The sequence below is a fragment of the Panthera leo genome, chromosome A1, assembly GCF_018350215.1.
Source record: "Panthera leo isolate Ple1 chromosome A1, P.leo_Ple1_pat1.1, whole genome shotgun sequence".
Classification (NCBI taxonomy): domain Eukaryota; kingdom Metazoa; phylum Chordata; class Mammalia; order Carnivora; family Felidae; genus Panthera; species Panthera leo.
Window position 1 is genome coordinate 129506188 of NC_056679.1, and position 72089 is coordinate 129578276.

The window sequence follows — 72089 nt, forward strand, 5'->3', positions numbered from 1 at the left end:
TACCCCTCTCTTTTTTCTGCCTTGCAGTCACATTTTTCTCATTTCCATCCTACGGTCAACTACAAAGCTGTTGAAAGAGGATTGATTATAGCTCCTGTGGGACACCTGGTAGTCCTTAACCACAATCAGCTTTGGTTGGCTTCAAAAGGGAAAGATGGGCGCGGGGGGGGGGAGGGGGAGATTTTCACAACAATACTATAAGAAAAGGTCCCCTTGGGATGCTGATTTGTGAAATACACCATACCCTCATTTAACTGATGAGAAAACTGAGGTTGACCTGCTCACTGTCACATGTTAGCCAGTAAGTGGTGGCACCGTGGGCCACCTGAAATTTCTAGCCACACAGCCGTTTTCTTAATCTTTACCCAACACCGCTCTCAGAGCAAATCTGAAGACCTATTTTATCTGAACATCAGATTCTTCAGTTTAATGAGGAGATTGGATGATACCATCTCCTAGTTCTAAAATGATCTGATAAAGCCCTGCTAACATAGCAGGAAAAAGGCCTGCTCCTGAGCTTTTTCCCAGAAGCTACCTGAAAACCCTGACAATGCCAAGATGTGGAATAGCAGCAGCCAGCTCTAATCTTCATTAAGTAGGAGTTCAAGGTCTACAATCAGATCTCAATCTTGTGGTTAGACCTCCAGATGTATTTGAATAAATACATCCATGAATTCCTCACGTATCTGGTAAATCTTAGAATGTCTGCCTTGCTATCTCAAAAAAGGAATCCCTCCCAAGATTCCATGTGCCAGCTACAAGCCTTGTCTTTCTTTGCCCTTTCTTACAGGAAACTCCTCAGAGGAGCGGTCTCCACTTGGTACCATTCTTAGTCTCCCATTTTTTTTTTCTCAATTTACTCCAATTGGACTTTGACCCCATCAGTCCAGAGAAACCTCTCTTGTCAATGTCACCCACAACCTCCTTGATGTGCCTCATCTGGCCAGGACTGGAAACAAATTGTAGCACCATGATACAGAAGAACAGGTAAGAAGAACCAGAATCTACATATCAAAATAACAATTTATGAACTATCTTTACTGAAACTCTTAAGCCAAGTACAAAAGACAAATAGACATCATTAAACATATATGTACTTTAAGCAGTTATCCATTACTTTCCATAAACTCATTAACACAAAAGTTTCTTTGCCTTATTACACTTAGTATGTTAAAGAAAATGGGCAATGTAGAGTTTATTTAAAAAAAATACACCTTCCAATTTCATTATTGCTACATACGCCTCTAACATTTACTGAAGTTTTATTAAAGCTGTTGAGGCTGCCTAAGCTAAATAAGATGACAATATTTTTGTAGCCATGGAGCTCATTTAAACTGCCTCCTTGCCTCATGCTCAGGTCAGAAAACCCTCAGGTTAGAGGGTTAATGAGTCACCTGCTGTCACACAGCTGGCATTGATAGATCTGGGACTAAAAGCCACGTTCCTGAGTTCAAAGCCAGAGTCCCTCTGTAATATCACAGTCTTTTGATAGATTTCAAAACAGGAGTAGATACGACAAGGAGATAGGCCTTTTATTATTCAATAGGTGATAACAGGATAATACTTAGAAAGGAGAATTATGAATCTCTCCTCTCTCACTTACCTTTTCCCAGCCCACCATATGTTTGGACAAGTGGGAAATAGTCCCAAGTAATTTTTTAGATAGGTTAACTATAGTAATTGGGTTCACAAATGTTTTACCGTTTAAAAAATTAGATTAACTCCAAGTCCTACCAAGTACAACCACGTGTACTCAACTGCATCCTGATAGGCTCTCATGAGTAGCTAGCAAATAAATAGGAGGTGGAGTTAAAGCTAGCGTACCCGGATCTTGGCCTAATCTGTAGCCTGTTTTAGTGACATCTGGCCTGCCATTCCTGTTTCCCAGTGGAAATGGAATGTGCACATGTCAACGTCACCATAATGTTCCACAAAACAGTGGTTTATTGATGGACAAGAGGCAGGTTAGATGTTTCTTAAGAGACCTTCTCACTCTGCTTAGCTTTTCTTGATAGTAACTACATTAAATACTAGGCATAGAATTCTTTGGAACAGGAAAGTTTGGAAAACATATTTCCTAGGTGCTCTTGGTTGGAGGACAAGTAAGGGATATGACTTTTCAAGCAAATCCCATTCATGTGGTCCTAAGCCAGATGATCCAGCTACTGGCAGGTTGGACAATACTGGTAAGATGAAAAGATGCTTTCTGTAGACTGGAGAGATTAGTTGTTTAAGTAACACTTAACTTTCCCTATTGATTTGAAAAATGGCACTACGTTTAAAATGGGATTGGCATATCCTTGACCAAAATCTTGTTTTAGGTTCTGAAATTAGCAACAACAGGAAGATGAGGAGAAAACTACCCTCCTCCCTTCCCTGAAGGCCAGAACAGCAGGTGTGCCTATTTTCAGAGGTAAGTGAAATATTTGCCAAATCATTTGGCACATATCAACTCAAAATGTGCCAAATTACCTGTCAAGGCTAAACAGCCTTTTTAAAAGAAAGATAAATGTCCCTCCATATGCATTTGCATGGATCCACAGTGCCATCCAGTGGCTCATTATGTCGGTCACAAGTGTGCAGGGTTCCAATTGTCTCCTAGGGTTTCAATCCAAGCTCCCCACCCTTGCCTTGGCATTGGCTCCTTGGGTACCCAGAGTTTTGGAGGCTTGGTTAGGGGCGATGCATGCGTTTAAAATGAGCTGGGTTGGAGGAGATGCTCAGGTTCGGATATCCTATCTATGGCGTCCTGAGTGAGAGTGGGAGTTGCCTATAGGATTTTCCAAGCAGCAAATGCCCGTGTACCTTCTTCCATTGAATCAGTGCCAAGAGAAACCTACTAAATATCCCCAGATCTTTGTGTTTAGTCTATTACCTTGCTAACCTTCAGGGGACTGGACCAGCTAGAGTACGGCAGCCTATTCCATTATACTTCAACTTGGTAAACAGTCTTAATCTTTTAATTAGCTGTTTGCCCAATTTCTCTTTTAAAATGACTTTTTAAGAGGCCATATTAGCTCTTGAAAAGTAGATACAGGGGGAGAAAGAGCCAAGCGATGGATAGAGAAGACAGGCTACCTCTTCTACTAGTCTGCAGAAACTGGAGAGCAAACAGGGATTTTGAAAGGACAATAGATCGCATGGTGACAGCAGCAGCTCTGTATTACCATAAAGAGATAGATTACTTTTTAGGTAGTAGCTGTGCAATGACAAGCATGGGGCTGGACCAATCGAATAACTGAGAAGTCCTTTACACCCTCCAGGTTGGCTCTGAAGAGATCAGAGCTCTCACTGAACAAACAAGAATTTGAATGGGAATTGTTGATTAGTACAAATTAGTTGATTTTTTTTCCCCATTGGCTTTCCCAGCATCCGCCCACACTTAACAGAAACCTGTAATATGGTCTAGCTTCAAAATCTCTAAACCTGTCAGACCAGATTTAGACATTTCAGTTTGTCACTTCTTTAGCTTTTTAAAAAGATCCCATGAAGAAAACATGAGCTGCTCTGAGGAGCAGGCTGTTTCCTACCCAAATAAATTTAATCCATCTGGTTCCAATCACAGTAGACCTAGGTAAAGTGTATCCACTAAGGCTATACCGTCCATTTCCCGTTTGTTATTTAATCTTTCTTGCTTTCAATACATTGTATAAAATAGTGAGAAATGAAGGATCCTTAGAATGTATCAACAAGGCTGATAGGCCCAATTTAAAGACACAGAAATCGAGGCCGATTTCTCAGATGGCATTTTCTAAGTGAGGACAAGTTTTTGGCGTAGACTAAGAAGACATGATAGAAAAAGGGTTAGTCATTTTCACATTTTTGACAATAAAGAAATAACCTCCAACTTGATATCCCCAAATAACATAATCTAAGGCTTGGGTGAAAAGATAAGAATAATGTATTTACATTGGCTTCCCCTCTTGCTACATTCCAAAAGTAAGTACGAAATCTTCAGCGATAATGACATAACCTTCCCATTTGTGTTGTGAAATGTGAGATTCCATGTTGTGTAGCTCCAGTGTCACTATCACTGACCTAGTTAGACCGGCTCGTTTAGACTTCAAATCCTTGTAGTGGGAAGTTTTTTGGATTGTTGCCTCTGAGCTGGAGAAAACCTTTCTAAAACATTGAGGAACACAATTTCTGATCAAGACTTGGGAAAATCATAATCTGTGAATGTTTTCTGCAGAGCAGAATCTCCGTTGGGAAGAGACATGGGAAATTACTTAAAGGAAACCAATTAGGTTATTGGCTGCCAAGAATATGTTGGTTAGCAGGTTGTAAATGATTGTGTATCATAAGAAGTTTTGCTGAAGCATCGACCATAGGAGAGAATGCTTCTGATTAGCAGAGATAAGGGGAGGGCCTTTAGAGTGATCATCTGTATCCTGTATTGTACTGGAGTGTCTTTGGACACCTCAACACACCAAAGATACCTTGATTATAAATAACATACCCACTCTCACCAGCTCAAAATTAAAAAACAAAAACAGACACAAAAACAGAAGTACCATTCATTGTTGAGAGTTGTCATCTGGAAATCAGACACACATGGGCAAAAAGTGATGCCAAGTTGGGCTGAACTCTATCCATGAATCAAACACACAAAGGATTCCATCCCCACAGAATCTTGGATTCTAGCTTGTCTCTCTTTCTCTTTTCCACATCTCTACACCTCACTGCCGTCCGCCGTCTATTCCGTTCTTATCTTAACAAACAAACTTCCCTGGTTTACTCTTTATCTCAACTCCCCTGCAAGTTAAGCAGGAATGGACTTTGGCTTGCTGTGTTACAGAATCTGCTTCTGATTGTTTATGACCTCTCAGCTGCAGAGTGTACCAACTATAACATTACAATTAACCATTTCATGGATTAGGTGACTTGGCTTTGAGGTCATCCCTGATGCAGGTGATGGGGTACAAATGTGGGAGCCTGAGCTGATCTCTTGGTCTGAAGTCATTAGTGGATGCAGTCATTAATGAGATTGTTAAAGGATAAAGTTTTTAGAAAAACAGACCATTGTTGAGGGGGAAACCCCAAAATACATGTACAAGTAGATGAGCTATTTTGTTTCTCTGCATTTATTCAACCTTGCTTTGATAAGCTTTAGAATATGTCCCTGACAATATCTTCCTTTGGTATCACCAATTTCAAGATGATGGAATCATTTTCTGACAAAAATTCTAGAATTTCATATCACTAGATAGTTCTTCATTGGGCAAAATAGGGAATCAAATAGAAATTTTCCTTGTTGCTTCCTCTAACTTCTAAACTATGAAATTATCTACAAGTGAAGAATTGACCAGGTAGGTCCCCTGCTTTTAGCAGAATGACACTGTTAGTCCAGCCAGAGTAAGAGGAATTTGAGTCTTCTTCAGCATTTGGCAAGTTTGAGGAAAACATCATCGATGCGACAGCCTGAGATTTTCAGAGTCTGTGCTTAGTTTTGAGGTTATGGCAATGCTCTGTGACAATCAATATATCACTTGGGTTTCTGCTTCCTCTTATTCTGTGGGAAATGTTCTTTGGGTCAAAATTGAGCAATTGTCAGTTTTGTATTGAGAACTATGCAGAAGGTCTGGTAATGGATAATTTCTTAAGCCTTCAGAAGCCATACTCGGGACAAACCTCTATAAGCATCAGGAATATACACATCTTTTTGGATATTTGAAGGCTCAACTAGGTCATTCTGAAATGAAAGTATACCATATTCACTGCACAGAATTACACACAACTGCCATCAAGCTCTACAATATTAGAGATCTTTAATTTCAACTTCACAAATGTAGGCACACAGACATCTACCATGACAATCAACTTGTCACATACTGGTGCAGCTGTTACACATCTGTCTGATTCCTGGCAGAATCATTTTCTTCATCAGACTTGTCAAAACAGGAAATCATCCGTTGCTGGTGCCAGCAGAGCCTGCCTTTGCACAGAAAAGAATAAGGTCACCAGAAGACCACTAATAATTTGGGCAAGGTTAGGGCCTTGGAAACAAATTATTTGTTCTGTTGATACTGTTACTCTTGAACAGACAAGTCTCCAGAAGACTGAATTGAGTAGCTTTTCCTGTAAAAATGTGTGCATCAAAATACCTGCTTTTATTCAAAAGGATAGAACATATTTTGCCTACAGTTTTACCAGCCATAACCTACTCTAGTTTAAAAACAGCTTTACAAATAGCTCCTACACAGATGATCTCGTTGAGTCTCCACAATAACCCTGTGAGATAGAGTAGTTCTTACTGCCAATATTCAGTATGTGAAGATACTGAAATGCTTGAGAAATTAGATGACTTTCTCAAAGTCCTATGCCTTGTAAGTAAGCAAAGGGACTAGTACTCCTTCAAGGTGTTCTGAGTCTTAGTCCAATACTTGACCACAGTAATTCATTTTCTTGCTTTTTTTACACTGAGCAAATCTCTTCTAATAGTTCCTCTCTTGGTCTAAAACTGCTTCCCCAGCTCCTGCCTTCTCATTTCCTTCTCAGCCGTAAAAGCAAGATAGATCTGCTTGCCTCCCATAGGTTAAAAATTAGCCATCTGGCCACACACAGCAGTTAGGTAACCTGTAAAGTGTGTGTGTGTGTGTGTGTGTGTGTGTGTGTGTGTGTGTGTGTGTATGGACAGTCCTGCTAAACTTCAGGGGGAATTTATTAATACAAGAAGGAAAACAAATAAATTTGAGGGAAAAATTAAGTATCTACTACATAGAGCATGCCAAGCATACATGGCCCCATGGTGAGTCTGATTTAGTGTGATAGAATTTTAAAAGTAATGTTTTCTGGGGTTGATATGGGCTCTTCTAAATGACTCCCAGAAAGTCAACAGGCAATCATTTTCCTGAACCACTCAGTTTCCAAAGAATTTTACTATACACAGGCTCACATTAAAATGGGAGGGGCGGGACCATGTGAAGAAGTGGACATTGTGCTCACATCCGTTTCAGAATACAATCAAGAGCCTTACTTTTCGAATCTTTTTTGTCCTTCTAACCTCCTGTTCCCCCTAAACATTGGAGTTTGAAGCCCTTGGTTTTGGCTCTCACCCTGAAATTAAGGTGTATCACAGGGCCTTCAACTTTCTTCCTTTGGTAGGGCAGTTTTGAAAGAGAAAGCCTAATGAATGATGCAGGGCAAAGAGCAGTGGAAGATGAGGAAGGAATCTATTTCATGGAAAAGCTGGGCACAAAAAGAGGGCATGCACACCTCATGATGGTAGCTGACACCATCATCTCCATTCCACTTAAATTTACTCTCCCTCTCATTGCAATTTCTGTCTTTTCAGTGGATTTGGAATAATCTGACCTTCTATCTTTTGAATATGTCTATAATGGTAGCCCTTTCATGGGATGTTTGTGTGTGTGTACACGTATAAAAAGAAAATCTTAGGGCGTGTCATCTGGATTCTTTCAGTAATGAAAACACTGTGTTCTTTTTGGGCGAGTTTCTCAGGCAGCCCCAGTGGCCAAGGAAAAGTACAGGGGTTCAGAAGAAAATCCTCCTGCTTAACCAGCAAGAGTCATGGCCTGCCACTTCACAAAGCCATGCCTTTCTCACTCTGCAGAGTAAAGTGGCAGCCCCCCAGGGCAATCTTGTCATTATACACAGCTGTCCTCTTACAAGGCTTGTATGCAGATTGAGATCATTTATCAACACTTACTTACCCAGGATGATGATGTTAAATACAGGAAAATTTGCTACCTTCAAAAAAGTGGATTGTCCCTCCACTGAATTAGGTTTGGTCTGAGTAAGGGTATGGCTGAGTATACAGCTCAGTCTCCAGACAGGAGTAAATGCTTCTCACCAGCCCTGTCTTGGTTATTCCAGGGTATAGTTATCCTTTGTTTCTAGTGTGTCAACAATGAACCACCCTTGCTCATCATTTTAGTTCTGGAAATCTTTAGAACCTCATTTCTCCGGAGTTCAAATGCTCTGGAAAGCCCATTGCTTCATCCTTGTCCACGAATAATGATGCTAGCAAGAACACATCTTTAAAGAGCCATAGAGATGACATGGTTCCAGATCATGTATCCCAGACCATCAGATTACAAGCATCCCAGATCAGGTGGGCTGGGAGTTAAGGCCCCCTCCTCCCAGGCTTGGGACCCATGGCTGCTGGCCTCTACTGTGGGCCTCTATTGCAGCCTTTTCTGGTAGAATGACCTAAGATGATGTGGTATGGCCAAGGATCTTGGGGTATCTGACTTTGTCTGGACTTGTGATTCCTCCTCTTGTAACTTGACCTACCATAGTGGCCCAGCCCTGGGACCAGACCTCTAGCTTTGGGCCTTCTCCTTACCTTTGACAGTTTTTCCACTTAGTCCCTAGTCCCCTGTAAGATCGGACCATACTGAAGCCTTTTGTTAGAAAACCGGGATGCTGTCCTCTTCCTGCTGGTATTCCAGGGCTGGAGTCCTGCCACTTAAACCCAGATTCCCAGAGAACACGCCAGTCTTTTGGGTACTGAACCTCATTTTCCATGAGAAAAAAATTGGCTGGTATTTGTTGAATGTATGTACCAGGCCCTGTGCTAGGATTTGCTCTGTTGGTGACAGAGTATCCTACATGTATAGGTTTTAACCTTCACTTCCCTTACCTTAAACATAAATGTTACCATAGTCAAGTGGTATCATATGGACATTTAACTTAGGCTAATTCAAGTATACATGCTCTCTCCAAAGTGAAAATATATAAGACATCATCCATGCATAATTCTTACGTACTCTGTATGTTTACCGTATGTACTTCTATTTACTCTTTGTATTACATATTTATAAATACATAATCTGGCATATTAAAAACCCTAGGCCTAGGGCCAACTATTGCTAAAAAGCTCCTGAATTTCAAGGAACCTCTTCACTGTCTCCTCAACCATGTTCAGACCCCATCCCAGTTAGCCTGCGCCACCAGGCAAATGTCCCCAAGTTCTTGCTCAAGCATTTTACCACCAAATCCATAGCACAATGGATGCATGATGCCTGAGGCGCCAGATGACTAATATACCAGCAAGGGCATGGTCTTATCTGACACACTGAGTAAAGCATTAAAGGCCACCTAGATTAGTTAGTTTAGACACCACGGTTTTAAATGGCTCTGAACAGAGGGAAATGGTCAGCATTTTGCAGCTAACTCTAAAGAGGCACTCTCTGAATGCTTTACTGGGAGATCCAGAATATTCATGACTCCCATCTTCCACTCTGTTCTGAATTCTCATCCTACCTGTACTTACAACTAGTTACTGTGAGTTTGAGTAAATCTCCTCACCCTTCTGGGACTCTGTGTCCATTCCTGTGTACTGAGGTGGTTGAACCAGACGGTCTTTCTTGTCCCTTCCAGGTCTAACACCTTGTAGTTCTTTCCACCAAAAAAAAATTTTCCCACTATGCAGCTGGTTCCCATCATCGCCCCCAGTTGGGCCCAAAGCTTCCTAGAGAGCTTTAGTGCAGGACTTGATGGGAGGTCTTCCCCCATCTTACCTGTGGTGGTTCTTCCACACCACATCCTGTGGCTGTTCTCTGCTGTGCTGCTGGTGGAATCTGGGGCTCCCACACTTGCGATAGGGGACCCTGTCTAGAATGAAAGCTGTGGTGGGTGTCACTGGAGAAAATGACCTCTGTCCCATTGGGGGGCAGTGGCATGTGTCTTCATATATTTTGATCCATTTATTTCACACATCTCTACAGAAGTCCAAAAGAGAGAAAGAGGGAGGGAGGGAGGAAAGCCACAGAAAGATGAAACACGATAGAAGGTCAATTTCAGTTTGCTTCTGGGTATAAGATAGTTTCACAGTGGAAAAATTATGATAGATGTGGATAACATTTTATCTTTAAAAAATTCAGACTATTTAAGGCCGGGGGCACCATACAGAGAGTTCTTGCATCTGGGCTTCCTCTCCTGTAACTCAGACCGGTAACGTGGATGAATCTGAAGGCAAAACTTGATAGGACCATTTACTTGCTCTCTGCATCCATGCTGCTCTGGGACCAGATGTTTTCTGACTTCTCTGAACTAACACATTTCATCAAACTGATTTGATGTGCTTCTCTGCCCAGCCGTTAGCAGACCATCTCCCGGGACTGCCTAAAAGCAGATTACCCTCCTGCTCCTTTTGAATTTGCATCCAGATGAAATCCAGTCCAAGAAAACAGCAGGGCAGTCTTAAAAATGGAACAACAAAGAGAGTTTACAAGAGGGCAACCAGCTGCATGAGGAACAGAGGAGAAAAAGAAGAGGGAATTGGCCAGTGCTTTGGCTGACATTAAGTGACTCCTCAGGACTAGGAGGCCAGCTGGCCACCTTCTGCACAAGAATCCACTTCTACTGGCATCTCCCTGACACGGTGTCTCTGGGCTCCTACCTCCTTCCCCAAACTCTTGGCAGCTGGAAATACTTTCTTTCTCCCTGCCCTCTCTCAGTGCACTGCCTGCTGGTAGACTGTCAGCTGTTAGAACATCCCCTTTTGGGCTGTAAATTCCTAGAGAGCAGGGATTACTTGGTAATCCTTAGATAACTTCTAACTAAATACAAGGTAATACAAATATATGTAATTTTTAAGTGTATGTACACATTAATATATATATGTATATACGTATATATATATATGTATATATATGTATATACATACACACACATACACACATACACACACACTCTTGCGTAGTGCCTGAAATACAAGAACAACTTGATCACTATTTGGTAAAACAAAGAATGGAGGGATAAGAGAGGCACACAGTCAGTTTCTGACCTCCTTGCTGTTCTCTCATCCTATTTGCTTTTGTTTTTTCTTAAAGGGTTAATTTAGTGAAAAGGCAAAAACTCCTAAAATAAAAGGAGCATGACTGTCTCATCAGCTCAGGCTGCCATCACAAAGTACCATAGACAGGGTGGCTTAAACAGAGACCATGATTTTCTCTCATGGTTTCGGAGACTGGCAGTCTAAGATCAGGGTGCTGACAGGGTTGGTTTCTGGTGAGGTCCCTTTTCCTGACTTAGACAGGGCCACGTTGCTATGTGCTCACAGGGCCTTTCCTCAGTGCCTTCGCAAGGACAGAGTTTGAGTCTTTCCTTAGAAGGTTCACTAATCCCATCATGGGGGCCCACCCTCATGTCCCTCTCAACCTAATTGCCTCCCAAAGTCCCCATCTCCAAATCCCATCATATTGGTGGTTAGGGCTTCAACATAGGAATTTGGGGAGATACAAACATTCTGTTCTTAACTTCTCAGCTAGCCTCCAGCCACATTTGGTGGTTAGCCTCACTGCCACTCTGCTGCTGCCCCTCTGCTCATCTCTTGGATTTGAGAAGCGTGAATAGAATGTGCTAGAAGGGACCGGCTCACCCCCATCCCCTGCATGCTCTTTGCAGCGATTACCTTCTTGAGAGAATCTCTCCACCAGCAGATTAGAAGTTCAAAAAGACTCTGCTCATTGCTGACCTGAGTAGAATTGTGCCAGCTGATAAGGCAAGGCAGCTGTGGGGCTGCAGCTAGAGGCTGGTCAGGGAAGGGCTGGGAGCTGCTTCCCGCAACCTCCCCCACCCCGCCATCCCTGGGCACACAATCTGGTGGATTATTGACAACGCTGAGTGATGTGGATGGCATTTATTAGTTTTCAATAGCTACTATAAAATGAACTTCACTCCATCTGCAAAATTAAGATTCAGAAGCAGCCCTGAATATTAAAATATTTGTGGCTGCTCCTGCTATTATATAAGATTTTATATCTTATCAGCTCCCCGTGGGACTAGGAGTATAAATTAAGATATATATTTAGAAGGCAGTAAATAAACTTAGGAAAGCAGCAGTACAATTAATGAATGGACAGAAAATTGCATGTGGGAGGAGAAATAGGTTTGCTACATAGAGAGTCAGAAGCTAACTGGGGTCTAAACATTCTCCTGTCATTATCATGAAGATAGTAATAGCAAAAAATAATATACTGAAATTCATAAGAAAGTTTTTTCAGCAAAATGGATAAACAATTCTATGAGAGATCCAGCAAGTGATAGACTTCCTCCCCCATCCCATTGGGCTATAGAACTTGTCTCATTATTCAGAAGCATCATATAGTATTCTCTCCAACAGAGCAAATGTTTTAATCAAAAGAATTCCGTAGAAACCATTCCAAGTCCTTATTCGACTGCCACCCGATATTTTAGCATAATTACTATATGTGTCACTTTCTCTTTACCCCACATTCCTACTGAGGACCCAATCATAGCAGATTCAAAGATGCAATAGTAAATCAGGGCAATCACTATCTCTACAAAATCCGCAGGCAGGCAGGTTTGACTCACAGACCCTTCCTGGACAGCACTGTCACCCACTGAATGAATGGTGCTCACTCTGGTGGTGGCCCTGGGGCAGGACTGCTGGTAGAGGGACAAGCCCCTCACTCTGGTAAGATTTTGAGGAAACTGCAGTTCTTAGATTTGTCTGTTAAGTTCCCTTCTACATCCCTCCTTCTTGCCCTTAGAGATAATACACAGAAAAGATGTGTCTCCTCTTTTCTAGCAAGGAAATGCTGTGTCAAACCATGTTTATTTATGAAGCCTGTGATCAGGTCTGATGCCTCAGAGCAAGTGGGTATTAGACTATGATGCTGACAGTCATCAGTCTGGGCCCCACCCCCACTAGGCTGGCCCTCACAACCAACTCTAGGAGTCAGACATGCATAGAGAGAGGAAGCCCTGGGTTAAAACGTGAATATTTTCACATTGTGGCTGCCGAGGATGAGGCCACCACTCATGCCCTCACCCCGTCTCCCAAATCTGCTCTTGTCTTCCAATGCACTTCCGCATCAATCAAGCGTGGCCCAGGGATGCAGGGCTCTCTGGACGAGTCTGAAATGCTGCTTGTACTAATGGCAGTGAGAGCCTTAGGAGGCCATTCCCTGAAGTATCACTGAACTGAAACATAATCCAAAAGATAGAAAAGGCTTTGGACTACTGCTTGATATTAGAACAGAAATAATCATGGTAATAGCTTGCCTTCTCCTTGATACCTTTCATTCAGTAATATCAAGCAATTTGTACACAAGTAATTAAGAAAACACTCCTTTGTGGTAAGTTGCTAATTTAGCTCCCATTTTAAAGAGAGACAGAAAGAGGCTTAATGATTTTCCCCTGGGGAGACCCAGAGTAGGTAGCAACAGCATTGGGTATGCAGTGATTTGTGGCAAAAGATCTCTCCTTGTTCGTCTCTAATCCCCAGTATTGGGCTCACAAAATTGCTTTGGAGCAGAGTTGGTCTTAAGTCTCTTGGGTGGTGTTGCTGTGTTCTATTCAAGAGCCGCCTGGTTCTGCTGTGGAGGCAGCTGCTTTTCATAGCTGTTGGTGAATATTTTTGTACTCTGCTTTCATCACATGATGTATATCATTCCCCTCGCTGGCATTTCCAATCACTGAGAGCAGCAGAACCACGGAATGAAATGGAGCAATGTAATTTTTCCCCCTCATTGATCTGGGGTGGGGAGGGAGAGATGGGGGGGAGGGGAATGGGTAAGGTGAAATGGTCTTTCAAATCTCTTAACCGCAGCACAATCCTATGTTTCTCGTACCTCGGAACTGCTTATTCAAGCTTTCGCATCTCTCTATTTCGCCTGCCCTCCACCAGTCTCCTCAGTTGGCCCAGGCTTCTCCTCCTCCTGGACAGCCAGAGTCTTCTGTGACCTAGGGGGTGCCAGGAACCTGAGTGACTCAGGCACGGGGCCCCCATCTCTGCCTGCCTTTCCTCTTGCCCCTTCCTGCTCACAAGCTCCACCGTGGGTCAGAAAGAAGGTTCGGATGGGGAGCAGGAAATGCCATCTGATATTAGAGATGGCACTCTTTGATAGTAGTGGTCATTGTTTGTACTTACCCTTTTCATGTTGAAATGCTGCGTGTGGAGGCTGCTGTTGCTGCTGCAAGATAGGTCATTAAATTTCTATCTCATTCATGTGAAATTTAAGCTGACAAAGGGGAAAAGACGAGATTGCTCTGAAATGCATTTTTCACTCTGAGCCCGACCCAGAACTTCGAGAATTTTGGGTGGAGGTATACAATTTCTTGGTGAAAGAGACAGAACTTGGAGGTAGGAAACAGAATTTATGGTTGCTATTAAAATGGTTGCTGGGGTTCTTGAAGGTAGCTATGAGTTGTGTTCTTAAATATCGTCAATAATTACAGCAGTAATTAGCACAGGTAGGCACACGTGAAAGTGTAACATGCAAGTAGATAAATATACTGGCAACTGTATCAATAAAGCACTTGCAAACATAAATTACTATATAAATGCTAATTAATTACATAAGCAGGCATACAGGATGGGATGGTTATTCATATTACTGCTGCAAAGATAAACAGGCAAACAAACAGGCAACGCATCCATTTGAGAATGTGGCTTTTCCCTGCCTCCCTTCCCCGGCCTCCTGTGATGGCTAGCCACTGTCCATCCTGACAGCCACTGGCCACATGCGGCTAATGAGCACTTCAAACGTTGCTAGTCCCAGATGAGACGTGCTGCAGGTGTAAAATACACAACCAGATTTTGAAGGCTTAGTTTGAAAAAAAGGGGGGGGGGGATTGAGAAAATAGAGAACATTTCCTTAATAATTTTTATATTGATTACAAATGGAAGTAATGATAGTTTGGATAACTTGAGTTAAACAAAATATATTATTAAAATTGATTTTACATCTTTGTTTTTACTTTTTTAACCTGGCCACAAGAAAAGTAAGTTTCATTTGTGGCTCGCCTTTGGGACCTGAAGTACTTTTTGTTGTTGTTGTTAATATAGGCCACTTTATTTAGTAAAATTTTACAAAACTCACTGTCTCAGCCAGAACCAGAGAAAACTAACTCACAGTCAGAGGGGAGGGCCTGACACAGAGAGAGGCCGCTGGATGGGCAGTGGTGCAGATGAGCCCTTACAGGGCTCTGTGGAAAGACCAGGCCTTGGCTTTCCCACCCGAGTGCGCCCTCCCCAAGGTGTGATGGTAATGCATTCAGTACCTGAGCTTCCTGAGCACCTGACTGGCTGCCTGCTGGTGACAGTCCCAACTGAGAGCCAGGCCACCCTGGTGCGCCCCCTGGAAGTGTCAACACAGGCAGCCAGGCTTGTGGTCCCTCACCTGGCACCCCCAGGGGCCAGCAGCACCTACACCAGGCAGAGGGCCCCCGATGCCACCTTGGTTGACATCCAAGGTTCCCGTTGAGACGGGCTCTGCCGAAGGACACACTCTTCTGAAGCGATCGGACCGCACCGTGTACCCGTGGGCACAGATCAGGTTTGCACGGGGTTCCCAGGAAACTGGCCTGGGGTTGGAGAAACACCCCCCAGAAGAAAGTTCTGGTTTCTAGTACCAAACCAAACCAGGAAGAGAATGTAAGATTCCTCGTAAAAATGCAAAGTACTCCCGTTTTAGCAAACGTCACTCTGAAACAAGGTCGTTTTTAGGTTACGGGGAGTGAAAATCTTTTTCTTTGGAATTGCGACATATTTCCCATTGTGGTGTAAGGGAGTTGAAGTACATTTTTATTGGATGCTGCTCCCCTGGACAGTTGAACCTGTTTACAAGGGAGAGAGAAGGAGGGTACAGCTAGGGCTCCTTGGGCCGTGTTCTTCTGCTGTAAGTGTCCTGCCTATGACATGTAAAGGAGAATTTACTGAAGCTACTTCTCCATGCTGTGAAAGATGGTGGTAAACCAAGCAGGTATGCAACCCTCAGCACCCTGGGATAGCCACCTTTCAGGGCACCAGACATTTAGTAAAAAAGAGGTCTGACATTTAGGCTGCTTATCTGCAAAAGGAGGACGCAAATCATGGGATTAACCTTGTGCATTTTGGTAGGCACCCGTCTTAGTGCCAAACCTGCCAGCTAATTATTCCTGAGGGAGGAGCGGGGCTGACCTTGGAGTGGGAAAAGGAAATAGTTGTTTGGCGGAACTTGGGCAACAGTTTGCCTGAGAATTCACCATATACGGGCTTTTAGGGCACCTATCTGTCTTGAAGAATTGCCAGAATTATTCGTAAACTCTATCACCTGATACAGTGTTTAATTGTTGGATAAATGTTGATAATTGGGAACTCTGAGGTATGGTGCTGTAGTCTTGGCTGGGTTATTTAGAGCCCTTGAATTCTTATTTGCATGTTATTTGCGTAAGCTTCCATACTAACTTCAGAAGGCTGTAACTTTATGCACAATTAAATTAGATTAAATTAATGAGTGCAACGCCCTATAATTGTGTGCAGATCTGATATTTGAAAATTAATGAATTTGGCAAATGTACGAGAGAAATCATAAATATACAAACTGTATGGAACTGTTAATATGCCCTCTCTTTTGACAGGACAAACCCCTATGGGTCACCAGGTCCAGGAGATTATTTTTAAATGTCCTGCCTTCCTTAGAGATGTTTATCTTTCCACTTAGTGCTCATCTGGTCCAGTCTCACCCTGACCCAGATTGAGCAATGAGGGATGGAAGGCCCAGAAAGGAAATGGTTTTATCCAAGATAACATAACCACTAGAGGCTGACCCGGGACTCAAATGTCCCCTGGCCAGGCCCGCTCCCCACAGGGGTGGTATCCGGGCCTCGAGAACTATAGGAGGCTCACGTACTCTAGCACTGGACACGTAAATGTTGCAAGTCAAGCCAGCAAACAAGCCTGTCCCTTTCCCTTGTCACATACGCCTTCCTAACATCCCCATAGACCAGGCTCCCTGCTGCACTGGTGAGATTTCTCTGGGTACCCAGGATGGGCACTCTGGAAGGGCATGTGCCATTGGCCCTGCAGATTGCTGTCCCATGACAGAGATGCAGCCCAGAAGAGTGCCAGAGCTGGGTCCTCTGAAGCACAGCGCGGCAGGGCACCCCTGCCAGCTTTTAGTGGGAGTTCTTCCAGCCTGATTCCCAGGCTGCATGTTATTTCCATGCTACTGCGCTTGTTTCTACACAATGTAATGGACGTATAGCTCCGTTTTACCTCAATAATAATAATCCTGACAACGGAAGAAATTTTTTAGGTCTCAGGAAATAACAACAAAAAGCCAAAGTGCTAACTTCCTTAGAGCATTCACATTTCATTACTTGTCCTGTGTTGCCCTACAAGCATGTGCATGCACACTCACACACACACACACACACATACACGCATTGCATGGACACACACACATACACGCATTGCATGGACACACACACACACACAAATGCACTGAAACACACACACACACACACAAATACACACACACCTGGGCAACCCTACAAGTCAAGTCAGGAATTCTCCTCGAGGCACAGTAATGAAACTCTTTCCCATCATTTGTTTGTTTGTATTGAATCACTAGAACTATCCTGATTTGCATGTTGTTTTCATAAATTTGCATAGTGCATTCAAGGGGCCCTGTCTCTTGAGCCTCCCATACTGCCATAGAAGTGTGGCCAGCTTTCCTGTGTTCGAAAGGAACACAAAGGAATGCTTTATTTCTGTGAGTATTTTTTACAATGAAGCTTTTAAATGGTACAGAACATAGAAGGATTTTGTTTTAATTAAACTATCATTGTGAGGGATTTTTGTAAAGCCATCCCTTTCTGACTGTGGTCACTGAGCAGCTTGGAAGCATGAGAGTGAGTGAACAAGGCAGGTTCAGAATGTCCCGCTCTGGGAGGGATATTTTTAAATGATCCATGTGGGACAATGACCAGAAATGCTCTCAGGATTTCTGTCCTTTTAGCCTCTGAAATCCTGCTTTCCGGGTAGTTTGCACAACAAAACTCCCAGGGTGATGCTGTCACCTTGCTGCGGACCCCAGCCCACCTGGCTTGGCTCATTGCTCACTCCTTTAGTGAAGTTTGGACAACAGTGTGAACAGTATGCGCCTGTTCAGGCTTCGGTTTTGGAATAATGACTACACTGTGTATGTATGACCACCTGATCTTAATCATTCAAAAGATTGAAGACAAAGGTTATCAGCCCTGTACATGAATATGGTATTGAGACTCTTGTTGAAAATGCAATCCTACGGGCACAGCCTTCTCCGTCTCCTACATAATGGCCTGGCCTGTATGCAGTCCCTCCCTCCCTGTCTCCAACCTAATAAGCCATCCATTTACCTTTGCCATGTTTCTTTTGCCCTGTCACAATGAACCATTCACTGAAGTAAAAGGCAAGAGGAAGGGCTGGGGGATGGGGCCCAATACCTCATTGGTTCTCCTGCCACTGTGCAAGGAATGGCCAACACAGGAAATGGAGCAAATGAAAGTTTACCCAAGGAGAGGGAGAAAGAACCGAGAAGAACACAAAGACGGTGACCTTCCTCTGGGCCATTGCTCTGGGAACTGGTATGGCCTGGGGGTCATAAATTAGGGATTTCTTTGCAGTGGAGGGGTGGGTGGCAGACCACCAGCCTGGGACTTGGTAAGAGGTGAGGAGGAGGGAGGGTGCAGGAGGGCAGGACTGGACTCCTGACTCAGCCATGACTGGCTCTTTGCTCCTGCCCAATTTGCTTAGCCTTTCAGCCCGACTTTCTGGAACTCTAAAACTGGAATAATATTGTAACATCCTTGCTTTATTAAACAGCATAGTAGAGAGGATGGAATAATTTCATGCATTGTTTTTGAGAGAAACTTAGGTTGGCCATTTATGGGACTGTGTTCTCCACACTTTACTTTGCCTCTCACAAATGGACTGGAAAAGGATACTGAACTCTTTGGTTACTCTTTGTTGTTGTTGTTTTTAAGTCAGTCCCTGAACATTTCTGGATATTCTACCACCTATTCCACCTGCCATATGTAAACTGCAGTATACAAAGTCACCAAGTGCCCTGTTTATTCCAGGCACCCTCCAGGCCCTGTCATCCCCTCAGGGGCCTGCTGCTAAGGTCCCAGCAGGAATCAGGGCTGAGGCCATTGTGAGTGGGCTGAAGAGTGGGTCATCGATTTTCAAGTCATAACTGTAAATGCTTCATATTTGTGAGTATGAGCATATCTGTGCAGAATAATACATCTCCCAAATACCATATTAGAATATGGTAGCATTAAAAGGCCATGGTGTAGCCGCTCCTGCCAGGTGTTGGACCATCTCCTTCCACGGTACCAGCTCCAGTGGGCGCTTCTCTGTTCTCAGTCTGTTTGGACTGTTCAACTACTTTGACCACTTCCTTTTTCCTGGACCACTTTCTTCTCTCAGCTTTTGTCACATTACTGTCTCTGGGTTTACCTCAGTGGCTCTTTCCTTCTTCTTTTGTTTCCACTTTCTGTCTGTTTCACATGTTGATACTCCTCAGAGCTCAGTCCTACCCACCTCCCTCCCTTGTTTTTCTCCTGTTCTTACTTGCTCTTTCTGTCTGTACTCTGAGCCCTAGATGCTCTCCTCATTTCCAGGGTTGAATTCCATGGATATGATATTCAGTACCAAATTCATAACTGTATCACCTACCTCTCAGAGACCGTGTTCACACATCCAACTGCCTACTTGATGTTCTTTCCCTGAATGTATCAGAAACATCTCAAATAGGACCTTTTGTAACATTTTCAAAATGGAAATCTTCCTTTCTGGTCCCCCAACGACTTTCTACCTCTCCGCATACTCACCCAGCCTTTGGAGACAAAACTGTGGGCACATTCTTGATTCTCCACTTGGCCGAACTCTCCCCATCCAACCTACCAGCAAATTCTAGACAGTCAGCCTGGAGAATGTATCCCAAATCTGTCCATTTCCTCTACCACCATCGTTCCAGGCCAGACCACCTGCATCTCTCAAGTGATCCACTTCAGCACCAAACTAGTCTCTCTAGTCTCTCTACTTCCACCTTTGTTCCCTCCCCCACCAAGTCCATTCATTCTCCACACAGCAGAGAAGGAAATTATAATGTAAATTAGATCAACATATGAAGCATAAATTGGATCAGGCCATTTCCCCACTCAAAACTCCTTAGTGGCTTTCTCTTTCACCTGGAACAAAATCTCATTTCTTCACTACACACTGTTGGGCCCTGTCCATCTATCCCACCTCAACTGAGCCAGGTTCTCCCCTGGCTCAGTGATTTCTGGCCACACTGACCTTCTCTCATTGCCTCAAAGACACCCAACTCTTGCCTGATTCAGGGTCTTCAGAACACGGTTTTCCCTACATACTATAGCACCATCTCTTCTACTCTTTTGCCTTTCACTTTATTTTTTTAAATGTTCATTCATTTTTGAGAGAGAGAGACAGAGTGTGAGCAGGGGAGGGGCAGAGAGAGAGGAAGACACAGAATCCAAAGCAGGCTCCAGGCTCTGAGCTGTCAGTACAGAATTGGCTGATGTGGTTGTGGAGGTTTAGAATTCTGGCAATCTGCTGATTGCAAGCTGGAGACCCAGGAAAGCTGGTGGTGTCGTTCAGTCCAACTGTGAAGGCCTGAAAACCAGCATTGCCATGTCTGATGGCAGGAGAAGACGGATGTCCCAGGTCAAGCAGAGAAAGCAGATTGACCTTTTTGTTGTACTCAGGCTCTTTAGTGGATTGAGTAATGCCCACCTACATTGATGAGAGTCATCTGTACTCAGTCTACAGATTCAAATGCTAGTCTCTTCCAGAAACATCCTCATAGGCACACCCCAAAATACTGTTCTACCAGCTGTCCCGGCATCCTTAGCCCAGTTAAATTGACACATAAAATAAATCATCACGACTTGCTTCCCTCACTCCCCACCCAATGTAAAATTAAAAATTAAAAAACACTATATCATAAGGTTTTGGAAATGACAGAAAATGCACACATACACCAAAGTTAAAATACCTTCTTCCTAGCTTATCTGTTCTTCTCCATTTTTGTGTATTTGGCCCTCGGCATGAAATGTAAGGAACTAAGGACCTAGTTACAGGTCCTGTTAATGAGCTTACTGTGTTGGTTACATTTATAGTAGCACTCCACTCTTGACCTCGTAATAGTTCTGAAATAAACTACAATGGAATTGTATCTTTTATGCATCCGTGCACAATTTAAATGTGTATTGACACCCGCAAACTACATTTGCTTTTTTGGAAGTTACTCAGGGCACTCAGAATTGAAAGGCACATGTTTGGATACTATGTTTCTGCCCGTAAGTGCACAGATGCTGTTTCCCTCTAGGAAAAGGGGAATGGCGCTTGAATGGACTGAAGGGCTTCACCTTTCAGAAGAAATTACTTCTTCCCCTTCCTCAGGTGATTACTGCTTTTCCTGGCCTCTAGACGATAGTCAACTCTTGGTTCTTATTCAACATTAACTAGGTTGTGGATTAACCCTTGGGGAGAAATTAGGGTTAGTAGATGAATGAAAAAAAAAGTGATACAAATTAACAAAAATACCTGCATTTTAGAGGAAAACCATTTGAAAGTATATACCAAAGATGCAGGGCCAGTGCTGCGCAGCCACTTGTAAACACTCCTGTCTGCTGAAAACCCCCTTTTTTCATCCATCCATGCAGGGAGGGAAGGACCACAAGATCCATCAAGCGGCTGGAGAGTTGTGGCCAGTTGTAACGGTGCACATTCTCTTTCTTTTAGGTTTTGGGCCAATCAAAGGGTTCTTAACTCTCCCCGCTGCTGACATTTTAGGTTCTTTGACTGTGAGAGTAGGGAGAAAGCTAGGGATGTGCTCTGCAGTACAACATTTGAATTGTGTTTTGTTTGTTTGTTTGTTGTTGTTTTTCCAAAAACCCAGGACCAGGGGCTTTTAATTTAGTGCTGGGACAGTGAGGAGCCAAGCTTGCAGGGCAAGAATGGGGAGGAAAAGCCACTGAAGGAGCTGACATCAAGAGGGTGGGTAATTTACCTACAGAGCCATGTGGCTTGACTGTGATGCATGGGACCTGGGGTGTGAGACACGGAGCAGTGACATGTAGCACGGTGGGCTGGCGGAGAAGCACTGAGTGATTGCGGTAGAGGCGAACACAGGCGGCTAGCAAAAACAAGATCAGGCTGGTGCTGCACTCTATCACCTAAACCATCTGCTGGATGGCTTAGAAAGCAGAGGGCCATTTGCTAAGCGACAACTGATGTCATTTTATTCTAATGTTCAACAAAAGAACAACTCTGCCAAGAAGCAGACAATAACAACAGACTATTTTGCCACTTTTCATCAAGCAATTTGTATGATGTTTTGAATCCCTTAAGTATGATTCTTGTGTTATGCTTATACTTTGATAGCATCTGTAGAACAGGAAATGTGTCCCTAAATATTAGATGTCATTTTAAGGAAATTACTGTTGATCAAATCGGTTGTAGGCACAATTTCACCTGGATTTTTTCGGCTGCTATTGGGGTTACCTGTGTAACTACTTCGACCTCTTGTGCTCTCAGCCATTCAGGCACCTTACCTGAATCATCTGTCAGCTGATGACATGTGGGTGCATCTCCAGATGGTGCTGGTGACTTGGACTTGACCTGAGTTCTGGGCCACCTGGAACTCTAAGCTGGTTATCTGCACATCTCAAAACCTGTAGCCAAGTGTTAGAAATTCCACAGGCCCCATACATGCCTTATCTTTGTATTTGGGAAGCATATATTTGCTCTGCCAAAAATGATGAGTATTGCTTCAGGAGAGGCTGGATTTTCCTCAGAGTTCTGATCAATATCACTGTTGGTCTCTCTCTCTCTCTCTCACACACACACACACACACACACACACACACACTCACAAATGATAATTCCTTAAGCAGGAGGCTTTGGCTTGATCTCCTCCACATTTTACCCTTGTCTCTGTCATGGAGACATCTACACATGGTTTATAATACTGGATAAATTCTTACATTTAAACCAGGTGGGTAAGCTTGTTTTCTTTTTGCTCCACCCTTCCCCCTTTTCTTCTTAGAATTTCAGATTTCTGTTACCAGGACATTGTTCTGTTTGTCACTGTTGTTCTTGGTGGTCGACGACTATAGTCAGAGATAGAAAAACTACTACAGTTTGCTGAGGCCTTGTTAGTTGCCACAAACCGTACAGGTGCTTATATGGAATCGTGGTTCTCCTCTTTTGCACATCATGGCCCACATAGAAATCAGTGATACATTTAAAGCATAGTGATATAAATGGAGGAGGGGGAGGTCTGAACCTGGAGGCCAGGGGCTTAGAGCTCCAACTGTTTTAGGTCAGAATCCTGATGGCTGAGGAGACAATATCTCAACCCACCCTTATCCCTTTGGTAGTATGACAACAAGTGATGGCTCTGATAGAATATTTCCTTTATCCTTCACAATAATACTTATTATCTGTTAGTTGCTTCACATATTCACATATTTAGTAAACGGTAAAGCCAGGGCTTGAATATTGTCTGTTTGATCCCAGGCTATTTTTTTCGTATCACAAATCAACCTGCTTCTATAGCTGTTGATGCTGACTTGATCGGCCTTGGAGATGTAGGTGGTGTTCTAGCTAAAATGCAGGTGGACCTGGGTTCTGAGTGGCAGTCTGACACACGAGTCAGGCATCAAAGAGTGATAGCCCTATGTGCTTTCACATTTGGCTCTGCAAAGATCAATCCCAAAGTCCTTCATCAGTCCTATGAAGTAGTGTGTCCTATTAAGTCCTACAGATTGGTGGCCCGTAAGCTATTTCTTTTTTTTTAAATATGAAATTTATTGTCAGATTGGTTTCCATACAACACCCAGTGCTCATCCCGACAGGTGCCCTCCTCCATGCCCATCACCCATCCTCCCCTCCCTACCACTCCCCATCAACCCTCAGTTTGTTCTCAGTTTTTAAGAGTCTCTTATGTTTTGGCTCCCTCCCTCTCTAACTGTAAGCTATTTCAATCCCCATCTGGCTTCATTCCCTGTTGGAGAGCTTGTCAAGGCAATCCGTCTCTAAATTTGAGTAAGCCTCTCTTCACTTACACTCCTTCAGGGGGGGAATCGAATTTCTTCCAGAGCGGGTTTGTTGGTTGTTTAGAAGGATGCAGGTAAGGCACAGGCAATTGCACGTTTATCCCTGAACTTTAAAGAAGCCAGAGATTTCAAAAGAAAGTAAATCTTTTAATCCTTCTACAGCTACTTTCCCTTTTACTAAGTAACTGGCATTTAAAAGAAACTGTTATTGAACATGCCTTCTGAGCCATTTTGTAAGCGTTAACAAGAACTTCTCCTAAGAGACAAGAGCTCCCGTCTTTCCAAAAGATAGGTCCCATTGTGAGTATTTAAGGAAAAGTCATATTTAGTCAAAATAGGCAATTATTTTTATTTCACCAGAAGCAATCTCAAAATAATACCAAAATGCGTTTGTAAGCCATTCGTCAGCTTCAGGCCTTGAGTACTCCTTTTGGGTCAGGTGAGGGGGAAGGTGGTCCAGACAGCATCCTGAAGGGACGCTGTGTCAGCACCTGCCAGTACACACTAGAGCAGGTAAGGAAGTTTGAAGAATGCCAACACGTACCTCTGCCATAGCCAGGGAGTTGGTACCAAGGGAGAAGCTCTATCATTGACAAAAGTGACCAAAACATAAAAACTTAGGAGGAACCCAAAAAGAAATATATGGGAGCTGCATTAAGAAAATAATAAAAGTTGACTGAGAAATATAAGTGAAGGTTTTACACAAGGATAAATACATAATATTTCTTTCTTTTTTTAAGTTTGCTTATTTTGAGAGAGAGGCAGACAGAGCAAAAGTGGGGGAGGGGCAGAGAGAGAGGGTGACATAGAATCCGAAACAAGCTCCAGGCTCTGAGCTGTCATCACAGAGCCCAATGGGTGGCTCAAACTCACAAACCCCGAAATCATGACCTGAGCCGAAGTCAGACGCTTAACTGACTGAGCCACCCAGGTGCCCCAGTATATAATATTTCTCAGTGGAAAGACTAAATAGTGCAAAAGTACCAATTCTTTTCTGTTGAATATTGTGATTTATCATGGGAAATGAATATGTGGTCTTCCTCCAGTTCCTGGCACAGAACTCCTAAAACCCTTTGAATTTCCTACTGATAAGAGCAATAAAGGTATCTGTTCTTATTCATAAGAAGCCTCTTTCAGCCACTCCTGAGTTTATACTAGGGGTAACTGGAAAAGCCAGAAAGTTTGGGGGCTGGATGCCAGGTGATTAGATAGTTGGAACTTTCAGTCCCACCCCTCAGCCTCCAGGACAAGGAAAGTGACTCAGTCACCAACAGCCAATGATTTAATCAACCATGGCTATGTAATGAAACCTCCATAAAGACCCAAAAGGATGGGATGTGGAGAACTTTGGGGTTAGTGAACATGTGGTATTGGAAGGATGGTGCATCTTTAGAAGCTATGGAAGTTCTACCCCTTCTCCCACATACTTTCCTTATGCATCTCTTCTATCTGGCTGTTCCTGAACTGTATCCTTTTATAATAAAGCAGGAATCTAGCAAATAAACCATTTTCCTGAGTTCTGTGAGCCCATTTAGCAAACTAATGGAATCTGAGCAAGGAGTCATGGGAACTCTTTATAGATAGCCAGTCAGAAGCACAGGTGACAGTCTGGAATAGTGATTAGCATCTGAACTGGAAAAGGGGTCAGTCTTTTGGACTGAGCCCTCAAGCTATGGGATCTGACATGACCTCCAGGTACAAAGTGTCAGAATTGGCTTAAATTGTAGGCCATCCACCTGGTGTCACAGAATAGCCTTGTGTGGAGGAAAAAAGACCCACACACTGGATGACCAGAGTACAGAATTATTGAGAATGGAAGAGAAATGCACAGATTTGTTTTTCCAAAACAAATACATACCACTAATAAAATCCAAAAAAAAAAAAAAATTTTTTGATGAGATTGATGGATGTATTAGCCCTCTCCAGAGAGAATCAATAGTATAAATACACACACACACACTCATAAGAGGAGATTTATTACAGGAATTGACTCATGTGATTATGGAAGCCAAGAAGTCCCATGATTGGCCTCCTGCAAGCTGGAAAACCAAGAAAGTTGGAGGTATAATTTAGACTGAACTTGAAGGCCTGAGAACCAACAGAGCTGATGGTGTAAGTCCTAGTCCATGTCTGAAGGCCCAAGGACTAGAAGCACCAATATCCAAGGGCAGAACAAGATGGAAGTCCCAGTTTGCAAATGGAGCAAATTGCCTTCTCTCTACCTTTTTGTTCTACTTGGGCCCTCAGTGGATTGGATGATACTCAGACACAATGGTGAGGGTGAGCCTCTTTATCAGTCTGCCAATTCTACCAGTCTCTTCTAGAAACACCCTCACAGGCATACTCAGAAATCATGTTTTGCCAGTTCTCTGGGCATCCCTTAGCCCAGTCAAGTTGACACATAAAGCTAACCATTACGGGGGCGGGGTGGGGGGGTAGTTAATGGGAGAAAGGAATTTGATAAAGCTATACAAAAAATAGCTGTGAAAATTTGAAAGTGAGAATTCTGTCTCATCCAGCACCAAACTGTTAATGAAGTCACAAGAATCAGAATCCCAGGGTGGATTTAAGAAACAGCATACAGAAAATGGAACTGTTTAGACAACCCTAAAACTGAGGCCAGTCTAAATACATTTTTCAACAACTGGTTTCCTAAGAATGGACTATTCAAAAAAAAAATCATCAAGTTCTGTCCTCATATCTCATCATACACCAGAATTTCACTTATATCATCAAAAAGAAAATATAAGTGAGTATTTAACTGATAAAGAAGAGATTTTTGAATACTAAAAAAAATATACATAAAGTCAACAAGAATGGTAACTTTGGCTGTATGTAAATCTTAAAATTTTGGAGGTCAAAAGTCACTCATTTCTGTGCCATGCTGCCTAAAATTCCATTCTTTGTTTTAGAGTAAGGCATTGAGAACCCAGGAGTCTTCTGTCAAAATCTAACCCTCAAGAGTCAGAGATGAAATGCACAGAAGCATGTACCACGTGGCGGTATTGGTTAATGTATTGAAGCACTTCTATTCTCACTTGTAAATAGCAACTTCCTTGGGACCCATCCAGTGCCTTCTCTCCACCGCTTTGGCCACTGACCCTTCCACAAATTTCATACTGACCGCCCCAGGAGCTGGCAACTAGAGGAGCCTTGTCTGCCCTGAAAGGGCCATGAGGCTTTAGAACCTCCGCCTGTGTCCCTTCTGATCCGTGAAGGCCTATGTCAAATCATTTGTCACGTTTTTATAATATTCTCCCCTGCCAGGTGGCATGACAAATGGGTCATTGTTAAGGTTTGGTTGATGTAGTAACTGACATTTTGGACAGAAAATAGGGCTCTGGAAGCATAGGTGAAAAGTCAGGTATGCCTTGACGGATGCAGGGTAAAACAGCAGGTCTCAGCAAGAAGGATGCTAAGAGTGACTGAGGCATCCAGAGGGCAAGCAGGCAGTTCCTGATCTGTAGAGGAAGCTTGCACTAAAAAGAAAAAGAGGGGGGAAATTGAATACTGAGGATTCCTCATGCTACACCTTTCCAAATTCATAATTTTACCAAATAGCTCACCGGGTAACTGGGCCAACTTCGAGACCGCCTACTCTGGCATTTCGTTCTGGGTGAATTAAAGTTGTACCAAGCCAGGAGGTACAGTCCTCCTGCAGGACAGGAGTGAAACACAGGAGACACAAAGTGTGGAGTCTTTGTTGGTCACCACAGCCCCTCTGGTTTGTGTAGGAGAGGGGGTATGGCAGGTAGCAGATGCATGAGGACCAGGAATGCCAAATGTATGCCCTGCTTTGCACAGGCAGGCCTGCACCAGGAAAACCGTCCCACCCAAATAGGTAAAAGCACACCACCACTGAGAAACATGAAGAAGGAAATCCAATGCCATTTTGCCTTTATAAATATTGATGGCTGGGGTTTGGCATTCCTCTTTTGTTGGGGAAGGAGAAGAGCATTTCTTTGATACAGAACAATAGAGTTTGAAAATTTTAAGTCATTTTTTTTTCTTTTTTACTTTCTTTGATGTTAAAAGAAAAAGATCCTAATAATGGAATTTCGTACCAAGAGTCATTAGACCAAAGTATCTGCCTGAAGCAAAATTTTATGGCCAAGTTATGAACCTGCAAACAGAACCTTAACTATTGTGATAGGAGCTGACTGTAGTAATAAAGGTGAATTTGTTAAATAAAATATGTTTATAATTCACTGGGCTCAGAATCAGGTAGGTGGGAAGAAACCTCCTGTGAGTTGTAATGATTTTGCAAAATAGCCAAAAGAGCAGTTCACTCGCTAGGCAGGTAGAGGAGTACATGCCCTATGTCATTATTAAAGTGTGTGATTTCATTTATTCATGGGGTGCCAGGGATGCGTGGCCCTTTTGAGCTGCTAAAACACAGTGGACAAAAGCCAGAAAATGAAATGAAATCCTGGCCTTAAAGAGACTGCAGTTGAAATGTGTAAGCAAGTTCAGTTTGCCTGGTGACAAAAAGCACAGAAAGAGCATTAATGCAAGAAGGTTTTGCAGATCCTGATGGATTTTAGCACTGATTATGAAAGAGGGTTGGAAGGACAGGATATAGATTCATTTGGAAGTTATTGTGGGCGGCCAAAGCAAAGGGAAAGAAAACAAGGCACAGCCAAAATGTTAGAATCTCACTGGGGCATAAAGACTAGAACCAAACAAAAGAAGGAACAAGGCTTAATACTGCAGAGGATAGAATTCAGAAGTTCTTTTTCTACAGGAAAAAAAAATAGCTTGGCTAGTGTATAAAGGAAGAAAAGCCACTCTAGCTTTTCCCAAAGACAGATGACCTATGTAATCACCATCAGTAAGTAAGATGAGGATCAAACACAGGCTGAAAGGACACAGAGAAGAGAATCACAGCTTAGGAAAGGTTGTGCCTCCATACCAGCCCAGGTATTTCTGGTTGCTATAAGTGTAATAGCAAAGCAGCTTTAAAGAGAGAGGATTAGAGGCTGAATTGTGTCCCCAAATTCCTATATTGGAAGCTGTAATGCCCAGAACCTCAGAATGTGACTGTATTTGGAGATAGTACCTCTAAAGAAGTGAACAGGTTAAAATGAGGCCACTAGATGGGTCTTACTGCATTCTGAGTGGTGTCCTTATAAGAAGAGATTGGGATACACGGGGACTCCAGAGATGTGTGTACCCAGCACAAAGACGGTGCAAAGAAAGCAAGAAAGATGGCCATCAGCAAGTCAAGGAGAGAGGCCTCACCAGAAATCGTACCTCCTGACACCTTGACCTCAGACTTCCAGTCTCCAGAACTATGAGAAAAGAAATGTCTTTCAGCCACCTAGATGAGGGTGTGTGTTATGGCTGCCCTAGCCAACTAATACAGAGGGTGGGAGAGAGGGCAAGAGAAAAGGAATAAAAGAACATTTAAAATAGCAAGAAGAAGGAGAGGAAGCAGCAGCAGCAGCAGCATTCATTGAAAACCTGATTAATAGTACTCCTGAAAATGACATAGAAATACATCTCTCTGACCTTAGAAATACATACTCAGTTTGCAAAAAAGAGAACATAAGGCCAGCAAGAACAAAATTACTATGTGATGTCAGTCAGTTGTTTCTTCCCCTAATGTTGGACTTCAGGTCTCCTGGCCTTGACCTTGGGCCCACTCTCTCCACTGTACCCCTCAGGGCCTTGATGGGAGCAGGCTTGCAAGGCCACCACCTCCACACTGGGACTCCTCCACCCATGCTCCTGCTATGACTAGGATAGTCTTCCCCAACCCCAAATGTCTTGTAATTCTCTCACTTGCAGCCTCAGCAGCAATCCTTTGTCCTCAGGTTCAAGTACAAACTTGTCCCTAAAGGTCATTATTTCTGGTCCTCAAGCAGAGCTGTGCTCTCTCTTGAATCTAGACCTCCTTCTTGTGCCACCCTTCTGTCCAGAGCTTTCCCCACCTGCCCTCAGTCCCTGCTCTTTGGATAGCAAGCTCTTCTACATTTTTCAAGTCTTTGGGTCTTTTTTAGAGATCACTTCTTCCAAAGCCCGGATTCTGGATTAGCTGGGTTTTTTTTTTCTAAATTCTCCCCATAATTCCCATTTTAGTGCTCATCGTATTATATTGTAATTGAGACTCCAATGGGCCATGAACTGGATAGGAGCAAACACCAGGATTGTCTCATGCCTAATAAATAAAAGGTGAGGGAGTTATGTTATGTTTCAGAGATGTTTCACTTGCTATTATGTATGTTTTAGGGAGGTATCATTTTCACTGCTTTGGATTTCAGCAGACATTTGTTAATCTGACTAGCCCATTGTTCCAGGTAGATGCTTAATAAATACTAGCTGAATAAATGAAAAACCAGGTTATCACAATATGCGCTATCAGAAAGCAGGAGGGAGGTTGCATTATTATAGCTGCCTGTGCTTTATCAGTGATTTTTTCATCTGACCCATTTTACTCTTCTTCACCCAAAGACATTGTATGACCACAGAACACAGGATGGAAGTGTTCCTGGAGGTCTTATAGGAAATGGGACTGCTGAGAAGAGGATTAAAAGCCTTGAGGAAGAAGTAGAAGAATTTTGGGAGGCTTCTGGAATGGGTATTTCTAGGACCAGTCCAGTTCTGGCCCTGCCAGAGCAGGTGGACAATATCCCCAGGGAGCTCAGGGAAACGGGGCAGAGGTAGGCTTTTTGTCTAACTGTCTTCAAATCTAGCCAAAGCCCTGCACACTGAGAGGTTAGATGATTTCCCCAAGGTCATGAGGCCAGCCAGGTGGACGGGTAGGGGCTAGTTTTGGAACCCAGGAAGTGCAGCTCCACTTGATGGTAAGATGAATTTCCTGAATTCTTCCACTGATGAGAAATGGTGGTTGAGGGTCCTAGACCCAGACTTCCTCCCTGGAGGGGTTGAGTTGTTGGTCTGCTTCTTGCACATTTGACACGTTGGAGAGACCCAGCAGGCCCCTTCAGAAGGAAGGATTTTTGTCTCTGCACGTCCAGATTCTTACCAGTGGAATGTCACCAGTCAGAAGAGGCAGGTGGCAAATTTAAGTAATTAGTGAAAATCAGGACTCACAGTCTTGAGAATAATTAATGTTGTCTTCTAATCTCTTTCCTCTGGGGGAAATTTTGCATATTGCTTAAAAGAAATGTCATCTACGCCTCACTGTTTCCAGAACCTTGCTGTGAATAACAGCACTTCCAGAGCCTTGCAGAAGCATCGTTTAAAGGGTCTTTACCTCAATTACCAGCCAAGCCCATACATTTCCCTGCAGATCTGATACCACATAGGCCCCTGAAATGGTAGAACTTGCAGGAATGATCAGATATGTGGTTACAAGGTGTCAGGGAGCCTCCTGTCCTCCATTGCCAGATGGCACCTAAAGAGCAGTGATTGGGACCCCACAGAAAAATACAGCCCAGATGTTTTGAAGAGTTACAGAGAAGCTTCACAGGAATGATACTGCATGGTATGCGGGAAGGATGAGAAGAATATTCACAGGCAAAGAGGGGCAGAGATTGCAGACAGAGAAACAAGAAGAACAAAGGGAAAAGAGGTGAAAATGCAGGAAATAAACAAGGAAGAGACCATTGTGTTGGGTTTTCTAAAATGAGAGAGGACAAAAATTCTGCAAAGGGAGACTACAGGTATTTTGTGGTGAACCTTTGAGTTCAGCCAAAGAAACGGGTTTGATCTGGAAGATAGTAGAGCATCATTGAAAAAGTTTTTGAGGAAAGACATGCCATGAGTATCTTAGAACTGGAAGGTATCTCTCTCAAGGGAACAGAGAAGAGAGAGGACTTAGCCAAGGGAAACCCAGAATTAGGAGCCAGGTCTCTTGACGCACAGTCCAGGGCTCTGTACACTGATTACCCCCTCTTGCCAGTCCATTAATGATGTCTGATTGCATGGCACCTAAGTGGTATTGGCTATAGTTCCTTTCTGTTTGTTGTTTTTTCTTTATCAGACTCCCATCCCCACTTCATAAATGGGGTGTGCTCACATGGGTAAGAAGCAACTAGAAAGCTATCGTGTCTTGGTGGCTTAGCATGTCCCAGGCCCAGAGTTAAATGCCTTCTACACATTTTCTCATTTGATCTTCACCATATCCTTATTATCCACCTAATAATTGCTCAGAGACTCTGCCAAAGATCTCACAATCAAAAAGAGAGGAGGTCAACAAGATATGGAAGTATCCTAAGTGTTTGTTGATGGATGAACAGACACAGAAAATAGATAAAAACGTACATGCAATGGAATATCACTCAGCCTTTAAAACGGCCACTTGCAACAACATAGATGGAACTGGAGCGTCTTACGCTAAGGGAAGTAAGTCGGACACAGACAAATACTGTGTGATCTCACATGTGGAATCTGAAAAAGTCCAACTCATAGAGGTAGAGGGTAGAATGGTAGTTGCCAGGCTGGGAGATGGAAAGATGCTGGTCAAAAAGTAGAAAGTTTCAGTTATGCCGTATGAATAGGTCCTGGACACCTAGTGCACAGCATGGTGACTATGGTAAGTAATAACTGTATTGTTAACGTGAAATTTGCTAGGAGAGTAGATCTCATGTGATTTCACCACAAAAAAAAAGGTAACTGTGTGATGATGGATGATTAGCTTGATTGTAGCAATCATTTTACAATCTTTATGCATAGAACATGTTGTATCCCTTAAGTACTATATAAACAATTTTTATTTGTTGATTATACCTCAGTAAAGCTGGGAAAGATAGTAGATATTCATGAGGGGGAAAAAGGAAGTGAGACTAGGATTCCACCATTGATGTCCTTTCTCCAAAAACCAAGGTCCTTCCACTATGCCTTTAGCAGAGGGTGATGCCCAGGGTCCTTTGAAGATCCCTGAAATCAAAATATGTGGACATGATTCCACTTTTCCCATGACTGAATGCCAGTTGTCCCCATCCTGATGTTGTTCTGACCACTGTAGCCATGACAGGGAATTGATCCACGCCTGCCTGGCTCACTTCCTTATGATGTCTCTGCAAGCATGTCTCTGCAAGCAGATGTCTCTGCAAGTGGTAGGTGATGCTTATTCTGATGAGCACAAGCAGCAAGCTCTTGTGCTATGGCCAGATACCATTCAGCTCCCCTACTTATGGGCAGAGAGAAATCATATGTGTATTGTAAGCTGATAGAAACCAGCCCCCCCACATTCTGGGCCAAATAAGACTTGAGAGGGGTGGGCAGAAGAGAGAGAGAATGAGATCCCTTTCCACCATTCGACTCAAGGTCATATATCCTAACATGAGACTGAGAAAGGAGGTAGAAAATTGCCATTCTTGGGCCATCTCAGTCCTGGGGTGCTTTTTATAGTGACAGCATATCACCACATGGAGTTAATTCTAGCATTTAAGAGTATATTTTTTTCATAAAATATAACCCTTCAATTCAAACCAACTTCAACCCGTGCTGAACAGAAGAAAGCAGTGGGCTGTTCAGTGCTGGAAGAAAAAGAGGTATGTTTTATACATCACCAACACAGTCCCTTCCTGAAGAGTTTTCAAGGGTAATTTGCACTACAGGACACATTTTCTTTGCATTCTGCCTTTAAAACCTAACCTCCAGTAAGATGTAAGTCCACTCTACGTTCAAACCATTATGGAGAACTCCCTTCTGCTTCTTTGATCTCTCCATATAATCTCTCACTTTTTGCTCTTCAAGTCCAAAGCCACAAGCTGTGTGTGGTGGTAAGAAACTCAGGGTTGATGAAAGAACTGGCTGGGGCTCAGAACACATGGCTTTTTTTTTTTTTTTAATGAAAAACCATCTAGTACCATTCTTCATTCATTCTACCAGCATTTTTTGAGCACCTACTTACGAGCCAGATTCTTTACTAGAAACAGGGTACAAGAGTTGTGACCTAATTAGTGACCTGGTAAGTTTTATTATAGAAGAAAGCACAGAGTACATGGTTTTTTCTGTATTATATAAGGCATGCCATGGGCTACATTAGCATTTTGTTCTCATCCTGCCATTAAATTCACTTTAATCCTTGGTACATTAAAGTATTAGTAATATTACTCCAATGTTATTTCAGAAGCAAAAGGAACAAACTCTTGTACTCTTTACATGCTCATTTGTTATGGGCTGACTGTTTGTGGTCCCCTCCAAATTTATACATTGAAGTCCTAATCTCCAGTCCTGTCCCTCCTGTTTTGCCATCATTTTTTTAACCTCCCCCCCCACACACACACAAAGAAATCTGAGATATAGTACTCTCCAAGTCAAAAAGCATTGACAGCTTGTCTGTTTACTAAAATCCTTGTATGAATTCCTCTGTCCAGCCCTCTGTAACATACTCGCAACCTCCTTTGCTTGCCTTCTTGCTGATGGCTCCCCTGGCTTTATAGTGGAGACGTGGGGCTCTCCAAGCATCCCCATGCTCCTATTTCCTGCCTCCATGCCGATCTCTCTGTGTCCTCCCTCTGGAATGTCCTCCTGCCTATATTTACCATCAAGGCTCATCTCAATAGCCATGAACCTGTCTCTGATCTCACCAACCATATGTGACTTTTCCATCCTTTGAATGTCATTTGAGCATCCCTTTTGGAATTTCTGACTTCACCTTCCATTGAGTTATGTTTGTAGTGTCTTAGACCTTCTCCTAGACTGTGGGTTCTTTAAAAACTGAGGGTGCTGCTTGGTCAATATGCTGCTCTGCCATTAGTAGGCAATTAAAGAGTCCCAGAATGAGGCTATGCATTTCTAAATCATTTGAAAGCAATCTCCAACCATACCTTTCCTTCTTGACTCTTTGAAGCATTGGTCATTCTCTGTATACATAATACAGGTATCTAATTGTGTGCTAGAAAATCTAAATTGGGATAGCCAAAGTTAAAACTCAGAATATTCCATGTAAATAGCCAGTATTCTATTCTCGTATTCTATTAGAACGCTGAAAAATCTGAGGACCCTGGATCTCCCCTCACAGTGACCATTGGAAAGAGCAGATTTGCAGCTGCCCTCTTTGCAGGTCACATGCCTGCTCCAGTCCTCCACAGTTACCTGTGTCACCCACCAGGTTCCCTGGTTGTTTGAATTTGCAAGCCCCTGTTCTAAATCATGTGTGGCTTTTGCCATTTCCAAAGAACCTAGCTTTGGATGTTGGGCAGAACAAAAATCCTACACTTAAAGCCTTGCAAGTCATTTTTTAAAAAATGCACTCCTCTGAATACTAACACTGAGAATCTTGAATGATTTCTTGATGTACTTCTTCTTTCTGAAAAGGTGTCTCCAAGTACCTTTAGAAATTGTAAATCGACAGCACGAAAGTCAGCAGCACAAAGGCAGCATGAAAGTCACTTCAATGAATATAAAAATAAAACAAAATTGTAACATGTGAAAATGTCAAACCCTCATTAAAATACTGGAAATGTCATTTAATAAAAGAAGCTTGGAGATTCACATTGTTAAACTGAGATATTGAGGAACCTTATGCACATATTTTTAACACATAATCAAGAGAAAGAACTGAACTGGGAACTGTAAGGAAAATAATTTTGCCATATGCACCTCAAAATGTAGTAAATAAACAATGAGCAGAGATATGTTTTTACTCTCTGAATACAACATCAGGTCCCCAGAGCTGTGTGACAAGTCAACAGTGTGTATTGCATTGAGAAAAAGAACTCACTTTATTAAACATCGACAACAAAATCCTCTACAACTGTCTTCTCTAATAGAAATCAGCTTCACTGCTAATTCGAAATTTGGAGGAATAGCCTTTTATTAAACTACTTACAAATAGCTTTTTAGACGTCAGAATATATAATCATAAATCAAGCCAAGATTATTGCATTAGCCTCAAATAGACTCAGTCAGAGAACCGCAGTGGAGGTTTTTTAATGCCCTTCCTTCCAATTTTACCCATAATACCTTGCAATGCAACTTAATTTTGATATTGAGTCTTTCATAAAAGTTCTATCTTTACTAACTCAGATAACACTGTTAGAAAATTTAAATGAAAAACGAAACATGGCAAGGAGAAAAAATTAACAGAGATAGTCAAGGGACTCCAGTTACAGCTTTCAGTGAAAATAGAAAATATATGGAAAGTCAATGATGCAGTGAGACAGAAAAGCAGGCTCCTATGTTTAAGCTGCATAGTAAGTGAATTTTCACCAGCTGTGGCCTACTGGCTTGAATAAACAGAACAGAGATCATGGAAGAAGTCTGCCATAGCATGAGGGAGTAGCATGAAAGCATTCAAAACAAAATGGGCATTATAATTGGACTTTGCAATGATCTTTGAGTGCATTTCCAACCAGAGAGTATATCTTAATGGCCGAGAGCATAGCTTTGGAGTTGGATTTCCTGGTGAGAGAGGGCAAGTTACTCTCTGTCCCTCTGTTTCCTTATCTATAAATTGGAAATAACAATGCCCTGCCATGGAGCTATCATGTGGTTAAAGGAGTTAATGCATGCATCATACTTAGGATAGCTCTTGTTACCCTGGCATCCTTCATATTGGCATCAAGGTAGATTGATACATTGAAAAGTCTAAATAGGTATTAAGCTTCAGAACAAGTGCGCTCAATCTGTTGACTTATTCCCTTTGAAAAGGAACGTACAATGAAACAAGTCATAAAATAAAAATCCAACAGTTTGGAGCAAGAAAATAAAAAAAACATCTTTAAAATAACAAAAAAGAGGGGTGCCTGGGTGGCTCAGTTGGTTAAGCGTCTGACTTTGGCTCAGGTCATGATCTCATGGTTCGTGGTTTGGAGCCCCGCATCAGGCTCTGTGCTAACAGCTTGGAGCCTGGAGCCTGCTTTGGATTCTGTATCTCTCTCTCTCTCTCTCTCTCTCTCTGCCTCTTCCCTGATCACACTCCATCTCTGTTTCTCTTTCAAAAATAAACAAACATTAAAAAAAAAAAAAAAACAACCAAAGGAACCACTTAAAGCCAAAAGCAAATGGATCTAGAACTACTGGACCAGAAGAAAATCAAAACATCAAGGGGTTTTCCAAACTAGAAATAGAATGGCTTTTTAGGTAGGTTCAGTCCCTGGGAGAGAGGCAAATAACTACGCACACTAAGTCAAATGATTAATTTGTTATCAGAGACAAACTGTGAGTCTAGTTTTATTGTTCGTCTTTTCCACATTTGGATGTGTTGTGCTCCGCTTCCATGATCTGGCTTTCCCGTTCAGCCCTTGCCATAGACATGTTTATTTGGAGATGTATTTGCCCTTTGCTCACAGTGGATTTGGTGGCAGTGGATCATAGGTGGTGCCGCAGAGTATCTGTGTTCCAAGGAAATGGTTCTGACTCGAGGCCAAAGCAGTTCTCAGAAACCATTTAAAGACCTTATGTGGAGATGAGGCCAGACTCATCAAGCAGACATCAGTGGACTCTGATAACAAGAAACAAAGGAACTAGACAAGTCTCACACCTACCTGGAGAGCAAAGATCAGGACCTGCTGTGAGTACAAGTAACAGGAACAGACAAGAACCAAAAAGGAAACAAAACAAGTATCCAAAGCTCCAGACAATCTATCAAGAACCATGCTATCCAGAACAGAACCGGTACATATGAGGAGGTCCCTAGATAAATGCAGCGATTAATGACTGAGTAAATAAATGAAAGAAGGGATCATGGGAAAGCAAGCAACAGGACAGATAGAGGTGTGGGTGGGGAAGGTGGTCCTTGATAACACATGAAAGTGGCAAGGAGCCTCCTTTAAGATTGGAGGGGTGATCAAGTGTGGCTAGCCAGGGAAATGCCAGTGTGAGTACACAAGGCATTGTGCTTGCTTCAGTAAGGAGTAAGAGGGAAAAAACCAAATTGTCATTTATAACCTACCTCTCCTAAACCTAAACAGCTTCTTCCCTTTGCCAAGTGCCCTTTTCTTCACAGGTCTCTAAGCAGCCCTTTGCAACGCCAGCTCCCCAGGTTCCAGCTAGGTCTCATGGGAACGGCACGACGCTGCTCCACTGTTGGTTATTCTCCAGGGCAAAATTCTCTGGGGTCTACCTTATTCCATTCCATTCTTGGCCTTGTTTAGGACAAAGGAGGGAGAGAAGGAAAAGGAGGAAAAAGGATAGTAATTTTTTTTTTTTACAGATTAAGTTGAGCTTTATTGAGAGGAAGAAACCAAGACTGTGTATAAATGAAAGAATGTTGTTCCTTCATATCTCAGTCTTTGTCAATATTCCTTATCCAGGATTTCCTAAGAATGGGGCCAGGGGATCGATGGTGTTGCAAGATTTCTCCTTAGGAGTGAGACCCTCGTTTCCCCAGCTGCTTCAGCCGCTGACAACTTTTGATAGAAATTGCCTTTGGCCACAGGGCCATGCCTCCTCCCAGAGAGGAGCCCACAGCCAGTGACTGGATGATACAGAGATACAAAGATCATCTCAGTCTCTGAGTGCCACGTAGGATCAGCAGAGCTGCAGGGTGCAGTGCAAATCCGCTACCGCTCCTGACTTGCTCACGTCCCTGCAAGAAGCACACAATTGTCTGCCTCCGAACCTGTTTCCAGAGAGCCCAATCTAAGACATGGCATACCATGTTTAGAGACACGGTCATAGAAATTCCAGTAGGAGAGAAAATAGACCTGCCGTCTATGCTACTTCGACCAGCCATTGACCAGATAGTCATGATGTCTGGGATGGTTAGCCTAAAGGAAGCCTAAGCAGCAGAATTACGCTTGGAAAAAAATAGAGCTCCCTTCCCCATGAGAAAGATAACAAAAGAAAGGAAGCTATCACAACAAGGACACAACTGCTACCTAGCAATAGTTTATGATTTCTCACATTGCTATGTAATTGGGATGTTCTCTCATTAAATATACAATAACATATAATCCCTTACTGAATCCAAACAATTTCAGTAATGTTATAACCCTCAAAAACTCAGCATGAGTAGTTTATGTAAAGCAGCAGATAGATGGACTTAACGACTGGCTTGGGATTTGGTAAAACTGCGTGGTGGTATTTGGATGATTGTGTCCAGGAATAATTGTTTCATTCATATTGAATACCAGGAAGGCCTTAGGAATTAAATAATTTATACTGAATTAAGTTAAATAATCTAGCCAACAAACCTAATGAATCATGAACTGCGTTCTGATTGGTGGAGAAGAGACATTAGCCCCCAGAGAGTAGCTGTTTTCTCTACATAACCATCCAGGCATGCTACAGATAAATTTGCAAGTTGGCCAATATAGTTGCAAAAGATGAACCGACTGTACGAGATAGATACTGAATTCCCCAGAGTCTGAGCTGACCAGTGCTGACTTGGTGGTGAATACTAAAAAATTATTACAGAAACAATTTAAAGTTATGAACTCAATTTTATCAAATTTATGAAATCAATTCAAGTTATGCAACTGGAGAAATTAATCGTGCTGTTCATTGTAAGACTGTTAATTACTCTTAGGGAGAAGTGTGCCTTTAAAGAGATATACTTAAAGCAGAAATGTTAGATTGGCTTCTGTCAAAATATTGAGCATCCATAATGGTGAAAGGAATAGTCCAGGATGACAGTGGGACAATTTCTTTGAAATATATATAAAATTACCTTTTATTTGCTGTAGCCATTTCGAATAGTCAACACTGAATATTATTTATCTCTGAAGATCTTGAAGAATATCACATAAAAGCTAAAGAATGAATGAAGAAGATAACTAGATGTTTGACATGTTTTCAATAAACACAGGTAATTTAAGAATTTACATGAGCTCTGCATGATGCCGAGGTGGGAATGTCATTATGTTATAAGCTGGACGTTACAGAGTGTGTCCCCCTGAAGCTTTCGATTTCTCCAGGGAGGCTGTTTTCTTTTAGGAAAATAGCCACAGTATCAAAAGTCTTGCTGGGTCTGTAGCTAAGAGGCCCAGGAGGATGCTTTCCTTGGCAGCCGTCACCAGGACCCATAGAGAAGAGCTGTCTTTTCTGTTGCATTCTTTTTTTTTTTCCCCCAAGAGAGTTGAAATCATGATTAAAAACACCAAACATAAGATTTGCTAATTACCAAGTGTATTAAAGGAATACATAACTTGAACAAAATTTTAAGACCTCAGAAGACCTACCTGTCTTTCTCTTTAAGTGACTAGAAGTCACTACATTTTCTAATGCAGGGTAGAACATAACTTTGCAAGTTTTTTAGCTGTATAATTTTTTCCCAAGCATTCTCACAGACTATATATACTTTAGGTTTATAGGTCATCTCTTTTTACCTGTTGGTTGTTTTTCTTTCCTTTCTTTAATAGAAGGCTTTATTTACCTCCCTGCCACATATCCATAGGAAGGGTCTAATCACCTTTCTGGAAGTCTGGCCCAAAGGCCCTGCTGTTTCACCTTTAAGAGTGTCTACATCCAGGGGCGCTTGGGTGGCTCACTTGGTTAAGCATCCAATTTGAGCTCAGGTCATGATCTTACGGTTTGTGGGTTCGAGCCCCACATCAGGCTCTGTGCTGACAGCTCAGAACCTGAAGCCTGCTTTGGATTCTGTGTCTCCCTCTGTCTCTGCCCCTCCCCTGCTCATGCCCTGTCTCTCTCTGTCTCTCAAAAATAAATGTAAAAAAAAATTTTTTTTTAAAAGAATGTCTACATCTGGGTTTTCAGCACACATTCTTCTCATCTCATAGAGTAGATGCGCTGATCACAAGTTGGGTGTGACAGATAGATTTCCACAGGGGAATAAAACTGGGGATGTTTCTGAAAATCACACTTAAGAAATCAGAAAATGGGGGCACCTAGGTGGCTCATTGGGTTAAGCGTCCAATTCTTGGCTTTGGGTCAGGTCATGATCTCACGTTCGTGAGTTCCAGGCCCACGGCAGACTCCATACATGAGTGCAGAGCCTGCTTGGGGTTCTTTCTCTCTGTCCCTCCCCTACTCATGATCTCTTTCTCTCCCATAATAAATAAACTTAAAAAGATCAGAAAAACATTTAAGATTATTTACTTAGAAATGCATTTTAATAAGTATTAGTAACATCACACACTAAGATATCTCACAGTGCAGAACCAGAAACTGTTGTAACAATGTTAGGAGGGCAGAGAGAGAGAGAGAGAAACTTCTTCTGACAGGAATGCAACAAGAAAAAAATGTTTAGTAATAGTTGCTTTGAACAGCTTTCTCCCTGGTTTTTCATCCACACGTGCTGGCATCTTTTTAGACAATGTTAGAAGGGGTGATGACCTTGGCATTTGATACTAGTAATGGTAGTGCCATGATTACTGCAATCAAAAAGCAATGTCTACGTTCATTTGGACCCCCCACCACTCACTGGTTATGTGACTTTGGGCAAGTTTTCTCAAGGCATTTCATTCACCTGTCTTCATGACACGCAACGCGATGTGACTTGACTTATTTACTTACTGCTTTGCTTTGTTATCTCTCTCGACTCAAATATTTCCTTGATGGCAGAAATTGTGTCCTTTCTGTCTCTCTAAACACCTAGAATGCACATAGGAGTCACGAAAATATTTCATGAAGGAATGAAGAAGTTAATAAATTTCCTTAAGTCCTAGCGTCTTCATCTGTGAAAGGAAAGTAATACTACCTGCCATCTTAGAAGGATAAGTTAGCTGCATAAATGAGATAATATACAGAGCAAAGCACAGTACCTGAATATTATTAAGCAAATGTACAACAGTTTCTTTCCTATCTTCCTCCCCATTGCAAACCAGGTTAGCCTCGGGGTACGTTTACAGTGGTGATCCTCAACCATAATATGTCCTTCTTATAATAAATATTTTATAAAGTCCTTTGTACTATCCTAAAGTGTAAGTCACAGATACATAACCTATTTGTCTACATAATTTCAAAAAATCTTGTTACATAAAGACGAAATTTTAAAGTGATGTGTGAAAAAGAAAACTCATGCGTTTTAACATTTAAATGTTCAGATTTGACTATACTAAAAGACCAAAAAGTCAAAAATTTCCAATATTCTCCCTGGAGTGAGTACCATGCCCAAGGATAACTGCTGGTTTGTCCTTTGCTGATGAGAAGTCATTAAAATAAAAGCTAAACAAGGTGGAAGAAAGGACATGAGAACCAGAAAATTACATCAGAAAAAAATAAGATGCCCTGGGAAGGTGTCCCCCTTTACAGCTGGGCAAGTTCTTATGAAGCCCAGGGACGAGCAGAAGAGCCCCTGAGTTTTCACATGCTGCCTGGGAAGTCTACAAAATTATCTTCTGTCAAACCTAATACTGCAAAATGCACTTGTGTACTCACCAATGCACAAAATGTTGGAGACACAAAGAAACCTACAGATCATTGGCTTCAACCTCTTTGTTTTATGAGTGAGGAGACGGAGTCCAGTGAGCATTAGTGAGAAGCCTTTTTGCCTGTTCACCAGATCACATCTTAGTATAATGAATGATGAATCCACTTGAATTAGGGATACTCTATGTCTTGCGTCAAGCTGCTATAACAGAATGACACAGATCGCGTGGCTTATAAACAACATCTGGAGGCTTGAAGTCTGAGATTATGATGTCAGCATGACCAGGTTCTATGGAGGGCCCTGTTGTAATTGCATCCTCCAACGGTGGAAGGGGTGTCTTTTGTAGAGGCGCTAATCCCTTTCATGAGGGCTCCTACCTTGTGACCTATGACCAGTGGTTAGCAGCTGGAACCTGAAGAATATTGAAAATTTGATCACCTCTTTGTTCATGTCATGCAACAAACTGGAAAGTTCGCTGACCACACTCTTCTGTTTGTCCTCGTGGAAGATGCTAAAGAAAACTACTTTGTCTTTGGTCTTGAGTAAACTGGGTGTTTTTCCTGTGATTTGTGGCAGGTGGATCTCGTTTTTCCAAGCCTGGTGTCAATTTTTAAAATGTATTATATAGTCCCTCTCAATTACTGTGTGCTAATTAATGTGCTAAACTCTCTCCTAAAACATCAGGTCAGTTAATATGCCCTGCTTGCATCTGGGGCTTCCCCAGTATTGTGGTACCAGCATCAGTGTTAGGTCAAACAGAACTGAGATTGAATTACGGCTTCTCCATTTATTACTTGGATGACTGTGGGAAAATATTTATCTCCATAAGTCTCAGTTCTTTCATCTTAAATGGGAGTTGTAACTTCTACTTACTAAGTTATCAGAAAGATTTAAGTGAATTATGCATATTAAATACATGTTTACAAACATTTAAGGCTCTTCAAGCCCTTATCAACTAAAACTTTTTAAGGGTTTGTTGTTGGTTATATAGATGTCTGAGTTTGGGAGCAAAGGGGTAGGTTCGTGTAATGTGGTCATTTAGTGGTATTCCCCCTTCCTAACATCACTTGGTTTCCCTTTTGTAGAATTGCTTCTTTGGTATTCCGTGGGGCATTGGTGGGTTGGTAAATCCAGGTGCCCATTTCCCACTTAGAATCTGGAATCTAAGGAGGCCAGATCCTGCCTCTCCCTGGCCCAGGCAGTCAGAGCCTGGGCTGGTGACTTTTAACATGGCCAAGCAGATATTCTCCTGGAGAAGTTGAATTTTGAGCATGGGCCAAAGAAATGGTTGGACTTACCTATTTCTTGTGGTAACAAAATTCCTCCTGCTGCAGCTAAAACTAAGGGCCTCCCCTTTATATCCCAGGAAAAGGTATTGAACCCACACCATCAAAAACAAATAAAAAATGTGTTTCTGATTGGCTCAATTTCAGGGGCCTGAGGAAGACCTGAAAGTAGTCACCAGCTGTTGTTAGCCAGGTGTGTGTCCTTTTGCTCCCAGTCAATTCTATGTATCTGCAGTCAAAACCAGATACAGGTGTGGGAAGCCTGTCTTATGATTCCAAGCCTCTGAGTCCTGCCAATTGCCATGGACCAGGTTGTAAGGGTTTCCACCACTGTGGAGCCAAAATGACCTTTAAAGAACAAAAAAAGATACCGGTAATGGAAGTCAACGGACCAAGAGACACACTCGACCATTTTACCTCTGGTCAGTTCTCCTCATTGCTCTTGTTTCTTTACAATGACACACAATGGTGTGGAGTACATGGAGTAGAATGGGAACCCGGACTAAAGAGAAAAGTAGAGTAAGAGGTTCAGAATATTTCCCTCTGTCAGCCAGTGTGTGGGTACAGATTGTTCATTTCAGCTTGTTTATTTTTCTCTCTTGTCTGTGGGTATTTGGGGAATGCCTTCTATAGGAACATGGTCAAATAAAGCATATAGTTAACCAAAATGACTGTAGTTCAATACACCCACAAATCTATATGGCAGAAATACTCAAAAATCCTCCCATCTTTGAAAAAATTGTTCTTACAAAGTCTCCTCAAGAACAAAGTAAGTTTTCTGTACTTTTAGTGTGTTCTCCTTGAGTCTCTACAGGGACCTCAGGAAGCCAGGGATGGATGTCTTTAAAATGTCATTAATATCTGGTGCTTGGGATGAGTAAGCAGTGGGTTCAACAGTCATTTGAGGGACTGTGTATTCTAAATGTTAATATTACTTGGGAAGATTACTTTGTGTAGGTCATAGAAAAGGGAACAAATCATAGTTTGCCTTTTGGAGAAAGGAGGATTAAAGAAGATATGTCTCGTATATCTGTAATTAATGGGGTTTACAAATGACTCAATCTGCTTCCCACCTGAGTCCAGGGCTTGGGGAGTGAAGTGATAAATGGCCAAAGAGATGATTTTAGCCGAAGGTAACTGTGCAGCACAACACAGAGGCCTATTATTACTTTTTTTTGTAATCTGCAAAGAATTTAGCATGTATCTGGCTTTCAGTATGATTTCTTGGTGGATAGAAGAAAGAGGCCCTGAGCAATGAGCATATCCATTACTTTCTTATCATTAAAACTCTAGGCATCATTCCCTGGTGATGAAGTGCCTCTGCCATGATTAAGACTCTAGAATTATTAAACCACCCTGAGTCTCAAAGATGATTTAGAAATGTGCCTATGGAGAATTGTCCTAATCAGGTACTTCACAGAGGAAGAGCCATCCAGCCATGTACACATGTACCCATCCTTGACCTCTTTGGAACAAAGATCATTTGCTCAGTAAATAAATGCTTTCACTCTCTTGCCAATTTGCTTTTCAGAATGCTTTCCTTATATTTTTAACTTAGTTCTCACTTTACATGAATGACATACACACACACACCCTCACACATACACAACCCACCCCACCCAAAAACACAGTGTAAAGACATGCATGGTTCTGTAAGACACTCAATGTGATCACTCTACCTCCATATATATCTCCATTATCAAAAAACATGTTGACAATATTTCTTCTGGAGTCTTCCTTTTTATGCGTCATCTACGCACTTTCTACTCTCACTGCTCCCTTCCTCCCCACTTACCAGGTGCCTTTTCCTTTTTTTTTTTTTTCAATATATGAAGTTTATTGTCAAATTAGTTTCCATACAACACCCAGTGCTCATCCCAAAAGGTGCCCTCCTCAGTACCCATCACCCACCCCCCCCTCCCTCCCACCCCCCATCAAATCTCAGTTTGTTCTCAGTTTTTAAGAGTCTCTTATGCTTTGGCTCTCTTCCACTCTAACCTCTTTTTTTTTCCTTCCCCTCCCCCATGGGTTTCTGTTAAGTTTCTCAGGATCCACATAAGAGTGAAACCATATGGTATCTGTCTTTCTCTGTATGGCTTATTTCACTTAGCATTAACACTCTCCACTTCCATCCATGTTGCTACAAAGGGCCATATTTCATTCTTTCTCATTGCCACGTAGTACTCCATTGTGTATATAAACCACAATTTCTTTATCCATTCATCAGTTGATGGACATTTAGGCTCTTTCCATAATTTGGCTATTGTTGAGAGTGCTGCTATAAACATTGGGGTACGAGTGCCCCTATGCATCAGTACTCCTGTATTCCTTGGGTAAATTCCTAGCAGTGCTATTGCTGGGTTGTAGGGTAGGTCTATTTTTAATTTTTTGAGGAACCTCCAACCAGGTGCCTTTTCCATCTCCCAACTCACCCATCATAGCTATAGAAATACACCACAATTTTGCTTGGAATAGCTTCCACACTGGTGTTGTTATAACTACAAAACTTTTGGGCCTTAATTTCATTTCTTGCATAACTCCCTTCAAGGTAGCTAATAAGTCTGTGTATGTGTTCATTTTTCATACATATACACCACTGAATCAATCCCAAACTCATCCCAGGAGTCTAAATCTGTTCCAGAATGTTCAAACAGAGGTAGCTGACAGTCTTTCAATTTCACCATCTTGCAGCCATCTCTCCTGGCACCTCATGGCCTGCTCTAGCTCCCAGTTGTTGTCCTCCACACCTCGTGCCTAATTTCCCCCCTGCGATTTCCCTGCATGGCAACCATGGAGATTTCCTTTGCTTCCGTTTTATGTTGGTGTTCTGGTTTTCAGATCCCATCTCTTCTGTCTTGGTCACTCCCTCATTTTAGTGTTATGTCGTGTTGAATGACTTCCTAGAAATTTGATACATAAGAGGAAAATTGAGGCCATACAAAAAATTCTTCCTTCATCCTTGATCAGTGATTCATCTGTGTAAATAATTTTGCATTTGAAATCATTTCCCTCCAAATTTTGAAGGTATTTTTAATTTTCTGCTAGTTTCTAGTGTAACTATTAAGAATTCTGATGCCAATCTGATTATGTTTTTTCACCCCTCCTCCCACTCATCTGCCCCCTGGTAACCACCTGTTTGTCCTCTGTGTTTTAAGAGTCTGTGGGGTTTTTTGTTTCTTTTTTTCTTCATTAATTTGTCTTGTTTCTTAAATTTCACATATGAATGGAATCATATCTATTTGTCTTTCCCTGCCTAACAATTCATTTAGCATTATACCATCTTGATTCATCCATGTTGTTGCAAATGGCAAGATCTCATCCTTTTTTATGGCTAAGTAATACTCCATATATTATATGAAATTATATATATATTGTATATAACATATATAATGGATATTTTTATTTTGATGTAGTCCCAATGATTTAATTTAATTTATTTACACACACACACACACACACACACACACACACACACACCACATCTACTTTATCCTTTCATCTATTAGTGGACACTTAGGTTGCTTCCAAATCTTGGCTATTGTAAATAACTGCAGTATACATAAGAGTGCATATATCTTTTCATATTACTATTTTCATTTTCTTCAGGTAAATACCCAATAATGTAATAACTGGATCATATGGTATTTCTCATTTTAATTTTTTGGGAAACCCCCCTACTATTTCCACAGTGGCTGCACCAGTTTGCATTCTCACCAACAGTGCACGAGCACTCCTCTTTCTTCCAAATCCTTGACAATATTTCTTATTGCCTGTGTTTTTTATTTTAGCCATTCTGATATGTGTGAGATGATATCTCATTGTGATTTTGATTTTCATTTCCCTGATGATGAGTGATGTTGAGCATCTTTTCATGTATCTCTTAGCCACCTGGATGTCTTCTTTGGAGAAATTTCTGTTCATGTCTTGTGCCCATTTTTTAATTGGATTATTTTGGGGGGGGGTTGGTGTTAGTTATATAAGTTCTTTCTATATTTTGGATACTCACCCTTAATTGGATATGTCGCTTGTCAACACCTTCTCCCTTTTTGTTTTGTTCATGATTTTCCCATTGTGCAAAAGCTTTTTATTTTGGTGTAGTCCCAGTAGTTTAATTTTGCTTCTGTTTCCCTTGCCTGAAAAGACCTATAGAGAAAATGTTTCTGTGGCTGATGTCAAAGATATTGCTGCCTATTTTTTCTTCTAGGAGTTTTACGGTTTCAGGTCTCACATTTAGGTCTTTAATTAATTTTGAGTGTAATTTTGTGTATAATTTTAAAAAGTGGTCCACTTTTTCTTTTGCATGTATCTGTCCAGTTTCCCAGCATCATTTATTATAGAGACCATCTTATCCCCATTGTATATTCTTGCTTCCTTTGTTGTAGATTACTTGACAAATAAATATGGATTTATTTCTGGGCTCCCTATTCTGTTCCAGCAATCTTTGTGTCTGTTTTCGTATCAGTACTTTTCTGTTTTGATTGCTACAGCTTTGTAGCATGTCTTGAAATCTGGGATTGTGATACTTTCATCTTTGTCCTTTTCTTAAGATTGCTTTGACTTCTGATTCTTTTGTAGATAAATTGTTTTCTTTTCCTTAAAAAGCTTTTGTCTGTTCTCTTTTTCTCACTGTTCTGAAAAATTTCAAGAATATTTTGGGTCTTGACCTGGGCACTAGATGTGCTCTTGTGATCTGAAAAATTATCTCCTTCGATTCTTGGAAACATTAAACATAATTTACCTCATATTGTATTTGTTCTTTCTTTCAGGAATTTCTGTTATTAGCATTCATGCATCCTGAAATGATCCTAGTTCTCTTGTAATTTCTCTCTGGTCTTTCTTATGTATTTTTAATACTTCTGGGAGGTTTACTCAATTTTGTTTATTTATTTATTTTGAGAGAGTGCAAGTGGGGGAAGGGCAGAGAGAGAGAGAGACAGAGAATCCTAAGCAGGGTCCACGCTCCCAGTGCAGAGCCCGATGAGGGGCTCATACCCACAAAGCCACAAGATCATGGCCCGAGCCAAAACCAAGAGTCGGACACCTAACAGATTGAGCCACCCAGTTTTATCTGTTAGCTTACCATTGAGTTTTTGTATGTGGTATTATATTTTTTTATAAAATCTTTTTTGTTTTCTGATTTTTTTCTTTTTTATACCGTGTTATTCTTGTTTCATAAATGCAGTATCTTCTTTTTATTACTTAAAAGATACTAAGTCTTTTTTCAGGTTTTCAAAACTATGTATGGTCTCTGTTTCCTACACATTGCTCTTCTCCCATGGTTTTGGCCTCTACCTTTTACCCTATAGGCAGTCCTCTAATGCCTTCTGTTCCTCCTGTCATCTTACAGTCATAGTGGGGCACTGTGAACTGCTTGGAGGCGTAGGACATGTAGGCGGGCCTGTCAGTGGGATGTATTATCATGTCTGGGCCCATATGGTTCTGCGTCTTTGGGGGACCCCCATGTCATTCTCTTTAGGGGCCTAGGTTTCACATTTTCCAGAGAACAACCTCTGGAGTAAAAATTCTGTTTTCTCAGTTTCAAACGCAAACCTCTATAAAGGTGTCTAGCTTAGGGGGTGCCGGGGTGGCTCAGTCCATTAAGCGTCCGGCTCCAGCTCAGGTCGTGATCTCACAGTTTGTGGGTTCCAGCCTCACATTGGGCTCACTGTTGTCAGCGCATAGCTGGTTTTGGATCCTTTGTCCCCCTCTCCCTGCCCCTCCCCACCTTGTGCTCTCTTTCTTTCAAAAATAAAAAAATAAACGTTAAAAAAAAGTGTCTACAGGGGCGCCTGGGTGGCTCAGTGGTTAAGCGTCCGACTTCAGCCCGGGTCACGATCTCGCGGTCCGTGAGTTCGAGCCCTGAGTCGGGCTCTGGGCTGATGGCTCAGAGCCTGGAGCCTGCTTCCGATTCTGTCTCCCTCTCTCTGCCCCTCCCCCGTTCATGCTCTGTCTCTCTCTTTCTCAAAAATAAATAAACGTTAAAAAAAAAATTTAAAAAAAAAAGTGTCTAATAGCAGATATACAAACCAAAAATGTTAGATCCAATCTTTTTCCTCACCCCCTTGGTGCAGTTTTGAAGTCAATTCCATCAGGTCCCGATGGGTAGGAGCCAGGAACTAGGAGCTCCTCCAGACCCTGGAAGTAGAGAGATGTCTTCCCAAGAAGCAGGAATGTTGAATGGATTATTTTCTCCTTTTGGGTCAAGTTCTGTATTATCAGAAATAGAGACTCACAGTGGCTCCAGTGCTTTATCATATTCTATAACTATATAGAATGTCGCATGTATTACTTATTTTACAAACATGATCTCACCCTATGCCATTCTCTCCACTTATTAATTTTTAGCGACCTCTTCCCTTTTTGGTCTTTATTGTAAAAGTCATTTTCTACTTGTCTTCTTCTTCCATCTCTTGAGTTTGTAATTTCTATTTGCAAAACTCTCTGGCTTCTTGGAGGCAAACACCATAATGAAAGAGTTGTAACTAGTAAATCGTAGGTCCCAATGACACAGAGTCTGGGTGACCTAAAAAGCTGATCCATTCAACAGGTGCATTCAGCTCTGCATCCAGAAGATTCCAACAGCTTCAAGATTCCTGGAGCTGATCTTACTTTTCATTCAGTGTGAAAACTTGCATAAAGGATTTCCTGAGTGAGACAGCAAGCCCCTGAAATCCTTTACCGTGAATTGGATTAATATTGTTTTGAGGGAAACAGCCCAGCAAGATGACACCCAACCTCAGCCTCCATATAATAAACCAAAGAGCTGTCATTATTCTAAATACTTTCAATGCTAAGTAAAATCTGAGGATTTCTTATTCAAGATCACCATTATTTTTAAAATGTCATATCTCTTTATCACTGGGAAATTAACTTGAACTTAAAATCATATGCCTGGGTACAAAGTTTGTACACACTTAATGGGTGTGCTTAAATGTCATAATTATATTGTCTTACCTGCCTTAATTATCTAGCTAATGACCTTACCAATCCACTGATAAGGACTTTGCCTGAAGTCCCCAGCGTCTGTCTTTGCTAGGCCTACTCTGGTTTCTCTAATCTAAAGAAGTTCAAATGAAATTGTTTTTTCAACAATATGTCTCACACAGTTGAATCATTCATCAAATGTTTATTGAGTGCCTCCGTGTACCTAGCACGGTGGGAGGTACTAGGGATACAGAGGTGAGCCAAAATCTGCTGCCTTCGTGAACCTCACAGTCTTAGGAAAGGCAGGCATTAAATAGGCACAAAACTAATGGTGTCATGACACAAAGTATATAATTGTTCGAAGCTACATTAGAAGGGAAGCTGAGCTAGGTTAGGAGAAGTTCACAAAGCAAAATGGGGGATAGGATATCATCTACAGGAGTTGTAGGTGGTCACTAGGCTAAGAGAAAGGGAGAGGACCAGAGGCAGAATCTGGCTTAGGGCCAAGGAATACCCTGTGCCAGGGTGAGTGTGTAGCACTTTTGAGGAAAAGAAGAAAGGGCAGTGTGGCTAGACCACAGAGTAAGAAAGAAAGTGGTGTGAGTCAAGACTGCAGAGGGGGTTGGGTGGTCACCCCCAGGTGGGACTTTGCAAGCCAAAGAAAGGACGTTGGTCCTAATCCAAGAGGTGATGAAAAGTCCCTGAAGTGTATTCACAGGAAATGGTGCCACATTAACATATTATACCTTGCAAAGTCCCCTCTGTCTCACGGAGGGGAACAGATAGAAGAGCAAACAAAGAGAGACTGGTCAATGAGGCCATGTTGTGGTCCAGAGAAGGGGTGATAAGCGATGATGGGAGATGGGACCAGAGTGACTGCAGGGATGCAGGAGACGTAGTGCAAGAAAGGGAGATGGCATGCGCATTTTGTGTTATAGAATTGGATGGGTCGGTGGCACCATTACTGGGTCAATAGAGTGGAGATTCTGATTTCCATTTTGATGTAAGTGTGTAGAACTCCAAAGGTTACGTTTGGGCCATAGGTGGAAATTTGAGAAACGCGGTATCATGGCAAGAAAAGGACTGGTGAACCCACTGTTTCTCCAGATATGATGAATACGTGCATCAGAATCCCTTGGAGGTCTCTGGTGAAAATGCAGATTTTTAGAGCCATCTCAGAACTACAGAATCAGAGTTGGTGGGAGTAGAGCCCAAGGAAGTTTTATTTTTTAACAAGGGCTCCAACCGACTTCTTAAGCACTCTATATTTGAGATCCCTTGGCCTAGGGACAGAGACGCCCCTGAGGGGCATTTACTGTGTGGGTAGAAGAGGCTGGACCTACAAAGAGGTACTTCCATGTGTTTTGTTCTCCTCACTTACTAAAAAAAATTAAAAATACAGCTCAGGTCTCCCTTTAGAGCTGATGATCTATCTAGATTAAACTCACAATTCACATAAAATTAACATGCCTGTTCCCCAAGGTCCACACGTAAGAAAATCAGCTTTGACTCACATAACTTGTGCTGATCACCCAGCTTGGGTCCTTGTTCTTTGTTTCACGGGCTCCCTTTCCTCCCTCTCCCAGGCCCTGACCTTTGGACTCATCCCTTTCCCTAGAAAGACAGCATTTCCAGTGAGCAAAATGTCACATTACCTTTGCTGAACAGGACATTTCAAATAAAATATTAGCAATAACAATTACCTCTAAGCCACTAATCCCTCTGAAGCTACTTTAAACCACCGAAGGATTTAAGGCAATTCCCTGAAAATATCTCCGGCTTAATAGATTATGGTGCCGGGCGATGAAATATATTGGCTCACGTAGCCTTAACTTGCATTATGTGGCATTTTCACCTATAAAAGAAAAGTCATGACACACACTGCTTCAACTATTATTTGATGTAAAAAAAACAGATCCTGAAAATCACCATCCTCCTCCTCCTCCTCATCCTTCAGCACACATCACACTGTATCAATGTTTCCATGACCAGAGTGTTATTGGAAAGAGAAGCCACCAGAAAACAAAATAACTATTCAAGTACTCATTTCCCCAGGCAGGTTGGCAATTTGCTGTGGCCAGCATATACAAGAGCATTCTAGAAGAATGCTTTCCCTGGCAGTGTGCAAGGCGCATGGATTAGTACGGTTGGTGTTAACTCTGAGCCTCTGAGAGCGTCCTTCAGGCTTCCTTTGCCACAGCTGAATTTCTGAAGACATACCTGTGCTACATACAGCAACATGCTTTCTGGAAAAAATGTGCTGTGTGAGACCCTACTTATAGAATGCTTTGGGGTTTTTTGTTTGTTTGTTTGTTTGTGTGTTTGTTTGTTTGTTTTTAAGAGACGTGTAAGCCACTATTTGATAAAATGAAGACATTTCCCCTCTGTTCCCTAGTCAGTCAGTGCCCAGGCCCCTTCTCCACTACACTGCCCACTGTCCTAGGGAGATGTCCCTGATCCACTAAGTCAGGCACAAAACAGTGACGACTGATGAGCTCAGCCTTTCAAAACAGAGTCCAAAGGCTCTGCAAGCCCGTGTCCACTTCTTGCAGAGGTGCTTTTGCGATCTGTTGATGGTGGCTCACCTGATGTTTGTTTTCTTAAGAGCACATTATAGAAATAAGGATCTCTTGCCCTCCGTTCTCCCAGCCCTTTGTGTCTTCATCACTCCCCATGTGGTACGAGACAGGGGAGATGGTTTAGCTACGTTATGTCCTTACATGACAGATGGGCAGCATATATCTTTCCTTGTGTAAAAATGTCACTGCAGCTACGGATATAGTTGGAGGCTGAAAATGGAAAGTGATACAGATTAGCTTTAACCTAACAGGACAGACAGGAACTCGAATAAAACACACAGGCCCACCTTCTAGGAGCAGTTGGTCTCCAGTCCTCACTAGCAATTGACAGGCAACAGGGGAGAAGTCAGAGCATCAAGAATCTGGAGTATTTCCAGGTGGTGGAAATGTAATTCACCATGATTTTTATCCATCCTGAGGAAATGGGCTTGAATTCGAAAGGGAGTGCAACTTTTGTATCTTTTTGTGCAAAACGGATTGGAGAGAGGATACACAGTTCAAATTTTTTTTTTTTTACTATAAACCAAAGGATATTCTTTTTCCCTTAATGATTGTCTAATGAAATTTTAAAAATATAAATAGAATCCCTAGAAATTTCTCACCCCCCCCATCATGTAAAAATACAAACAGCAGTGTTCATATTCTCAGTGATATATTTTGAGTGGTAATAATAGTGACGTATCAGTTTTATTCTAGTGCCAATAATTAGGGATATAAAAGAAACATGTCAGAGAATCTGGCATTCTCTGGGAAAGTTGAACACCAGGATCTGGATGGAGCAAAAGGGTGAGAGGTGTGAGGCCACATTTCTTTTTTTCCTACTTTCCTTTCTAAGCTGTCTTTTGGCCGTTTTCATTGTTATTTAGGAACAATAATAATTCACATTGATGATAACATGGTTCAGCACTCATATCCTAAAGGCAAACTTTACTTACTTTATGGAGATAACTTCTAAGGAAACTCTACCTTGGGGTGATAGTTAATGCTTTGGCAGGGTTATTTCATTATTTTCATTCACATTTTATTGCTTCTAAGAGTAACTTGAAATATGAAAAGAAATATTAAATTATTTGATTTTTTTATTTAAAATTTTTTTATTTTTTTTAATTTTATATTAGAGAGAGAGGGGGGTGGGGAGAGCGAGCGAGAGAGAGAGAGAGAGAGCACGAACAGGGGAGGGGCAGAGAGACAGAGACAGAATTCAAAGCAGGCTCCAGGCTCTGAGCTGTCAGCCCAGAGCCCAATGCGGGGCTCGAACTCACAAATCGCGAGATCATGACCTGAGTCGAAGTCAGATGCTTAACCCACTGGGCCGCCCAGGCACCTCTTCAATTATTTGCTTCTAAAGAGAAAGTTGAAATATGAATACATGTATTATTAAATATTTTAAAAAATAGTTCACGTTTTGAAAACGGGCGGAGGACACAACAAAGAGGAAGAAAGAAATGGGGTAACTAAACAACATGAAAATGTTTGAACTTACATTCCAAAAACTAAAGCAAGAGGCTCCTTGGAGGGTGTAGAACACACCTTACTGGAGCAGTTGGGACACAGCAGTGGGGGATGCTGATGTGGGCTGGGTAGCAGCAGTGCCCCCACCCACTGCTGGAGAGGGCTCACAGGTGGCAGTGCACCAAAGAGCCCCACTCCTGACTAAGTCAGATGGAAAGACTTGAGACTTACTTCAAAATTTCAGTGAATAGGACTGTGCAATGGATCAACTGAGGGCGGTGAAGGAGGGGTAATGATGGAGTAGGAGTCTGCAGTGATTCTGATTCATGATTGGGATCCCAGTGTGGAAGGCAAGGAAGGGGGAACAATTCGTAATTTCCACAGCCTGTCGAGTATCCCAGTCAAGACACCGCAGTTCCACAGTTACTTTCCGCTTGAAATTTGTATCTGTCTTGCTTGCTCACTTCATATGTCTATTGACAAATGATGTGACCTTTCACAACCTCCAATACGTTTTATGTTATATTGTTTCCCCTTCTTTTTTTTTTTTAAATTGTTTTGTTTCTTTATTCTGAGAGAGAGAGAGAAACAGAGAGAGAGAGAGAGAGAGAGAGAGAGAGAGAGAGAGAGAGAGAGTGGGGGAGGGGCAGAGACAAAGAGAAAGAATCCCAAGCAGGCTACCTTGTCTGCCTTGTCTTCTTTCATATTCCTGGGACCTATTGTCCGTCTTCTCTGCATATAAATCCTCCTTCGTACTTTCAGAATGTGTCCCTTCCTTCTTTATAATATATTTTATATATTTATCATTTTATATATTTAAGCTTATGTACGATAAACATTAAATGGACGGCATTATAACACAGAGGCTCTGTGAATTGCAGTGGTCCCATTAGCTACTTGAATGTCATGATGAAATATGGAAAGGCTAGACAACAGTTAGATTCTGTCTGGGTTTTTTGTGCAAGTATTTTATTTTATCCAGCTAATATATGCATATATATTTAAAAAATCAAATACCCCCAAAGGCTTATGACAAACAGCAATTTTCTACCCTATCCCATCCCACCTCATGTTGAATTCCCCATAGGAAAACTCCTTCACTCCCCATGCTAGTCTCCTCTGCATTCCCAGAAATATGTATACACTACTTTTATCTATGTTACTTGTTATCTAGTAGTTTCTTCTCACCATAGATGAGGGTTAGCTCTCTCGCATCACTTGTCACCTCTCCTCTCTCCCATCCTCCCAGTATAATTATCCACCACTTTAGAATAAATCACTTACCAGTGTTGATGCTTAAACACTGTTAACTCCACATTCAGGTGTACTATGACTGCATTTACTTTCCTGATCAACTTTTTGTTATCCTTGAAAATTACAATTGTCTCACTAGTTTCCTAGCACCATCTGGAATCCACATGTTATCATTACTGAATCCTGCTCCTGGACTACTCCATCTTCCTGGTTCATTCGGAGTTAGTCACTCTTTAGAGCAGCACTTTTCAATAGAATTTTGAATGATGACAGAAATTTCTATATCTCTACTGTCCAGTATAGTAGCCACTAAGTCACGCGTAACTGTTGAGCGCTTGAAACGTAGCTAGTGCAATAGAAATACTGGGGTTTTCATTTTTTTTTTTTAATTTTATATGTCTTTATTTCTCAGAGAGAGAGAGAGAAACAGAGTGTGAGCAGGGGAGGGGCAGAGAGAGAGGAAGACACAGACTCTGAAGCAGGCTCCAGGCTTAGGGCTGTCGGCCCAGAGCCTGACGTGGGGCTTGAACTCATGAATGGTAAGATCATGACCTGAGCCAAAGTCCGACGCCCAACCAACTGAGCCACTCAGCGCCCCTGGCGTTTTCATTTTTAAAAATTTAATTGGTGTGTTTTGATTCATTTACATTTAACTTAATTATTAAAATGGCTGGATTAAAATCTTATCTTGATATTGTTTTATCCCATTTGCTCTTTCCTCCTCTATTTCTCTTTTCCTCACTTCTTTTAGGTAAATTGCTTATGTTTTAGTACTGACTTCTATGACTGTTTCTGATTTTATTTCCTTAGTGGTGGATCTCCTTAAGGTGTGGAGTTAAATCTCTGAGCCCATTCTGTTTTCTAAGTCCCGTGTGTGTGTGGTGGGGGTGGGGAAAGATGGTGGACTCCTAGCTGTGACCTTCTTTGTACGGAATGTGGGATAGATTTTGAGCACTGACCTCTCTTTACACTAAAGTTGGACCAGTCTTTCTATTTTTGGCCCCCTACTCAATGATGTGCCAGAACCAGCTCCTGCCAGCCAAAGAGCCAATCATGCACATTCCTTCTCAATGAATCCCGCATTCAATGATGTCTTGTTGATAGCTTCAAATTGACCATGATGGTGTACCTGTACCAAGAAAGTCAATAAATGCTGTAAACTGGGATTTGCTTTCTCCTTCCTTCCTTTCTTCCTTCCTTCCATTCTTTCATTCTACCATTCTTTTTCAGAGAGCTGTTTGTAAAATATTGAGCACACCACTGCCTACATCTTATCCTCACCATCTATTATGCCTGACATTGCCATGATGTAGGGAAGGAGGCTGATCCTTTCTGGTCCATATCCCCATAAACACCATGGACTCTGGTTTCCCTTGCCCTGCCATATCTGGCACCTTCTTCATATGCTGAGGACATCCTTCTCTTTGTCCTTGTGGGCTTATATACTTTCTTACCTTTTGAGTGCAGCATGAATAACTAATCTAGTCCTATTTGTCTCAAAAATACTATCTTTGTGTTTGAAAGTAGAAATGACAAAGAAATCAGCAACTTTGAGAACTCAAGAAGGCTTGGTAATGAATCAATACCCAATACCCAAAAGTTCTAGTAAGCTCCACATTGGTCCAGTTTACCCTTTAATCTTAAGGGGGGAAAAATGAGGATGATGAGCAGCTATTTTTCACCTCTAATAAGGGAAAAATGAAGAAAATTAGTTTTTAACTACAGCATGAATCATTTAGATGTCAGTAATTTGATTCAAGCTAACATCTCTTGCTACCCAATATGTTAGGTACTGGGGAGATAGGAAGGGACAAAGCAGACACAGCCCAGCCATTGTAGAGCTTACAGTAGAGCAGGAGAGACAAGTAATTTAAAACACCTCTACAAACATGATATCTGCTAGAAGAGAAAAAGTACCATGTACCCTAGGAGCACGTGACAGATTTAGTGTAATCTAGGGGGTCAAGGAAGACTTCCCAGAGAGAACAAGGCTCTAACCGAGACTTGAGCAGTAAGGAACAGCATTCCTTTGGGGCTGCAAATAACAGAGACCTCATAGCTTGTTTAAACAAAGATGTAATTTGTTAAAGAACGTTAGGTAGTCTTCACAGTCTCCAGGAAGTTCAGAGAACCAGCTTGGGGGCTATGAAGCCATAAATCATGCCCAAATCAAGCCATCAGACTCCTCATACAAGGGCCCTCTTGCCACTGGCACAGGCAGAGCCTCTCTGCTGGAGCCCCTGAGCCGAGTTGTGGTAAAGCTAGCAATCTGCTATTACCAGTGCTGCCTCTAGAAGAGGAATGACTCTCTGCTCTCCTTGCCAGCATGGCCACCCTGTCTTCCTGTTACCTTTTTATAAGCTTAAATCTCAAAAGAGGTATGTTTCACAGGGATTGGGTAACATGAGTGTGTCCTAGCTCCAGGTTGAGAAGCCTGAGAAATTGAGTTTGTCCCATCTGTTTCCAGTTGTGGGAGTCAAAAGATGGGAAACCCTGAAACACAGAATCTTTAAAAGGCACTTAGTGGCCCAAAAGTATGAAAAATGTCTTTCCCAGAATGCCATCGTTGTTGGATTTCTAGCGATATTGTTTGGATTTGATTTGTATGTAGCTCTTACTTCAATGTGACTACATTTGAGATTTTGCATAGAATCGCAGCTCTTAAAACTGAGAGTGTTGGGGCGCCTGGGTGGCGCAGTCGGTTAAGCGTCCGACTTCAGCCAGGTCACGATCTCGCAGTCCGTGAGTTCGAGCCCCGCGTCAGGCTCTGGGCTGATGGCTCGGAGCCTGGAGCCTGTTTCCGATTCTGTGTCTCCCTCTCTCTCCGCCCCTCCCCTGTTCATGCTCTGTCTCTCTCTGTCCCAAAAATAAATAAAAAAACGTTGAAAAAAAAATTAAAAAAAAAAAAAAACGAAAAAAAGAAAAAAAAAAAAACTGAGAGTGTTTTCTAGAGATCACCTGGCTGAGCCCCCACCTTTTAGAAGGGAAATTGTTATTTATTCCCACTATAATAGCAGAGACAAGTAGGTCCTTGGGAGGTCATGCCTTAGTTCACACAACCAGTAAGTAACAGAGCCGAAACCAGAATTTTTATCTTCTGGGTGTTCACTTCATTCTATCATCCCCCAATAACATGTGTGGGGATGGCTGGAGGCAGCAAAGTACAAGACCAGTAGCTTAGGTTAGGAAGGTCACAGTGGAGATGAATCAAGGTGGCCAGATGGTAGAGATGTATAGGTTGTAAAATTGGCTTTGCAATGGATTAGATGTGGCAAGTAGTGGAGGAGAAAGAGTTAAGGTTGGTCCCCAGTTTGGGGCTGATTAAACCAAGTGATGATGCTTTTTATTATGATAGGTAAGAGAGTCTGGAGTGGGAGTGAAAGGTAGGCAGAGGAGGTGAGGAATGGAGAACATGATGTGCTCACTTTGTGATATGTCCAACTGAGGGCCCCCAAGATACAGCTTTGTGGAGTTGTTAAGGCAAGGCAACCCAGCTTTTGGTATTGTTGAAATCTTTATGGTAACTGAAGCAGGGACATGGACAAAACCACCCACGGAGAGAGTGGAGGGTGGTGATAAGAGGAGGGACTAGGGCATAACCCCAAGGACTAGCAGGACCTGAAGGACTGGTGGAGGAGAACAACATGTGTAAGGAGTCAAAAAGGGAGGGACCGTAGGGAAGGTAGAAATCAAAGAGGGAAGGAGGCAGAAAGAACACAGCTCCACCCCCTTTCCCGGAGATGTTTATTTAACTCGTCTTCAGGATTGGAGGGGGCATTATGCTTCCTTTTAAGTGTGATAGCTTACAAGGTAGGAGGTAGATGTTCTCTTCAGGTCTTTAGAGCTTTATTCATAAATCAGAAGCTGACATCTGGGCTCAGTAGCCATATAGTGGTCTTTTTGGCTTTGGTTTCAGTTTCAGTTAGCTCATTGGTTTTCTTAGACTGTGCTGCCAGTCCCAGAAAATGAATGTCCAATGAATAGAATCTGATAGACAAGGGAAAAGAGAGACACATAGAACATATGTGGCTCTGGGGCTTAGTGGGGTCCGAGTTAAATTTCAAAAGTTTCTGTGCTTTTTGAAAGATCGGGAAACCTAGCAAATCAGGATAACTGGCTTGATTCCCTTTTCTACCCATGGTTTACGTAAATACAGAGAAGTTGCCCGACCCCCATATAGCTTAGCAGCTCACTTTGCAAGATGAAAATAATATAACCATGTTCTCTTGGCTTAATGAGTGAACATCTATCAATGTAAGATTCTTACAGCCAAATGGAAGAATATAAAAAACAAAATTTTGATTGTTTCCCTTGGAGCTGGGGTCTTTATTGCAGACTTGTATAAAATACACAAGTAATAATCTCATGTTGTTAGGTTATATGAACCAAAGACTGGACATCGAGGGTCAAATGACCTGTTTCCCATCTGTCAGACACGTTGAGAAGTTCTGTTAGAACATGGCCTGTAGACTAAGAATATAAAGACCCTGACCTGTTTAAGCAGTTATCACATGGTGCACAGAATGTGATGTAGCTTCCATTCTAACTGGATAATTACATGAAATTTCACATCTCTCAGTGTTCACAAGATGGAAGAGATCTGCTGTAGTTTTCCAAGGCATAATTTCCAAATAACACAAACATTAGAGTTGCATGCTTTACTGCACTTTGGGGGACCGTTTTCTAGGCTAGTATTTACCAGGAAGCATTGGAAAGTGTCTGGTCTTACAGATCCCAGAAGAGTTTACTGCATTCTTTCTTGACTTCCTCACCCCAGAATACTACTGCATTTCATATTGATTAATATTAGCAATATCTTATTAATACAATTTTATTTTACATTATGCCTTTATCCAAAGGGTCATACACACTATATCAGCAAGCCTCATAGCAGCTGGAAGAAAGAGAAACTATATTCTTGATTTATTTGAATAAAGAAAATGAGGCAGTGGGAAGACAAGTTCCTTGCATGTGTCCTTTGTATATGGATAAGCATAATTGTGCTGGCTTCCTTATAAAGGAGAAGTTTCATAGAAAAGGTGCTGTAATGGGAGTCTGGAGACTTGGCTTCTCACTCTGGGTTAGCCACTAGTTGTCCAAGTTCCTGGGGGCACCAAGGACCCTCCTGTGACTGGTGCAGGAAGGTGAAAATGCTGATGCCCCTTCAAACCTTGACTCTTTAAATGCTTGTGCAAAATTTAAGGGGAAGTCTGAGAACTAGGTAAGAGGGAGAAGGAAAATGTAGACACCCTAGTTATCAAAACATGGAAGGCAGTTTGTACAGTTTCCAGGTTCCATTCTTCTCAAAGGCAGTTTTGTGACCCTGTTTGACATCACAAGTGCCCCTTGAGGCTGCCACACCCCACACCCATGCAGCTCATCTTCCTATTCCTTCCAATTCCATAAATCCTGCAGAGATCTGGTAAACATCATCCACTACACCATCTTACACCTCCAGGGGAATATTCCGCACTCTCTGTACACAGCCACCCCAGGAAACACCCGGGGTCCACTGCTTCCCCATCTAGCTCTGCCGGAACAGGTGACTTAACCTCACTGAGTCTTGTTCTCACAGATTTCAAACTGGTATTAACAGTGAAACTCTTGTTTAAACAAAATCTACATGGAAGCCCACCTGTGAAACACGTAAAGGTTGGAGGAGAGAGTTGTTGAAAGCCTTCTGGCTCCCTCCCTGTTGTTGCTCTTATATTGTGGGAGGTGGGTAATAAAATCTAAAATAGTCTGGCAAGCATAGTTGGAAGTCGCTGAACTGGACTATCTTTAGGGTGAATCCAGCTTTCACATTTTGTAATTCTGGATGACTCTGTTAAGGGACTTCTGGTAAAGAGGAGACAGGGAGGGAAATAAATGGAAAGTTACATGGTGTCATGTATTTTCCCCAGCCATTAGTTAGTCAGTTTGTCTTCAGATGGTGATTGTCCATCACCACTGCGTTGATCTCCAGGGAGGGGAGAACAGTGATGAGTCCCTCCTCAAAGCATGGGAAGGAGAGAAACACCAAGAAAAATCACTCAAATCACTCACATCTACAGAGTTGGCCACACAGTAACCCCCTACACTACACTGAGGACTGTTGAGGGTCTCCCTCTGGAACCCCAGGGTTGCAGAGCACCTGAAGCTGCTGGAGTGTAAAAAAAAAAATTGAGAGGACAAATGGCAGCATTCTCAGGACTCACTCTGGCAGGGAGATAGGTGAGTTTCCCCTGGGAGGTGTGGGCACTGCAGAAGATGCCTGGGCTCAAGCCTTTTTAATTTTTTTATGTGTATTTATTTTTGAGAGAGAGAGAGAGAGCAGGGGAGGGGAAGAGAAAGAGGGAGACCGAGAATCCAAAGTAGGCTCTGTGCTATCAACAACAGAACCCAGCATGGGGCTCAAACCCACAAACCACGAGACCATGACCTGAGCTGAAATAAGACGCTCGACCTACTGAGCCACCTAGGCGTCCCTAGGTTCGAGTCTTTTGATTGCTATCCCTCCAAGTATCCTATACACAAAACAGTGAGCTGTGCCATGTGATATATAGTCTCCAACACTGCCATCAATATTTCTTTTCCTCTTGAGTCTGAGCTGGCCTATGACTTTCCCTAACCAAGAGACTGTGTTAGAAGTAATACTGTCATTAAGAATCTCAGAGTTCCTGCTTTTGATGTCTTGAAATGGCTTGAAAAATCTCAAGCTAGATTGCTGAAGAGTGAGAGGCCACATGGAGGGAGGTCCTGGAGGACAAGAGGCCATCTTGGACAGTCAGCCTCAGCTAAGCTCCCAGCAGAGTACAGCCTCTTGAGTGACCTCCGCCTACACCAGCAGGAAACCACCACCTGAGCCCGGGCAACCTACAGAATTGTAGGAAATAATAAATCACTGTTGCTTTACACCACTGTTTTGAGGTGCTTTGTTTCACAGCAGTCAATAACTGAAACAGTCAAGGGACCCAACTGGCTAGAGGAAAGGAGACAGCCCATGCTGGATCTCCCCTAGTAGGGAACTGTGCAAAGGGAAGACCCTATAGAACACAGTGTGACTGATATTCATGAGCATGTCTGTTTCCTAAGAGGAACATGTTCTGTCGTCAGGATTGCAATTATATCTGAGCATTATGTTAAAGAAACAGGGTAACAGTAATGAGAACAAACACTTAGAGAGCAAACATCTATTACATTCCAGGCACTACTCTAAGTGCCTTACATTATTTTTTTTTCACTTAATCTTCTATAGCAAGTCTATTAAGTAAGGTTCTATTATCATTCCGTTTTATAGATTAGAAGACTAATGCACAGAGAGGTTAAACATTTTGAATCTTTAGAGAGTAAAAGACATAGCTAGTAGGTGGTAAGGTAGGCTTTCTGACTCCAAAAGCTATACTCACAATCACAAAATAATACTGCCTCTCATAAAGACCTAAATGTTTAACAGATATGGTTGATTTATTAAAACATCATAGGGTGGGGCACCTGGGTGGCTCAGTTGGTTGAGCATCCGACTTCATCTCGGGTCATGATCTCACGGTTCGTGAGGTTGAGCCCTGCGTCTGGCTCTTTGCTGACAGCTTGGAGCCTGGAACCTGCTTCGGATTCTGTGTCTCCCTCTCTCTGCCTCTCCCCCACTCATGCTTTGTCTCTGTCTCTCTCTCTGTCAAAAATAAACATTAAAAAAATTTTAAAAGAATAAAACATCAGAAAAAGGCTTTATAAGATAGAATCAATAACTGAATTATGTAGAATATTGTATTCATCTCCTACAGTTGCTATAACAAAGTACCATAGCCATGGTGGCTTAACAATACACATGTATCCTCTTATAATCTAGGAGGCCACAAGTCTGAAATCAGTTTTACTGGGGCAACATCAATGTGTCAGCAGGTCTAAACTCCCTCTGCAGGCTCTGGGGGAGAATCATTTCCCAACTTTTCCAGATTCTAGAGCTGCGTTCCTTGCTTTCCTTGGCTCATGGCCCCTAACTCCACCTGAAAAACATAACATCTTGATTCAGTGTCACATTAGCTTGTTCTGCATAAAATCTCCCTCAGCCTCCCTTTTATAGAAATACTTGTAATTATACCTAGGGCCACTCAGATAACCCAGGATAATATCCCCATCTCAAGAAGCTAAATCACTTCTGCAGTCCCATATAAAGTGACATTCTCAGGTTCCAGGGATTAGGAGGTAGATATCATTGGGGGGCGTTATTCTGTTTATCTTAAATATTAATTATATTATGAATATAATTCACCACATTAGTAAATATAAGGAAAAAATAATTGCATAAATTCTTTGAAAAAGCATAAAGGCCAACATCCATTCTTGATTTTTAAAAGTGACTAATAAAATGGGATAAATTGTTATGTTTTGTCACAGTCAAACCAAGGGCCAACATCCTCTTTAATGGGAAACCCAAGGACATTCCCAGTCCCCAGTGTCACAAATGAAGTGTTTTCCACCATCAAAACTATTTATTGGGGGGGGGGGGCACTGGTGAACACAGACAAAAGGGTAACTATATAAAAGTTGGAAAAAGAGGGGGAAAACTATCATTATTACAAAAATATGTTTCTCTACCTAGAAAATCCAAGAGAAGCAACTGAAAAATTATCTTACAAAATGGGAACTATCAGGAGGTATAAAACTAATATAGAGAAATAACAGTGCCCAAATGTACAGATAATATCAGTTAGAAGAAATAAAGGAAAACACCCCATTAACATAGCGACACACAAGAAATGTATAAGATCTATGTAGAAACACTCATACTTTAAGAGGCACAAAAGAAAACCATGTTCTTGGAAAGAAAGGTATCACATCATAATGATGTCACTTCTCCCTAAGGTATCATGTGAATATACTGCAATTTTTGTGAAATTACTAATAGAGTGGTTCTTACAAATTAGGTAAGATGGTGTTAAAGTTCAGATGGAAAAGTAAACAAGCCAAAGTATTCGGGGATTTTTTTTTATTTATTAGATTTTTTGAACAGATTATAAATATAGGATAATAAAAGGACTTGCCTAGGAAAAATCAAACGAACAGATTTTGATAAAAATGGCATTTCAACTCTGGTGTAAATAGATGGATTGCTCAATAAATGGTGTTGGCACAACTGAGAAGACATCTGGAGAAATAAAATAAAATTGGATCTGCACCTCACACGTTAAAAATAAATTCCAGGGGCTCCTGGATGGCTCAGTCGGTTAAGCGACCGACTTTGGCTCAGGTCACGATCTCGCGGTCCATGAGTTCGAGCCCCGCGTCGGGCTCTGGGCTGACGGCTCAGAGCCTGGAGCCTGCTTCGGATTCTGTGTCTCCCTCTCTCTCTGACCCTCCCCCGTTCATGCTCTGTCTCTCTCTGTCTCAAAAATAAACATTAAAAAAAAAAAAAAAGAAAAAAAATAAAGATAAATTCCAGATGGAACAAATATTTAGATGTTAAAAAATAAAGCCATAGATGTACTAGAAGAAAACACAAAGGGTTTTTTGTTTTTGTTTTTCACGTCTTCACGGGACAGATTTTAGAAGCATGACAAAATCCAGATGCCTTCAAGAAGAGATTGTTCAATTCAACCACAGCAATTAAAAAAATTTTTTGGCATTACAGCCTACAGCCAGGAAAATGATATGACAGGCAGCTAACTAGGAAAACTCTTCGTAGGTCATAGCTAGTTTTCCTAACACATGAAGAAATGCTACAAATAATAGATAAAAGTTAACAGTCATATAGATAAAAGGGGAAAGGATGTGCATAGTCAAGTCACAGAAAAAAAACACATATGGCTTTTAAACATAAAGACATCCATGTAATAAAAGAAAAATTTATTTTTTTAATGTTTATTTATTTTTGAGACAGAGAGAGACAGAACATGAACGGGGGAGGGTCAGAGAGAGGGAGACACAGAATCTGAAACAGGCTCCAGGCTCTGAGCTGTCAGCACAGAGCCCAACGCGGGGCTCGAACTCACGGACCGTAAGATCATGACCTGAGCCAAAGCCGGCCGTCCAACCGACTGGGCCACCCAAGCGCCCCAACAAAAGAAAAATTTAAACTACACTGAACTCATTTTTGCTAATCACTGAGATAAAGATCAAATAGTTTACTGGCATACAATATTAGTGCAAGTGTAAAAAACAGGCATTCTCATACATTGCTCATTAGAGTGTAACTTGGTATAAGCTCTACAGAGAATAATTTGGTAGCAAATCTGTCAAAATTATCCATAGATGTACTCTTTAGTCCGGAATATCACCTCCATCAATTTATCCCACAGATAACTATACATGTGCAAAATGATCTATACAAAAATGTATTAATTTTAGAATTGCTTATAATAGCAAAAGATTGACAATTACCTAAGTATCCCTCAGTAAGTAAATGACTAAGTAAAAAATGGAATACTAATACAATGCAATACTGTACAACTATAAACAAGAATAAAGAATTTTTTATGTACTGATAGGAGATATAAAATGTATTGCCAAGAGAGGGAACAAATCAAGGTACCAAACAGTGTATATGGTAAGCTACCATTTCAATTTTTAAAGGGCACTTTAAAAGGTTAATCCGTATTTTTACTTGTATATATTTATTGTGTCTCTAGAAGGATACAAGAAACTGTTAATTTTGGTTGTCTCTGGGGAAGTGACCTGAGTGCCTGGGGACAAGAATAGAAGGTAGAATTTATAACTTTTGAATTTTAAAAACACTTCCTGTTCTTAAAATGTGTTTTAAGCATCAATCTTTTGTTTTTTTTAATGTTAATTTATTTTTGAGAGAGACAGAGAGACAGAGAGAGACAGAGTGTGAGCAGGGGAGGGGCAGGAAGAGGGAGACACAGAATCCGAACCAGGCTCCAGGCTCTGAGCTGTCAGCACAGAGCCTGATGTGGGGCTTGAACCCATCAAACTCACCATCAGTGAGATCATGCCCTGAGCCAAAGTCAGATGCTTAACTGACTAAGCCACCCAGGTGACCCATTAAGCATCAATCTTTTAAAGAACATGAATCACAGTTAAATAAAATCCCCAACTTAGAGTACAATTCAGGTAAATATATAAGTTGAGTTGGGAGTCTTTCTCATAAACTTTCTAGTTTTCTTTTTTTTTTTTTTTAATTTATTTTTGAGAGAGAAAGAGATAGCATGAGCAGGGAAGGGGCAGAGACAGAGGGAGAGAGAGAATCCCAAGCAGCTTCCCCACTGTCAGCACAGAACCCCTTGAGGGGCTGGAATTCACATAACTGTGAGATCATGACCTGAGCCGAAACCAAGAGTCAGACACTTAACTGACTGAGCCACCCCAGCGCCCCAAATTTTCCACTTTTAGCTCATTGCTTCATCTGATCAAGGTCTATCTCTGGGCATGAGAAAGTGCATTCTTGTACTTCATCCTAACCCTTCTGGGCTTATTTTCAACTAGTCTACAAAGCAGATTCTTTCCCATCTGCATGGGAGACCTCTGTTGGGGTTTCCATTTGCGTCTCATTCCTTCTACTTCCCTGACTCTTCCTTTCTCCATATTGATAGTGAAAACTTCAAGCTTATTCATAGTTCAAATAGTTTATTTTGGGGTTTTAAACTCCTGCACCTTTCTTCGTAGCTCTCAAATGTCTCATGTCTAGGTCTGCTCCATACTTTTCCTAGAAAAGGGTTTGAGTTGCTTTTGCTATGCCTTCCAGAACCCACATTTCCTGCACCTGCCAGGGCGAGAGAAAGCAGACTCTTCTTATTTACCTGTGTGTGTCTTCCTGTGACTAGCTGAAGACTTGACTAGAGAGGGATCCACTTCCAAGTTTGCATGGTTGTTGGCTGGATTCTTTCCTTATAGGCTGTTGGACTGAAGACCTCAGTTTCTCTCTGGCTCTTAGCCAGAGACCACACTTAATTTCTTGCCACATTAGTCCTCTCCAGTATGGCAGCTTGCTAAATCAAAGCATGCAAGATGAGGAGGCAGTGAAGAGATTCTGCCTTTCTGGAAGTCAGTCTTTGAAATCTAATCATGAAAGTGACACCATTACTTTCACTTTTGTAGTATTTTATTGGTTAGAAGCAAGTTATTCCAGGGGACGGAATTACACAGAGTGTCAATATAAGGAGGTGGGAGTCAACTGGGGCCATCTTGGAAGTCAGCCAGCCACAAGTGGCAGTACAGATTTATTCAGTACTTACCTACTTACCTTAAGAAGCTTGAGGTGCCAAGATGGCCGGTATGAGAAATTGTCAGTGATGTGTAAGGAAACCCATTTCAATGAAGAATCCACAGTTTTCTCTTTATTTGATACAATCTCTATTCCTCCCTCATGGAACCCTATTCCTCATTAACTAACAGGTAATTATATGGTGAACTCTGCTTCCTTTTCTTCTATTGTCTCTGTCCTTTCTCTGATAGAGGCACTAATAAACAGCAAAATCTCTCTGAAATTAAGGAGTCAAGGAAAATAAAGGAGTAAAGGAGCTGAATGATCTATTTTCTTGATCATCAGCCCTGGGATAATTTACATTAAGTAAAATGTGATTCTTTTTTTTTTAAACAAATGAGAGCCAAGCAGACTACCTCAGCACTGCTCAAAGAAATAATATTGTAAGAAAATACATAAATAATAAATGTACTATTTTCATCGTCACTAAGTCCTTTATTACATGCCTGGGTACAAATGACACAGACTGTTAAATTAGAAAGGCAGAATGAAAACTTGACATCAATCTTCATTCTAGCCCCAAATAACATGTTATAATCCAGAACTTTCTCTAAGCTTTATTGTTCAAGTAACATACCCATCAGAAAAAGAAAATGTTTGAAGTCGCTTCTGGCCCTTTAATGATTTTAATCAAATGTGTTCTTCAGATGGAGGCAGCAAAAATCAAGAGTGTGTTATATTTGTGTTTCAACCCATATAATTTTTTTAAAAATTTCCTTGTAAATAACAATCTTCCCAAGAGTCCTTATTTTTCTCTACATGGGTTATAGCAAGAGGAATTAAGTATTAGTGAATTCCTTTCCCCTGCAAAGCACAGAACTCTCACAATTTCTTGTTGTGGACGTAGAGTATTATCTTTACTTTCTAGTTGGAAATAGAGACCTAGGAGTGAAGGCCCTTGACCCAAACCACACAGTGAGGGGTGGAGCAGGAATTCCAACTCAGAGTTTAGAATCTAAGGCTTGGGCACAGAGGCTGGCTGGCTAACTTGAACAGCACAGATGAGCACTCAGCAAGGTAATGCTTGCTTCTGACAACAAGAGGTATGTTGGGGGACAAAACTGGATCTTCACAGTTCCTGCTTCTCCTTTTGCAGCTTCTGGTGACTTCTTCTTACGAATTTGAAAGGAGCTCAGACCTTTCCACACTAGCTCCTCATTTTTCCTCAGGCAGGAAGAGTGTCTGTTCACCCTCGCATACCACCCACCCCCCACCCTGCCACCCCAACACTTAGCTCCGTCTAAGCAAAAGTGTGGCTCCGCATTTTGTCCCACAGCCTGATCCCCTGAAGATCTAGTATTATTCTAAAAAAGACAGTTGCCACTGGCCCATTGCCGATCCTCTAGCAATGTACCCCACCCCCAGCCAAACCACACAAAAAGTGTATTAGAGAACAGTAGGCACTCTCACCAGCACATTCAGAAGAAATGGGGGGACAGCCTGTTTTCAAACACCCAACTTGGACACCACAGAGGGTGTGATCTCATCTAAATGGCTCCCAATTTAACATGTGACAGGATGGAAATTCAGGAGATTCTTTTCATTTCCCAAAGACATGCTTATTCTTTTGGGACACATTCATGGTTTGCTTTTCCATAATCATTTCTGACGTATTACTTATCAGACTCCAAGTTCCCTCAAAGAAGGGAATTAAATAGTCAGTCTCCATTAGAAATGCTCTGAAAGACCAAACAATTTTAAGAGACTTACTCTAGACAGTACAAAAAGAGACATGTAAAATGAGTTTCACAGTTTAGAAATATTACAAATGCTAATTATTAACATAACTGAATATATGAAGAAGGGAGTGATTACCAGTCATTATCTATATAAAATAAAATAAAGGCTACAGAAACTTGCACAGAGATAGCATCTTTTGCTAACAAGAAATGACCAGTTCTGTTCACATACACACAAACGTACACACGCATAGACCCAAACACTCACAGACCTCAAATGGATTGAACAAAAACTCTTTGTAGGAGCTCCGCAACATACTTTTGCACTGGCATCTCTAAATTAAAGCTATGGTTTTCTGTGGATACCACCTAGTGGTTCAGAAATGAGGCATCAACCAAAAGAAGTTCTGTCAAAGTTGCATTAAGAAGTAGAGAACACTGCATCCCCAGTATGTTGTAAAGCCTCTGATCTGTCTACAAACCCTTTCTTGCACCAGGAGGAAATAGGCAAAATCTGCAGTCCTTTTTGTGTTCTTCTCTTGGTAACTCCTTTTATTAGACAGCAGCTTCTTCCCCCCCGCCAACACATGCTATGTGAAGTAATCTATAGCAAAGCTGACTGTGGCCTAGCTCTCCTAACATTGTTGTGAGCATTTGTGGGGTCTACATATGAAGGGAATCTGTCCAGTGTCATCTTCTCAATGAGGCCAACTTTGCAACACTGGCATACTTCTGATACTTATTTTGCTCTTTCTTTTCTTTCTTTCCATTGTACTCATAGTCTTCTAACAGTCTGTGAAGTGTGGCAGAATATAACACCCCAAAATATGCTATTTTGGCATAAGGATTTTTTAAAGCTGAAGGTAATTTTGAGAAGAAGGAAATGTAAGAAAAGCTCTCTGTCCTCCCACTATTTGCCTAAGCAGGGCATAAATTTTTTTTTAATATGATTTATTGTCAAGTTGGCTAACACACAGTGTATATACAGTGTGCTCTTGGCTTTGGGAGTAGATTTCCATGATTCATAACTTATATACCACACCCAGTGCTCATCCCAGTAAGTGCCCTCCTCAATGCCCTTCACCCATTTTCCCCTCTCCCCCGCCTCCCCATCAACCTTCAGTTTGTTCTCTGTATTTAAGAGTCTCTTATGGTTTGTCTTCCTCCTTCTCTGTTTGTAACTATTTTTTCCCCTTCCCTTCGCCCATGGTCTTAAGTTTTTCAAGTTCCACATATGAGTCAAAACATATGATATCTGTCTTTCTCTGACTCATTTATTTTACTTAGCATAATACCCTCCAGTTGCATTCATGTTGCTGCAAATGGCAGGATTTCATTATTTCTCATAGCAGGGCATAAATTTATAAAGATGTGCACCCCCCCACACACCAGGAGTGACAGAAGTTAATCACCAGAGATAACTCTACACTCTTAGCAGCCCAGAGATGGCACCAGAGGAACTTGCCTAACAAACTTCACTAACTAGCCTTTGTCTTCCATTAGTTACCTCTTCTATTTATCTTTTGACAATTTGCTAACCTAAAGCTCAAAGTCCTTTTCCTTTCTTATCACTTCACCAAAAATGTCTTGTTCTTTTGTTAAGATGCAATACAAGCCTGAGTTCTAACTATCCTTTTGAGCTACTTGTCACCAAATACTCCTATGTGTACAGGTGATGCACATGTTCATAAACGTCTGTTTATTTTTTCCTCTTCTTAATGTATCTTTTGTCAGTCTAATTTACACAATCCTAACCAATGAACCTAAGATGGATAGAGGAAAAGGAAAATTTTTAATTTTTGGCAACTGGATAATGAATGTCTTTATCAGATTTATTATGTATTGTTTCTCTTTCCTAGAACCTGAGACCCACAAGCCCAAGTATCTTGGTTTGTTTTGTTCCCTCATATATCCCAGTGCCTAAGACAGTGCCTGGAAAAGCTGTCACCCAATAAATGCTTGTTGAAGGAAAGATGATTTGCAAATGACTTACACTTAGCAGTTCTTATCTGTTACCTTCTGGTTTGAAACTAAGCCTCACAGTTCAGAGTAAAGAAACCACAGTACTGCTGTGATTCCAACTTACTGCTCATGTCTCTTGAAAGGGATTGTGAGCTCTTTGATAGGTCAAAAACACTCCGTCTAGGGCAGAATAGAAAAACATGGGGGGTGGGGGGTGGAATGAGGAAGGAAATGGCCAGACTGAGAGAGAGAAGTGTCAGGTGGAGTTCCCCCTGGCTCTCTCCTCTGGAGTGAGATGCCTGCTTCCTATTACCTGATTCTGTTTCCCTTAAAGACAAATTGTTTCATTCAGAGAAAGCTGTAAGCAGCAGCAATTACTGTTTTCACAAATAATGGTTGTATTTTTTTTAGGTAGAACCAAAGAAAACTTGATATCAGAGACTTAGATATTTTCTCCATTTTTTTTTTGTAAGTGCTGGGAAGGACAAGCAAGAAATAGTAAAAATGTGAAAGTAAATCAGGTCATATTCTCTACGGGTGTAATAATGGAGGGTAGACCTGAATATGCATTTACTAGTTCCTAATTGTGTATTATTTATAAAATTTTAAAAACACAATCATATTTTTTCTTCTTCCTACTAAAATAACAAATATTAGCAACCGCTTTAATGATTTTCAACACAGCTATCCCTTTATGTCCAACACAGTGCCAACCACAAAATAAGCATGTAA

At 41.7% G+C, this 72089-nt stretch overlaps 1 long non-coding RNA gene across 3 annotated transcripts; it reads right to left on the bottom strand.

Annotated features, from left to right (window-relative positions):
• Window positions 1-32528: 32528 nt before the first annotated feature.
• Window positions 32529-42254, bottom strand: LOC122200627. Of its 3 annotated transcripts, none has more exons than XR_006193878.1 (5): window positions 42028-42254; window positions 41164-41241; window positions 39359-39440; window positions 37640-37832; window positions 32529-32673 (listed from the first exon to the last, which is right to left on the bottom strand). It is a non-coding gene; the product is annotated as an uncharacterized LOC122200627 (long non-coding RNA). The 3 variants fall into 3 exon arrangements; XR_006193877.1 differs by lacking the exon at window positions 32529-32673 and adding an exon at window positions 36883-37189; XR_006193876.1 differs by lacking the exon at window positions 32529-32673 and adding an exon at window positions 36883-37232.
• Window positions 42255-72089: the final 29835 nt, after the last annotated feature.